We start from the raw sequence: 72,089 nt of genomic DNA, 5'->3' as shown, positions 1-72,089 counted from the left end.
CCGCCTCTGTTTCCCCGCCTCGGATTCCCCGCCTCTGTTTCCCCATATCTGATTCCCGGCCTCTGATTCCCCGCCTCTGATTCCCCGCCTCTGATTCCCTGCCTCTGATTCCCCATCTCCGATTCCGCACATCTGATTCCCTTCCTCTGATTCCCCGCCTCTGATTCCCCGCCTCTGATTCCCTGCCTCTGATTCCCAACCTCTGATTCCCCACCTCTGATTCCCCATATCAGATTCCCCGCCTCTGTTTCCCCGCCTCGGATTCCCCGCCTCTGTTTCCCCATATCTGATTCCCGGCCTCTGATTCCCCGCCTCTGATTCCCCGCCTCTGATTCCCTGCCTCTGATTCCCCATCTCCGATTCCGCACATCTGATTCCCTTCCTCTGATTCCCCGCCTCTGATTCCCCGCCTCTGAATCCCCACCTCTGATTCCCCATCTCTGATTCCGCACATCCGATTCCCTGCCTCTGATTCCCCGCCTTTTATTCCCGGCCTCTGATTCCCTGCCACTGATTCCCTGCTTCTGATTCTGATTCCCTGCCTCTGATTCCCCATCTCTGATTCCGCACATCTGATTCCCTGCCTCTGATTCCCCACCTCTGATTCCCCATATCTGATTCCCCGCCTCTGTTTCCCCGCCTCTGATTCCCCACCTCTGTTTCCCGATATCTGATTCCCCGCCTCTGATTCCCCAACTCTGATTCCCCTCCTCTAATTCGCCAGCTATGATTCCCCGCCTCTGATTCCCTGCGTCTGATTCCCTGCCTCTGATTCCCAGCCTCTGATTCCCCTTCTCTGATTCACCACCTCTGAATCCCCACCTCTGATTCCCCATCTCTGATTCCGCACATCCGATTCCCTGCCTCTGATTCCCCGCCTCTGATTCCCCGCCTCTGATTCGCAACCTCTAATTCCCCACCTCTGATTCCCCATATCTGATTCCCCGCCTCTGTTTCCCTGCCTCTGATTCCCGGCCTCTGTTTCCCCATATCTGATTCCCCTCCTCTTATTCCCCAACTCTGATTCCCCGCCTCTGATTCCCCAGCTCTGATTCCCCGCCTTTTATTCCCGGCCTCTGATTCCCTGCCACTGATTCCCCGCCCCTGATTCCCCACCTCTGATTCCCCATATCTGATTCCCCGCCTCTGTTTCCCCAGCTCTGATTCCCCACCTCTGATTCCCCAGCTCTGATTCCCTGCCACTGATTCCCCGCCCCTGATTCCCCACCTCTGATTCCCCATATCTGATTCCCCGCCTCTGTTTCCCCAGCTCTGATTCCCTGCCTCTGATTCCCTGCCCTGATTCCCCATCTCTGTTTCACCGCCTTTGATTCGCCACCTCTGATTCCCCATATCTGATTCCCCGCCTCTGTTTCCCCGCCTCTGATTCCCTGCCTCTGATTCCCAACCTCTGATTCCACACCTCTGATTCCCCATATCTGATTCCCCGCCTCTATTTCCCCATATCTGATTCCCCGCCTCTGATTCCCCAACTCTGATTCCCCGCCTCTGATTCCCGGCGTCCGATTCCCTGCCTCTGATTCCCCGCCTCTGATTCGCCATCTCTGATTCCCAGCCTCTGATTCCCCGTGTCTGATTCCCTGCCTCTGATTCCCCGCCGCAGATTCCCCGCCTCTGATTCCCTGCCACTGATTCCCTGCCCCTGATTCCCCACCTCTGATTCCCCATATCTGATTCCCCGCCTCTGTTTCCCCGCCTCTGATTCCCCGCCTTTGATTCCCCATATCTGATTCCCTGCCTCTGATTCCACAACTCTGATTCCCCGCCTCTGATTCCCCAGCTCTGAAACCCCGCCTCTGATTCCCCGCGTCTGATTCCCTCCCTCTGATTCCCCGCCTTGATTCCCCATCTCTGATTCACAACCTCTGATTCCCCACCTCTGATTCCCCATATCTGATTCCCCGCCTCTGAATCCCCATCTCTGATTCCCGGACTCTGATTCCCCACCTCTGATTCCCGGCCTCTTATTCCCAGCATCTGATTCCCGGCCTCTGATTCCCGGCCTCTGATTCCCCGCTTCTGATTCTGATTCCCTGCCTCTGATTCCCCATCTCTGATTCCGCACATCTGATTCCCTGCCTCTGATTCCCCACCTCTTATTCCCCATATGTGATTCCCCGCCTCTGTTTCCCCATATCTAATTCCCCACCTCTGATGCCCCAACTCTGATTCCCCGCCTCTGATTCCCCAGCTCTGATTCCCCGCCTCTGATTCCCCGCAACCGATTCCCCATGTCTGATTCCCCGCCTCTGTTTCCCCGCCTCTGATTCCCCGCCTCTGTTTCCCCATATCTGATTCCCCGCCTCTGATTCCCCAGCTCTGATTCCCTGCCTCTGATTCCCCGCGTTCTATTCGCTGCCTCTGATTCCCCTCCTGTGATTCCCCATCTCTGATTCACCACCTCTGATTCCCCACCTCTGATTCCCCATATCTAATTCCCCGCCTCTGCTTGCCCGCCTCTCATTCCCCGCCTCTGTTTCCCCATATCTGATTCCCCGCCTCTGAATCCCCAACTCTGATTCCCTGCCTCTGATTCACCAGCTCTGATTCCCCGCCTTTGATTCCCCCCGTCTGATTCCCAGCCTCTGAATCCCCGTCTGATTTCTTGCCTCTGATTCCCCGCCTCTGATTCCCCATCTCTGATTCACTGCCTCTGATTCCCCACATCTGATTCCCCATCTCTGATTCCGCACAACCGATTCCCTGCCTCTGATTCCCCAACTCTGATTCCACACCTCTGATTCCCCAGCTCTGATTCCCCGCCTCTGATTCCCCGCATCTGATTCCCTGCCTGTGATTCCCCGCCTCTGATTCCCCATCTCTGATTCCCCACCTCTGATTCCCCGTGTCTGATTCCCTTCCTTTGATTCCCCGCCTCTGATTCCCCGCCTCTGATTCCCTGCCACTGATTCCCCGCCCCTGATTCCCCACCTCTGATTCCCCATATCTTATTCCCCGCCTCTGTTTCCCCCCCTCTTATTCCCAGCCTCTGATTCCCCATATCTGATTCCCCGCCTCTGATTCCCCATATCTGATTCCCCGCCTCTATTTCCCCATATCTGCTTCGCCGCCTCTGATTCCCCAACTCTGATTCCCCGCCTCTGATTCCCCAGCTCTGATTTCCCGCCTCTGATTCCCGGCATCCGATTCCCTGCCTCTGATTCCCCGCCTCTGATTCCCCATCTCTGATTCCCCGCCTCTGATTCCCCGTGTCTGATTCCGTGCCTCTGATTCCCCGCCTCTGATTCCCCATATCTGATTCCCCGCCTCTGTTTTCCCGCCTCTGATTCCCTGCCTCTGATTCCCCATATCTGATTCCCCGCCTCTCATTCCCCAACTCTGATTCCCCGCCTCTGATTCCCCAGCTCTGAATCCCCGCCTCTGATTCCCCGCGTCTGATTCCCTGCCTCTGATTCCCCGCCTCTGATTCCCCATCTGTGATTCACAACCTCTGATGCCCCACCTCTGATTCCCCATATCTGATTCCCCGCCTCTGTTTCCCCGCCTCTGATTCCCCGCCTCTGATTCCCCATATCTGATTCCCCGCCTCTGATTGCCCACCTCTGATTCCCCGCGTCTGCTTCCCTGCCTCTGATTCCCCGCCTCTGATTCCCCATCTCTGATTCACCACCTCTGATTCCCGGCCTCTGATTCCCCATCTCTGATTCCGCACATCCGATTCCCTGCCTATGATTCCCCACCTCTGATTCCCCGCCTCTGATTCCCCATATCTGATTCCCTGCCTCTGTTTCCCCGCCTCTGATTCCCCACCTCTGTTTCCCCATATCTGATTCCCCGCCTCTGATTCCCCAACTCTAATACCCCGCCTCTGATTCACTAGCTCTGATTCCCCGCCTCTGATTCCCCGCATCTGATTCCCTGCCGCTGATTCCCCGCCTCTGATTCCGGCCTCTGATTCCCGGCCTCTGATTCCCTGCTTCTGATTCTAATTCCCTGCCTCTGATTCCCCATCTCTGATTCCGCACATCTGATTCCTTGCCTCTGATTCCCCACCTCTGATTCCCCATATCTGATTCCCCGCCTGGGTTTCCCTGCCTCTGATTCCCCGCCTCTGTTTCCCAATATCTAAGTCCCCGCCTCTGATTCCCCAAATCTGATTCGCCACCTCTGATTCCCCAGCTCTGATTCCCCGCCTCTGATTCCCCGCATCTGATTCCCTGCATCTGATTACAAGCCTCTGATTCCCTGCCTCTGATTCCCAACCTCTGATTCCCCACCTCTGATTCCCCATATCTGATTCCCCGCCTCTGTTTCCCCGCCTCGGATTCCCCGCCTCTGTTTCCCCATATCTGATTCCCGGCCTCTGATTCCCCGCCTCTGATTCCCCGCCTCTGATTCCCTGCCTCTGATTCCCCATCTCCGATTCCGCACATCTGATTCCCTTCCTCTGATTCCCCGCCTCTGATTCCCCGCCTCTGATTCCCTGCCTCTGATTCCCAACCTCTGATTTCCCACCTCTGATTCCCCATATCAGATTCCCCGCCTCTGTTTCCCCGCCTCGGATTCCCCGCCTCTGTTTCCCCATATCTGATTCCCGGCCTCTGATTCCCGGCCTCTGATTCCCCGCCTCTGATTCCCTGCCTCTGATTCCCCATCTCCGATTCCGCACATCTGATTCCCTTCCTCTGATTCCCCGCCTCTGTTTCCCCGCCTCTGATTCCCCGCCTCTGTTTCCCTATATCTCATTCCCCACCTCTGATGCCCCAACTCTGATTCCCCGCCTCTGATTCCCCAGCTCTGATTCCCCGCCTCTGATTCCCTGCATCCAATTCCCCATATCTGATTCACCGCCTCTGTTTCCCCGCCACTGATTCCCCGCCTCTGTTTCCCCATATCTGATTCCCCGCCTCTGATTCCCAACTATGATTCCCCGCCTCTGATTCCCCAGCTATGATTCCCTGCCTCTGATTCCCCGCGTTCTATTCCCCGCCTCTGATTCCCCGCCTGTGATTCCCCATCACTGATTCACCACCTCTGATTCCCCACCTCTGATTCCCCATATCTAATTCCCTGCCTCTGTTTTCCCGCCTCTGATTCCCCGCCTCTGTTTCTCCATATCTGATTCCCCGCCTCTGAATCCCCAACTCTGATTCCCTGTCTCAGATTCCCCAGCTCTGATTCCCCGCCTTTGATTCCCCCCGTCTGATTCCCAGCCTCTGAATCCCCGTGTCTGATTTCCTGCCTCTGATTCCCCGCCTCTGATTCCCCATCTCTGATTCACCGCCTCTGATTCCCCACCTCTGATTCCCCATCTCTGATTCCGCACATCCAATTCCCTGCCTCTGATTCCCCAACTCTGATTCCCCACCTCTGATTCCCCAGCTCTGATTCCCCGCCTCAGATTCCCCACGTCTGATTCCCTGCCTCTGATTCCCCGCCTCTGATTCCCTGCCTCTGATTCCCCATATCTGATTCCCCGCCTCTGATTCCCCAACTCTGATTCCCCGCTTCTGATTCCCCAGCTCTGAATCCCCGCCTCTGATTTCCCGCGTCTGATTCCCTGCCTCTGATTCCCCGCCTTTGATTCCCCGCCTCTGATTCCCCATATCTGATTCCCCGCCTCTGATTCCCCATATCTGAATCCCCGCCTCTGTTTCCCCGCCTCTGATTCCCCGCCTCTGATTCCCCATATCTGATTCCCCGCCTCTGATTGCCCACCTCTGATTCCCCGCGTCTGATTCCCTGCCTCTGATTCCCCGCCTCTGATTCCCCATATCTGATTCACCACCTCTGATTCCCGGCCTCTGATTCCCCATCTCTGATTCCGCACATCCGATTCCCTGCCTATGATTCCCCACCTCTGATTCCCCGCCTCTGATTCCCCATATCTGATTCCCTGCCTCTGTTTCCCCACCTCTGATTCCCCACCTCTGTTTCCCCATATCTGATTCCCCGCCTCTGATTCCCCAACTCTAATAACCTGCCTCTGATTCCCCAACTCTGATTCCCCGCCTCTGATTCCCCGCATCTGATTCCCTGCCTCTGATTCCCCGCCTCTGATTCCAGGCCTCTGATTTCCCGCATCTGATTCCCTGCCTCTGATTCCCCGCCTCTGATTCCAGGCCTCTGATTCCCAGCATCTGATTCCGGCCTCTGATTCCCGGCCTCTGATTCCCTGCTTCTGATTCTGATTCCCTGCCTCTGATTCCCCATCTCTGATTCCGCACATCTGATTCCCTGCCTCTGATTCCCCACCTCTGATTCCCCATATCTGATTTCCCGCCTCTGTTTCCCCGCCTCTGATTCCCCGCCTCTGTTTCCCCATATCTGATTCCCCGCCTTTGATTCCCCAACTCTGATTCCCCTCCTCTAATTCGCCAGCTATGATTCCCCGCCTCTGATTCCCTGCGTCTGATTCCCTGCCTCTGATTCCCAGCCTCTGATTCCCCTTCTCTGATTCACCACCTCTGAATCCCCACCTCTGATTCCCCATCTCTGATTCCGCACATCCGATTCCCTGCCTCTGATTCCCCGCCTCTGATTCCCCGCCTCTGATTCGCAACCTCTAATTCCCCACCTCTGATTCCCCATATCTGATTCCCCGCCTCTGTTTCCCTGCCTCTGATTCCCGGCCTCTGTTTCCCCATATCTGATTCCCCTCCTCTGATTCCCCAACTCTGATTCCCCGCCTATGATTCCCCAGCTCTGATTCCACGCCTTTTATTCCCGGCCTCTGATTCCTTGCCACTGATTCCCCGCCCCTGATTCCCCACCTCTGATTCCCCATATCTGATTCCCCGCCTCTGTTTCCCCAGCTCTGATTCCCCACCTCTGATTCCCCAGCTCTACTTCCCTGCTACTGATTCCCCGCCCCTGATTCCCCACCTCTGATTCCCCATATCTGATTCCCCGCCTCTGTTTCCCCAGCTCTGATTCCCTGCCTCTGATTCCCTGCCCTGATTCCCCATCTCTGTTTCACCGCCTTTGATTCGCCACCTCTGATTCCCCATATCTGATTCCCCGCCTCTGTTTCCCCGCCTCTGATTCCCTGCCTCTGATTCCCAACCTCTGATTCCACACCTCTGATTCCCCATATCTGATTCCCCGCCTCTATTTCCCCATATCTGATTCCCCGCCTCTGATTCCCCAACTCTGATTCCCCGCCTCTGATTCCCCAGCTCTGATTCCCCGCCTCTGATTCCCGGCGTCCGATTCCCTGCCTCTGATTCCCCGCCTCTGATTCCCCATCTCTGATTCACCACCTCTGATTCCCCACCTCTGATTCCCCATATCTAATTCCCCGCCTCTGTTTTCCCGCCTCTGATTCCCCGCCTCTGTTTCCCCATATCTGATTCCGCGCCTCTGAATCCCCAACTCTGATTCCCTGCCTCAGATTCCCCAGCTCTGATTCCCCGCCTTTGATTCCCCCCGTCTGATGCCCAGCCTCTGAATCCCCGTGTCTGATTTCCTGCCTCTGATTCCCCGCCTCTGATTCCCCATCTCTGATTCACCGCCTCTGATTCCCCACCTCTGCTTCCCCATCTCTGATTCCGCACATCCAATTCCCTGCCTCTGATTCCCCAACTCTGATTCCCCACCTCTGATTGCCCAGCTCTGATTCCCAGCCTCAGATTCCCCGCGTCTGATTCCCTGCCTCTGATTCCCCGCCTCTGATTCCCTGCCTCTGATTCCCCATATCTGATTCCCCGCCTCTGTTTCCCCGACTCTGATTCCCCGCCTCTGATTCCCAACTCTGATTCCCCGCCTCTGATTCCCCAGCTCTGATTCCCCGTGTTTGATTCCCTGCCTCTGATTCCCTGCCCTGATTCCCCATCTCTGTTTCACCGCCTTTGATTCGCCACCTCTGATTCCCCATATCTGATTCCCCGCCTCTGTTTCCCCGACTCTGATTCCCTGCCTCTGATTCCCAACCTCTGATTCCACACCTCTGATTCCCCATATCTGATTCCCCGCCTCTATTTCCCCATATCTGATTCCCCGCCTCTGATTCCCCAACTCTGATTCCCCGCCTCTGATTCCCCAGCTCTGATTCCCCGACTCTGATTCCCGGCATCCGATTCCCTGCCTCTGATTCCCCGCCTCTGATTCCCCATCTCTGATTCCCCGCCTCTGATTCCCCGTGTCTGATTCCCTGCCTCTGATTCCCCGCCTCTGATTCCCCGCCTCTGATTCCCTGCCACTGATTCCCTGCCCCTGATTCCCCACCTCTGATTCCCCATATCTGATTCCCCGCCTCTGTTTCCCCGCCTCTGATTCCCCGCCTCTGATTCCCCATATCTGATTCCCTGCCTCTGATTCCCCAACTCTGATTCCCCGCCTCTGATTCCCCAGCTCTGAATCCCCGCCTCTGATTCCCCGCGTCTGATTCCCTGCCTCTGATTCCCCGCCTTGATTCCCCATCTCTGATTCACAACCTCTGATTCCCAACCTCTGATTCCCTATATTTGATTCCCCGCCTCTGTTTCCCCGCCTCTGAATCCCCATCTCTGATTCCCGGACTCTGATTCCCCACCTCTGATTCCCGGCCTCTTATGCCCAGCATCTGATTCCCGGCCTCTTATTCCCGGACTCTGATTCCCCACCTCTGCTTCCCCATCTCTGATTCCGCACATCCAATTCCCTGCCTCTGATTACCCAACTCTGATTCCCCACCTCTGATTGCCCAGCTCTGATTCCCCGCCTCAGATTCCCCGCGTCTGATTCCCTGCCTCTGATTCCCCGCCTCTGATTCCCTGCCTCTGATTCCCCATATCTGATTCCCCGCCTCTGTATCCCCGACTCTGATTCCCCGCCTCTGATTCCCAACTCTGATTCCCCTCCTCTGATTCCCCAGCTCTGATTCCCCGTGTTTGATTCCCTGCCTCTGATTCCCTGCCCTGATTCCCCATCTCTGTTTCACCGCCTTTGATTCGCCACCTCTGATTCCCCATATCTGATTCCCCGCCTCTGTTTCCCCGACTCTGATTCCCTGCCTCTGATTCCCAACCTCTGATTCCACACCTCTGATTCCCCATATCTGATTCCCCGCCTCTATTTCCCCATATCTGATTCCCCGCCTCTGATTCCCCAACTCTGATTCCCCGCCTCTGATTCCCCAGCTCTGATTCACCGACTCTGATTCCCGGCATCCGATTCCCTGCCTCTGATTCCCCGCCTCTGATTCCCCATCTCTGATTCCCCGCCTCTGATTCCCCGTGTCTGATTCCCTGCCTCTGATTCCCCGCCTCTGATTCCCCGCCTCTGATTCCCTGCCACTGATTCCCTGCCCCTGATTCCCCACCTCTGATTCCCCATATCTGATTCCCCACCTCTGTTTCCCCGCCTCTGATTCCCCGCCTCTGATTCCCCATATCTGATTCCCTGCCTCTGATTCCCCAACTCTGATTCCCCGCCTCTGATTCCCCAGCTCTGAATCCCCGCCTCTGATTCCCCGCGTCTGATTCCCTACCTCTGATTCCCCGCCTTGATTCCCCATCTCTGATTCACAACCTCTGATTCCCCACCTCTGATTCCCTATATTTGATTCCCCGCCTCTGTTTCCCCGCCTCTGAATCCCCATCTCTGATTCCCGGACTCTGATTCCCCACCTCTGATTCCCGGCCTCTTATGCCCAGCATCTGATTCCCGGCCTCTTATTCCCGGCCTCTGATTCCCCGCTTCTGATTCTGATTCCCTGCCTCTGATTCCCCATCTCTGATTCCGCACATCTGATTCCCTGCCTCTGATTCCCCACCTCTGATTCCCCATATCTGATTCCCCGCCTCTGTTTCCCCGCCTCTGATTCCCCGCCTCTGTTTCCCTATATCTAATTCCCCACCTTTGATGCCCAAACTCTGATTCCCCGCCTCTGATTCCCCAGCTCTGATTCCCCGCCTCTGATTCCCTGCATCCGATTCCCCATATCTGATTCCCCGCCTCTGTTTCCCCGCCTCTGATTCCCCGCCTCTGTTTCCCCATATCTGATTCCCCGCCTCTGATTCCCAACTATGATTCCCCGCCTCTGATTCCCCAGCTCTGATTCCCTGCCTCTGATTCCCCGCGTTCTATTCCCTGCCTCTGATTCCCCGCCTGTGATTCCCCATCACTGATTCACCACCTCTGATTCCCCACCTCTGATTCCCCATATCTAATTCCCCGCCTCTGTTTTCCCGCCTCTGATTCCCCGCCTCTGTTTCCCCATATCTGATTCCCCGCCTCTGAATCCCCAACTCTGATTCCCTGCCTCAGATTCCCCAGCTCTGATTCCCCGCCTTTGATTCCACCCGTCTGATTCCCAGCCTCTGAATCCCCGTGTCTGATTTCCTGCCTCTGATTCCCCACCTCTGATTCCCCATCTCTGATTCACCGCCTCTGATTCCCCACCTCTGATTCCCCATCTCTGATTCCGCACATCCAATTCCCTGCCTCTGATTCCCCAACTCTGATTCCCCACCTCTGATTCCACAGCTCTGATTCCCCGCCTCAGATTCCCCACGTCTGATTCCCTGCCTCTGATTCCCCGCCTCTGATTCCCTGCCTCTGATTCCCCATATCTGATTCCCCGCCTCTGATTCCCCAACTCTGATTCCCCGCTTCTGATTCCCCAGCTCTGAATCCCCGCCTCTGATTCCCCGCGTCTGATTCCCTGCCTCTGATTCCCCGCCTCTAATTCCCCATCTGTGATTCACAACCTCTGATGCCCCACCTCTCATTCCCCATATCTGATTCCCCACCTGTTTCCCCGCCTCTGATTCCCCACCTCTGATTCCCCATATCTGATTCCCCGCCTCTGATTGCCCACCTCTGATTCCCCGCGTCTGATTCCCTGCCTCTGATTCCCCGCCTCTGATTCCCCATATCTGATTCACCACGTCTGATTCCCGGCCTCTGATTCCCCATCTCTGATTCCGCACATCCGATTCCCTGCCTATGATTCCCCACCTCTGATTCCCCGCCTCTGATTCCCCATATCTGATTCCCTGCCTCTGTTTCCCCGCCTCTGATTCCCCACCTCTGTTTCCCCATATCTGATTCCCCGCCTCTGATTCCCCAACTCTAATACCCTGCCTCTGATTCCCCAGCTCTGATTCCCCGCCTCTGATTCCCCGCATCTGATTCCCTGCCTCTGATTCCCCGCCTCTGATTCCAGGCCTCTGATTCCCAGCATCTGATTCCGGCCTCTGATTCCCCGCCTCTGATTCCGCACATCTGATTCCCTGCCTCTGATTCCCCACCTCTGATTCCCCATATCTGATTCCCCGCCTCTGTTTCCCCGCCTCTGATTCCCCGCCTCTGTTTCCCCATATCTGATTCCCCGCCTCTGATTCCCCAACTCTGATTCCCCTCCTCTAATTCGCCAGCTATGATTCCCCGCCTCTGATTCCCTGCGTCTGATTCCCTGCCTCTGATTCCCAGCCTCTGATTCCCCTTCTCTGATTCACCACCTCTGAATCCCCACCTCTGATTCCCCATCTCTGATTCCGCACATCCGATTCCCTGCCTCTGATTCCCCGCCTCTGATATCCCGCCTCTGATTCGCAACCTCTAATTCCCCACCTCTGATTTCCCATATCTGATTCCCCGCCTCTGTTTCCCTGCCTCTGATTCCCCGCCTCTGATTCCCCAGCTTTGATTCCCCGCCTTTTATTCCCGGCCTCTGATTCCCTGCCACTGATTCCCCGCCTCTGATTCCCCACCTCTGATTCCCCATATCTGATTCCCCGCCTCTGTTTCCCCACCTCTGATTCCCGCCCTCTTATTCCCAGCATCTGATTCCCGGCCTCTGATTCCCTGCCTCTGATTCCCCGCCTCTGATTCCCCATCTCTGATTCCCCGCCTCTGATTCCCCGTGTCTGATTCCCTGCCTCTGATTCCCCGTCTCTGATTCCCCGCGTCTGATTCCCTGCCACTGATTCCCTGCCCCTGATTCCCCACCTCTGATTCCCCATATCTGATTCCCCGCCTCTGTTTCCCCAACTCTGATTCCCTTCCTCTAATTCGCCAGCTATGATTCCCCGCCTCTGATTCCCGCCACTGATTCCCTGCCCCTGATTCCCCACCTCTGATTCCCCATATATGATTCCCCGCCTCTGATTCCCCAACTCTGATTCCCCTCCTCTAATTCGCCAGCTATGATTCCCCGCCTCTGATTCCCTGCGTCTGATTCCCTGCCTCTGATTCCCAGCCTCTGATTCCCCTTCTCTGATTCACCACCTCTGAATCCCCACCTCTGATTCCCCATCTCTGATTCCGCACATCCGATTCCCTGCCTCTGATTCCCCGCCTCTGATTCCCCACCTCTGATTCCCCGCCTCTGATTCCCCGTGTCTGATTCCCTGCCTCTGATTCCCCGTCTCTGATTCCCCGCGTCTGATTCCCTGCCACTGATTCCCTGCCCCTGATTCCCCACCTCTGATTCCCCATATCTGATTCCCCGCCTCTGTTTCCCCAACTCTGATTCCCTTCCTCTAATTCGCCAGCAATGATTCCCCGCCTCTGATTCCCGCCACTGATTCCCTGCCCCTGATTCCCCACCTCTGATTCCCCATATATGATTCCCCGCCTCTGATTCCCCAACTCTGATTCCCCTCCTCTAATTCGCCAGCTATGATTCCCCGCCTCTGATTCCCTGCGTCTGATTCCCTGCCTCTGATTCCCAGCCTCTGATTCCCCTTCTCTGATTCACCACCTCTGAATCCCCACCTCTGATTCCCCATCTCTGATTCCGCACATCCGATTCCCTGCCTCTGATTCCCCGCCTCTGATTCCCCGCCTCTGATTCCCCGCCTCTGATTCCCCGCGTCTGATTCCCTGCCACTGATTCCCTGCCCCTGATTCCCCCCCTCTGATTCCCCATATCTGATTCCCCGCCTCTGTTTCCCCACCTCTGATTCCCCGCCTCTGTTTCCCCATATCTGATTCCCCGCCTCTGATTCCCCAACTCTGATTCCCCTCCTCTAATTCGCCAGCTATGATTCCCCGCCTCTGATTCCCTGCATCTGATTCCCTGTCTCTGATTCCCAGCCTCTGATTCCCCTTCTCTGATTCCCCGCGTCTGATTCCCTCCCTCTGATTCCCCGCCTTGATTCCCCATCTCTGATTCACAACCTCTGATTCCCCACCTCTGATTCCCCATATCTGATTCCCCGCCTCTGAATCCCCATCTCTGATTCCCGGACTCTGATTCCCCACCTCTGATTCCCGGCCTCTTATTCCCAGCATCTGATTCCCGGCCTCTGATTCCCGGCCTCTGATTCCCCGCTTCTGATTCTGATTCCCTGCCTCTGATTCCCCATCTCTGATTCCGCACATCTGATTCCCTGCCTGTGATTCCCCACCTCTGATTCCCCATATCTGATTCCCCGCCTCTGTTTCCCCGCCTCTGATTCCCCGCCTCTGTTTCCCCATATCTAATTCCCCACCTCTGATGCCCCAACTCTGATTCCCGGCCTCTGATTCCCCAGCTCTGATTCCCCGCCTCTGATTCCCCGCAACCGATTCCCCATGTCTGATTCCCCGCCTCTGTTTCCCCGCCTCTGATTCCCCGCCTCTGTTTCCCCATATCTGATTCCCCGCCTCTGATTCCCCAGCTCTGATTCCCTGCCTCTGATTCCCCGCGTTCTATTCACTGCCTCTGATTCCCCTTCTGTGATTCCCCATCTCTGATTCACCACCTCTGATTCCCCACCTCTGATTCCCCATATCTAATTCCCCGCCTCTGCTTGCCCGCCTCTCATTCCCCGCCTCTGTTTCCCCATATCTGATTCCCCGCCTCTGAATCCCCAACTCTGATTCCCTGCCTCTGATTCACCAGCTCTGATTCCCCGCCTTTGATTCCCCCCGTCTGATTCCCAGCCTCTGAATCCCCGTCTGATTTCTTGCCTCTGATTCCCCGCCTCTGATTCCCCATCTCTGATTCACTGCCTCTGATTCCCCACATCTGATTCCCCATCTCTGATTCCGCACAACCGATTCCCTGCCTCTGATTCCCCGACTCTGATTCCACACCTCTGATTCCCCAGCTCTGATTCCCCGCCTCTGATTCCCCGCGTCTGATTCCCTGCCTGTGATTCCCCGCCTCTGATTCCCCATCTCTTTATTCCCCACCTCTGATTCCCCGTGTCTGATTCCCTTCCTTTGATTCCCCGCCTCTGATTCCCCGCCTCTGATTCCCTGCCACTGATTCCCCGCCCCTGATTCCCCACCTCTGATTCCCCATATCTTATTCCCCGCCTCTGTTTCCCCCCCCTCTGATTCCCAGCCTCTGATTCCCCATATCTGATTCCCCGCCTCTGATTCCCCATATCTGATTCCCCGCCTCTATTTCCCCATATCTGCTTCGCCGCCTCTGATTCCCCAACTCTGATTCCCCGCCTCTGATTCCCCAGCTCTGATTTCCCGCCTCTGATTCCCGGCATCCGATTCCCTGCCTCTGATTCCCCGCCTCTGATTCCCCATCTCTGATTCCCCGCCTCTGATTCCCCGTGTCTGATTCCCTGCCTCTGATTCCCCGCCTCTGATTCCCCATATCTGATTCCCCACCTCTGTTTTCCTGCCTCTGATTCCCTGCCTCTGATTCCCCATATCTGATTCCCCGCCTCTGATTCCCCAACTCTGATTCCCCGCCTCTGATTCCCCAGCTCTGAATCCCCGCCTCTGATTCCCCGCGTCTGATTCCCTGCCTCTGATTCCCCGCCTCTGATTCCCCATCTGTGATTCACAACCTCTGATGCCCCACCTCTGATTCCCCATATCTGATTCCCCGCCTCTGTTTCCCCGCCTCTGATTCCCCGCCTCTGATTCCCCATATCTGATTCCCCGCCTCTGATTGCCCACCTCTGATTCCCCGCATCTGATTCCCTGCCTCAGATTCCCCGCCTCTGATTCCCCATCTCTGATTCACCACCTCTGATTCCCGGCCTCTGATTCCCCATCTCTGATTCCGCACATCCGATTCCCTGCCTATGATTCCCCACCTCTGATTCCCCGCCTCTGATTCCCCATATCTGATTCCCTGCCTCTGTTTCCCCGCCTCTGATTCCCCACCTCTGTTTCCCCATATCTGATTCCCCGCCTCTGATTCCCCAACTCTAATACCCCGCCTCTGATTCCCCAGCTCTGATTCCCCGCCTCTGATTCCCCGCATCTGATTCCCTGCCTCTGATTCCCCGCCTCTGATTCCGGCCTCTGATTCCCGGCCTCTGATTCCCTGCTTCTGATTCTGATTCCCTGGCTCTGATTCCCCATCTCTGATTCCGCACATCTGATTCCTTGCCTCTGATTCCCCACCTCTGATTCCCCATATCTGATTCCCCGCCTGGGTTTCCCCGCCTCTGATTCCCCGCCTCTGTTTCCCAATATCTAAGTCCCCGCCTCTGATTCCCCAAATCTGATTCCCCACCTCTGATTCCCCAGCTCTGATTCCCCGCCTCTGATTCCCCGCATCTGATTCCCTGCATCTGATTCCAAGCCTCTGATTCCCTGCCTCTGATTCCCAACCTCTGATTCCCCACCTCTGATTCCCCATATCTGATTCCCCGCCTCTGTTTCCCCGCCTCGGATTCCCCGCCTCTGTTTCCCCATATCTGATTCCCGGCCTCTGATTCCTCGCCTCTGATTCCCCGCCTCTGATTCCCTGCCTCTGATTCCCCATCTCCGATTCCGCACATCTGATTCCCTTCCTCTGATTCCCCGCCTCTGATTCCCCGCCTCTAATTCCCTGCCTCTGATTCCGAACCTCGGATTCCCCACCTCTGATTCCCCATATCTGATTCCCCGCCTCTGTTTCCCCGCCTCTGTTTCCCCGCCTCTGATTCCCCGCCTCTGTTTCCCTATATCTAATTCCCCACCTCTGATGCCCCAACTCTGATTCCCCGCCTCTGATTCCCCAGCTCTGATTCCCCGCCTCTGATTCCCTGCATCCGATTCCCCATATCTGATTCCCCGCCTCTGTTTCCCCGCCACTGATTCCCTGCCTCTGTTTCCCCATATCTGATTCCCCACCTCTGATTCCCAACTATGATTCCCCGCCTCTGATTCCCCAGCTCTGATTCACTGCCTCTGATTCCCCGCGTTCTATTCCCTGCCTCTCATTCCCCGCCTGTGATTCCCCATCACTGATTCACCACCTCTGATTCCCCACCTCTGATTCCCCATATCTAATTCCCCGCCTCTGTTTTCCCGCCTCTGATTCCCCGCCTCTGTTTCCCCATATCTGATTCCCCGCCTCTGAATCCCCAACTCTGATTCCCTGCCTCAGATTCCCCAGCTCTGATTCCCCGCCTTTGATTCCCCCCGTCTGATTCCCAGCCTCTGAATCCCCGTGTCTGATTTCCTGCCTCTGGTTCCCCGCCTCTGATTCCCCATCTCTGATTCACCGCCTCTGATTCCCCACCTCTGATTCCCCATCTCTGATTCCGCACATCAAATTCCCTGCCTCTGATTCCCCAACTCTGATTCCCCACCTCTGATACCCCAGCTCTGATTCCCCGCCTCAGATTCCCCGCGTCTGATTCCCTGCCTCTGATTCCCCGCCTCTGATTCCCTGCCTCTGATTCCCCATATCTGATTCCCCGCCTCTGATTCCCCAACTCTGATTCCCCGCTTCTGATTCCCCAGCTCTGAATGCCCACCTCTGATTCCCCGCGTCTGATTCCCTGCCTCTGATTCCCCGCCTCTGATTCCCTGCCTCTGATTCCCCATATCTGATTCCCCGCCTCTGATTCCCCAACTCTGATTCCCCGCTTCTGATTCCCCGCCTCTGATTGCCCACCTCTGATTCCCCGCGTCTGATTCCCTGCCTCTGATTCCCCGCCTCTGATTCCCCATATCTGATTCACCACCTCTGATTCCCGGCCTCTGATTCCCCATCTCTGATTCCGCACATCCGATTCCCTGCCTATGATACCCCACCTCTGATTCCCCGCCTCTGATTCCCCATATCTGATTCCCTGCCTCTGTTTCCCCGCCTCTGATTCCCTACCTCTGTTTCCCCATATCTGATTCTCCGCCTCTGATTCCCCAACTCTAATTCCCTGCCTCTGATTCCCCAGCTCTGATTCCCCGCCTCTGATTCCCCGCATCTGATTCCCCATCACTGATTCACCACCTCTGATTCCCCACCTCTGATTCCCCATATCTAATTCCCCGCCTCTGTTTTCCCGCCTCTGATTCCCCGCTTCTGTTTCCCCATATCTGATTCCCCACCTCTGAATCCCCAACTCTGATTCAGTGCCTCAGATTCCCCAGCTCTGATTCCCCGCCTTTGATTCCCCCCGTCTGATTCCCAGCCTCTGATTCCCCATATCTGATTCCCTGCCTCTGTTTCCCCGCCTCTGATTCCCCACCTCTGTTTCCCCATATCTGATTCCCCGCCTCTGATTCCCCAAATCTAATACCCTGCCTCTGATTCCCCAGCTCTGATTCCCCGCTTCTGATTCCCCGCATCTGATTCCCTGCCTCTGATTCCCCGCCTCTGATTCCAGGCCTCTGATTTCCCGCATCTGATTCCCTGCCTCTGATTCCCCGCCTCTGATTCCAGGCCTCTGATTCCCAGCATCTGATTCCGGCCTCTGATTCCCGGCCTCTGATTCCCTGCTTCTGATTCTGATTCCCTTCCTCTGATTCCCCATCTCTGATTCCGCACATCTGATTTCCTGCCTCTGATTCCCCCCCTCTGATTCCCCATATCTGATTCCCCGCCTCTGATTCTCCGCCTCTGATTCCCCGCCTCTGTTTCCCCATATCTGATTCCCCGCCTCTTATTCCCCAACTCTGATTCCCCTCCTCTAATTCGCCAGCTATGATTCCCCGCCTCTGATTCCCCACCTCTGATGCCCCAACTCTGATTCCCCGCCTCTGTTTCCCCATATCTGATTCCCCGCCTCTGATTCCCAACTATGATTCCCCGCCTCTGATTCCCCGCCTCTGATTCCCTGCATCCGATTCCCCATATCTGGTTCCCCGCCTCTGTTTCCCCGCCACTGAATCCCCGCCTCTGTTTCCCCATATCTGATTCCCCGCCTCTGATTCCCAACTATGATTCCCCGCCTCTGATTCCCCAGCTCTGATTCCCTGCCTCTGATTCCCCGCGTTCTATTCCCTGCCTCTGATTCCCCGCCTGTGATTCCCCATCACTGATTCACCACCTCTGATTCCCCACCTCTGATTCCCCATATCTAATTCCCCTCCTCTGTTTTCCAGCCTCTGATTCCCCGCCTCTGTTTCCCCATATCTGATTCCCCGCCTCTGAATCCCCAACTCTGATTCCCTGCCTCAGATTCCCCAGCTCTGATTCCCCGCCTTTGATTCCCCCCGTCTGATTCCCAGCCTCTGAATCCCCGTGTCTGATTTCCTGCCTCTGATTCCCCGCCTCTGATTCCCCATCTCTGATTCACCGCCTCTGATTCCCCACCTCTGATTCCCCATCTCTGATTCCGCACATCCAATTCCCTGCCTCTGATTCCCCAACTCTGATTCCCCACCTCTGATTCCCCAGCTCTGATTCCCCGCCTCAGATTCCCCGCGTCTGATTCCCTGCCTCTGATTCCCCGCCTCTGATTCCCTGCCTCTGATTCCCCATATCTGATTCCCCGCCTCTGATTCCCCAACTCTGATTCCCCGCTTCAGATTCCCCAGCTCTGAATCCCCGCCTCTGATTCCCCGCGTCTGATTCCCTGCCTCTGATTCCCCGCCTCTAATTCCCCATCTGTGATTCACAACCTCTGATGCCCCACCTCTGATTCCCCATATCTGATTCCCCGCCTCTGTTTCCCCGCCTCTGATTCCCCGCCTCTGATTCCCCATATCTGATTCCCCGCCTATGATTGCCCACCTCTGATTCCCCGCGTCTGATTCCCTGCCTCTGATTCCCCGCCTCTGATTCCCCATATCTGATTCACCACCTCTGATTCCCGGCCTCTGATTCCCCATCTCTGATTCCGCACATCCGATTCCCTGCCTATGATTCCCCACCTCTGATTCCCCGCCTCTGATTCCCCATATCTGATTCCCTGCCTCTGTTTCCCCGCCTCTGATTCCCCACCTCTGTTTCCCCATATCTGATTCCCCGCCTCTGATTCCCCAACTCTAATACCCTGCCTCTGATTCCCCAGCTCTGATTCCCCGCCTCTGATTCCCCGCATCTGATTCCCTGCCTCTGATTCCCCGCCTCTGATTCCAGGCCTCTGATTTCCCGCATCTGATTCCCTGCCTCTGATTCCCCGCCTCTGATTCCAGGCCTCTGATCCCAGCATCTGATTCCGGCCTCTGATTCCCAGCCTCTGATTCCCTGCTTCTGATTCTGATTCCCTGCCTCTTATTCCCCATCTCTGATTCCGCACATCTGATTCCCTGCCTCTGATTCCCCACCTCTGATTCCCCATATCTGATTCCCTGCCTCTGTTTCCCCGCCTCTGATTCCCCGCCTCTGTTTCCCCATATCTGATTCCCCGCCTCTGATTCCCCAACTCAGATTCCCCTCCTCTAATTCGCCAGGTATAATCCCCGCCTCTGATTTCCTGCGTCTGATTCCCTGCCTCTGATTCCCAGCCTCTGATTCCCCTTCTCTGATTCACCACCTCTGAATCCCCACCTCTGATTCCCCATCTCTGATTCCGCACATCCGATTCCCTGCCTCTGATTCCCCGCCTCTGATTCCCCGCCTCTGATTCGCAACCTCTAATTCCCCACCTCTGATTCCCCATATCTGATTCCCCGCCTCTGTTTCCCTGCCTCTGATTCCCGGCCTCGGTTTCCCCATATCTGATTCCCCTCCTCTGATTCCCCAACTCTGATTCCCCGCCACTGATTCCCCGCCCCTGATTCCCCACCTCTGATTCCCCATATCTGATTCCCCGCCTCTGTTTCCCCAGCTCTCATTCCCCACCTCTGATTCCCCAGCTCTGATTCCCTGCCACTGATTCCCCGCCCCTGATTCCCTACCTCTGATTTCCCGCATCTGATTCCCTGCCTCTGATTCCCCGCCTCTGATTCCAGGCCTCTGATTCCCAGCATCTGATTCCGGCCTCTGATTCCCGGCCTCTGATTCCCTGCTTCTGATTCTGATTCCCTGCCTCTGATTCCCCATCTCTGATTCCGCACATCTGATTTCCTGCCTCTGATTCCCCACCTCTGATTCCCCATATCTGATTCCCCGCCTCTGATTCTCCGCCTCTGATTCCCCGCCTCTGTTTCCCCATATCTGATTCCCCGCCTCTTATTCCCCAACTCTGATTCCCCTCCTCTAATTCGCCAGCTATGATTCCCCGCCTCTGATTCCCCACCTCTGATGCCCCAACTCTGATTCCCCGCCTCTGTTTCCCCATATCTGATTCCCCGCCTCTGATTCCCAACTATGATTCCCCGCCTCTGATTCCCCGCCTCTGATTCCCTGCATCCGATTCCCCATATCTGGTTCCCCGCCTCTGTTTCCCCGCCACTGATTCCCCGCCTCTGTTTCCCCATATCTGATTCCCCGCCTCTGATTCCCAACTATGATTCCCCGCCTCTGATTCCCCAGCTCTGATTCCCTGCCTCTGATTCCCCGCGTTCTATTCCCTGCCTCTGATTCCCCGCCTGTGATTCCCCATCACTGATTCACCACCTCTGATTCCCCACCTCTGATTCCCCATATCTAATTCCCCTCCTCTGTTTTCCAGCCTCTGATTCCCCGCCTCTGTTTCCCCATATCTGATTCCCCGCCTCTGAATCCCCAACTCTGATTCCCTGCCTCAGATTCCCCAGCTCTGATTCCCCGCCTTTGATTCCCCCCGTCTGATTCCCAGCCTCTGAATCCCCGTGTCTGATTTCCTGCCTCTGATTCCCCGCCTCTGATTCCCCATCTCTGATTCACCGCCTCTGATTCCCCACCTCTGATTCCCCATCTCTGATTCCGCACATCCAATTCCCTGCCTCTGATTCCCCAACTCTGATTCCCCACCTCTGATTCCCCAGCTCTGATTCCCCGCCTCAGATTCCCCGCGTCTGATTCCCTGCCTCTGATTCCCCGCCTCTGATTCCCTGCCTCTGATTCCCCATATCTGATTCCCTGCCTCTGTTTCCCCGCCTCTGATTCCCCGCCCCTGTTTCCCAATATCTGATTCCCCGCCTCTGATTCCCCAACTCAGATTCCCCTCCTCTAATTCGCCAGCTATAATCCCCGCCTCTGATTTCCTGCGTCTGATTCCCTGCCTCTGATTCCCAGCCTCTGATTCCCCTTCTCTGATTCACCACCTCTGAATCCCCACCTCTGATTCCCCATCTCTGATTCCGCACATCCGATTCCCTGCCTCTGATTCCCCGCCTCTGATTCCCCGCCTCTGATTCGCAACCTCTAATTCCCCACCTCTGATTCCCCATATCTGATTCCCGGCCTCTGATTCCCCATCTCTGATTCCGCACATCCGATTCCCTGCCTATGATTCCCCACCTCTGATTCCCCGCCTCTGATTCCCCATATCTGATTCCCTGCCTCTGTTTCCCCGCCTCTGATTCCCCACCTCTGTTTCCCCATATCTGATTCCCCGCTTCTGATTCCCCAACTCTAATACCCTGCCTCTGATTCCCCAGCTCTGATTCCCCGCCTCTGATTCCCCGCATCTGATTCCCTGCCTCTGATTCCCCGCCTCTGATTCCAGGCCTCTGATTTCCCGCATCTGATTCCCTGCCTCTGATTCCCCGCCTCTGATTCCAGGCCTCTGATCCCAGCATCTGATTCCGGCCTCTGATTCCCAGCCTCTGATTCCCTGCTTCTGATTCTGATTCCCTGCCTCTTATTCCCCATCTCTGATTCCGCACATCTGATTCCCTGCCTCTGATTCCCCACCTCTGATTCCCCATATCTGATTCCCTGCCTCTGTTTCCCCGCCTCTGATTCCCCGCCTCTGTTTCCCCATATCTGATTCCCCGCCTCTGATTCCCCAACTCAGATTCCCCTCCTCTAATTCGCCAGCTATAATCCCCGCCTCTGATTTCCTGCGTCTGATTCCCTGCCTCTGATTCCCAGCCTCTGATTCCCCTTCTCTGATTCACCACCTCTGAATCCCCACCTCTGATTCCCCATCTCTGATTCCGCACATCCGATTCCCTGCCTCTGATTCCCCGCCTCTGATTCCCCGCCTCTGATTCGCAACCTCTAATTCCCCACCTCTGATTCCCCATATCTGATTCCCCGCCTCTGTTTCCCTGCCTCTGATTCCCGGCCTCGGTTTCCCCATATCTGATTCCCCTCCTCTGATTCCCCAACTCTGATTCCCCGCCTCTGATTCCCCAGCTCTGATTCCCCGCCTTTTATTCGCGGCCTCTGATTCCCTGCCACTGATTCCCCGCCCCTGATTCCCCATATCTGATTCCCCGCCTCTGTTTCCCCAGCTCTCATTCCCCACCTCTGATTCCCCAGCTCTGATTCCCTGCCACTGATTCCCCGCCCCTGATTCCCTACCTCTGATTCCCCATATCTGATTCCCCGCCTCTGTTTCCCCAGCTCTGATTCCCTGCCTCTGATTCCCTGCCCTGATTCCCCATCTCTGTTTCACCGCCTTTGATTCGCCACCTCTGATTCCCCATATCTGATTCCCCGCCTCTGTTTCCCCGCCTCTGATTCCCTGCCTCTGATTCCCTGCCTCTGATTCCCCACCTCTGATTCCCCATATCTGATTCCCCGCCTCTGTTTCCCCACCTCTGATTCCCCGCCTCTGTTTCCCTATATCTAATTCCCCACATTTGATGCCCAAACTCTGATTCCCCGCCTCTGATTCCCCAGCTCTGATTCCCCGCCTCTGATTCCCTGCATCCGATTCCCCATATCTGATTCCCCGCCTCTGTTTCCCCGCCTTTGATTCCCCGCCTCTGTTTCCCCATATCTGATTCCCCGCCTCTGATTCCCAACTATGATTCCCCGCCTCTGATTCCCCAGCTCTGATTCCCTGCCTCTGATTCCCCGCGTTCTATTCCCTGCCTCTGATTCCCCGCCTGTGATTCCCCATCACTGATTCACCACCTCTGATTCCCCACCTCTGATTCCCCATATCTAATTCCCCACCTCTGTTTTCCCGCCTCTGATTCCCCGCCTCTGTTTCCCCATATCTGATTCCCCGCCTCTGAATCCCCAACTCTGATTCCCTGCCTCAGATTCCCCAGCTCTGATTCCCCGCCTTTGATTCCCCCCGTCTGATTCCCAGCCTCTGAATCCCCGTGTCTGATTTCCTGCCTCTGATTCCCCGCCTCTGATTCCCCATCTCTGATTCCGCACATCCAATTCCCTGCCTCTGATTCCCCAACTCTGATTCCCCACCTCTGATTCCCCAGCTCTGATTCCCCGCCTCAGATTCCCCACGTCTGATTCCCTGCCTCTGATTCCCCGCCTCTGATTCCCTGCCTCTGATTCCCCATATCTGATTCCCCGCCTCTGATTCCCCAACTCTGATTCCCCGCTTCTGATTCCCCAGCTCTGAATCCCCGCCTCTGATTCCCCGCGTCTGATTCCCTGCCTCTGATTCCCCGCCTCTAATTCCCCATCTGTGATTCACAACCTCTGATGCCCCACCTCTGATTCCCCATATCTGATTCCCCACCTGTTTCCCCGCCTCTGATTCCCCACCTCTGATTCCCCATATCTTATTCCCCACCTCTGATTGCCCACCACTGATTCCCCGCGTCTGATTCCCTGCCTCTGATTCCCCGCCTCTGATTCCCCATATCTGATTCACCACCTCTGATTCCCGGCCTCTGATTCCCCATCTCTGATTCCGCACATCCGATTCCCTGCCTATGATTCCCCACCTCTGATTCCCCGCCTCTGATTCCCCATATCTGATTCTCTGCCTCTGTTTCCCCGCCTCTGATTCCCCACCTCTGTTTCCCCATATCTGATTCCCCGCCTCTGATTCCCCAACTCTAATACCCTGCCTCTGATTCCCCAGCTCTGATTCCCCGCCTCTGATTCCCCGCATCTGATTCCCTGCCTCTGATTCCCCGCCTCTGATTCCAGGCCTCTGATTCCCAGCATCTGATTCCGGCCTCTGATTCCCGGCCTCTGATTCCCTGCTTCTGATTCTGATTCCCTGCCTCTGATTCCCCATCTCTGATTCTGCACATCTGATTCCCTGCCTCTGATTCCCCACCTCTGATTCCCCATATCTGATTCCCCGCCTCTGTTTCCCCGCCTCTGATTCCCCGCCTCTGTTTCCCAATATCTGATTCCCCGCCTCTGATTCCCCGCCTCTGATTCCCTGCGTCCGATTCCCTGCCTCTGATTCACAGCCTCTGATTCCCCTTCTCTGATTCACCACCTCTGAATCCCCACCTCTGATTCCCCATCTCTGATTCCGCACATCCGATTCCCTGCCTCTGATTCCCCGCCTCTGATATCCCGCCTCTGATTCGCAACCTCTAATTCCCCACCTCGGATTTCCAATATCTGATTCCCCGCCTCTGTTTCCCTGCCTCTGATTCCCCGCCTCTGATTCCCCAGCTTTGATTCCCCGCCTTTTATTCCCGGCCTCTGATTCCCTGCCACTGATTCCCCGCCTCTGATTCCCCACCTCTGATTCCCCATATCTGATTCCCCGCCTCTGTTTCCCCACCTCTGATTCCCGCCCTCTTATTCCCAGCATCTGATTCCCTGCCACTGATTCCCTGCCCCTGATTCCCCACCTCTGATTCCCCATATCTGATTCCCCGCCTCTGTTTCCCCAACTCTGATTCCCTTCCTCTAATTCGCCAGCTATGATTCCCCGCCTCTGATTCCCTGCCACTGATTCCCTGCCTCTGATTCCCAGCCTCTGATTCCCCTTCTCTGATTCACCACCTCTGAATCCCCACCTCTGATTCCCCATCTCTGATTCCGCACATCCGATTCCCTGCCTCTGATTCCCTCCCTCTGATTCCCCGCCTTGATTCCCCATCTCTGATTCACAACCTCTGATTCCCCACCTCTGATTCCCCATATCTGATTCCCCGCCTCTGAATCCCCATCTCTGATTCCCGGACTCTGATTCCCCACCTCTGATTCCCGGCCTCTTATTCCCAGCATCTGATTCCCGGCCTCTGATTCCCGGCCTCTTATTCCCAGCTTCTGATTCTGATTCCCTGCCTCTGATTCCCCATCTCTGATTCCGCACATCTGATTCCCTGCCTGTGATTCCCCACCTCTGATTCCCCATATCTGATTCCCCGCCTCTGTTTCCCCGCCTCTGATTCCCCGCCTCTGTTTCCCCATATCTAAATCCCCACCTCTGATGCCCCAACTCTGATTCCCGGCCTCTGATTCCCCAGCTCTGATTCCCCGCCTCTGATTCCCCGCAACCGATTCCCCATGTCTGATTCCCCGCCTCTGTTTCCCCGCCTCTGATTCCCCGCCTCTGTTTCCCCATATCTGATTCCCCGCCTCTGATTCCCCAGCTCTGATTCCCTGCCTCTGATTCCCCGCGTTCTATTCGCTGCCTCTGATTCCCCTTCTGTGATTCCCCATCTCTGATTCACCACCTCTGATTCCCCACCTCTGATTCCCCATATCTAATTCCCCGCCTCTGCTTGCCCGCCTCTCATTCCCCGCCTCTGTTTCCCCATATCTGATTCCCCGCCTCTGAATCCCCAACTCTGATTCACTGCCTCTGATTCACCAGCTCTGATTCCCCGCCTTTTATTCCCCCCGTCTGATTCCCAGCCTCTGAATCCCCGTCTGATTTCTTGCCTCTGATTCCCCGCCTCTGATTCCCCATCTCTGATTCACTGCCTCTGATTCCCCACATCTGATTCCCCATCTCTGATTCCGCACAACCGATTCCCTGCCTCTTATTACCCGACTCTGATTCCACACCTCTGATTCCCCAGCTCTGATTCCCCGCCTCTGATTCCCCGCGTCTGATTCCCTGCCTGTGATTCCCCGCCTCTGATTCCCCGCCTCTGATTCCCTGCCACTGATTCCCCGCCCCTGATTCCCCACCTCTGATTCCCCATATCTTATTCCCCGCCTCTGTTTCCCCCCCCTCTGATTCCCAGCCTCTGATTCCCCATATCTGATTCCCCGCCTCTGATTCCCCATATCTGATTCCCCGCTTCTATTTCCCCATATCTGCTTCGCAGCCTCTGATTCCCCAACTCTGATTCCCCGCCTCTGATTCCCCAGCTCTGATTTCCCGCCTCTGATTCCCGGCATCCGATTCCCTGCCTCTGATTCCCCGCCTCTGATTCCCCATATCTGATTCCCCGCCTCTGATTCCCCGTGTCTGATTCCCTGCCTCTGATTCCCCGCCTCTGATTCCCCATATCTGATTCCCCGCCTCTGTTTTCCCGCCTCTGATTCCCTGCCTCTGATTCCCCATATCTGATTCCCCGCCTCTGATTCCCCAACTCTGATTCCCCTCCTCTGATTCCCCAGCTCTGAATCCCCGCCTCTGATTCCCCGCGTCTGATTCCCTGCCTCTGATTCCCCGCCTCTGATTCCCCATCTGTGATTCACAACCTCTGATGCCCCACCTCTGATTCCCCATATCTGATTCCCCGCCTCTGTTTCCCCGCCTCTGATTCCCCGCCTCTGATTCCCCATATCTGATTCCCCGCCTCTGATTGCCCACCTCTGATTCCCCGCGTCTGATTCCCTGCCTCTGATTCCCCGCCTCTGATTCCCCATCTCTGATTCACCACCTCTGATTCCCGGCCTCTGATTCCCCATCTCTGATTCCGCACATCCGATTCCCTGCCTATGATTCCCCACCTCTGATTCCCCGCCTCTGATTCCCCATATCTGATTCCCTGCCTCTGTTTCCCCGCCTCTGATTCCCCACCTCTGTTTCCCCATATCTGATTCCCCGCCTCTGATTCCCCAACTCTAATACCCCGCCTCTGATTCCCCAGCTCTGATTCCCCGCCTCTGATTCCCCGCATCTGATTCCCTGCCGCTGATTCCCCGCCTCTGATTCCAGCCTCTGATTCCCGGCCTCTGATTCCCTGCTTCTGATTCTGATTCCCTGCCTCTGATTCCCCATCTCTGATTCCGCACATCTGATTCCTTGCCTCTGATTCCCCACCTCTGATTCCCCATATCTGATTCCCCGCCTGGGTTTCCCCGCCTCTGATTCCCCGCCTCTGTTTCCCAATATCTAAGTCCCCGCCTCTGATTCCCCAAATCTGATTCCCCACCTCTGATTCCCCAGCTCTGATTCCCCGCCTCTGATTCCCCGCATCTGATTCCCTGCATCTGATTCCAAGCCTCTGATTCCCTGCCTCTGATTCCCAACCTCTGATTCCCCACCTCTGATTCCCCATATCTGATTCCCCGCCTCTGTTTCCACGCCTCGGATTCCCCGCCTCTGTTTCCCCATATCTGATTCCCGGCCTCTGATTCCTCGCCTCTGATTCCCCGCCTCTGATTCCCTGCCTCTGATTCCCCATCTCCGATTCCGCACATCTGATTCCCTTCCTCTGATTCCCCGCCTCTGATTCCCCGCCTCTGATTCCCTGCCTCTGATTCCGAACCTCGGATTCCCCACCTCTGATTCCCCACCTCTGATTCCCCATATCTGATTCCCCGCCTGGGTTTCCCCGCCTCTGATTCCCCGCCTCTGTTTCCCAATATCTAAGTCCCCGACTCTGATTCCCCAAATCTGATTCGCCACCTCTGATTCCCCAGCTCTGATTCCCCGCCTCTGATTCCCCGCATCTGATTCCCTGCATCTGATTACAAGCCTCTGATTCCCTGCCTCTGATTCCCAACCTCTGATTCCCCACCTCTGATTCCCCATATCTGATTCCCCGCCTCTGTTTCCCCGCCTCGGATTCCCCGCCTCTGTTTCCCCATATCTGATTCCCGGCCTCTGATTCCCCGCCTCTGATTCCCCGCCTCTGATTCCCTGCCTCTGATTCCCCATCTCCGATTCCGCACATCTGATTCCCTTCCTCTGATTCCCCGCCTCTGATTCCCCGCCTCTGATTCTTTGCCTCTGATTCCCAACCTCTGATTCCCCACCTCTGATTCCCCATATCAGATTCCCCGCCTCTGTTTCCCCGCCTCGGATTCCCCGCCTCTGTTTCCCCATATCTGATTCCCGGCCTCTGATTCCCCGCCTCTGATTCCCCGCCTCTGATTCCCTGCCTCTGATTCCCCATCTCCGATTCCGCACATCTGATTCCCTTCCTCTGATTCCCCGCCTCTGTTTCCCCGCCTCTGTTTCCCTATATCTAATTCCCCACCTCTGATGCCCCAACTCTGATTCCCCGCCTCTGATTCCCCAGCTCTGATTCCCCGCCTCTGATTCCCTGCATCCGATTCCCCATATCTGATTCCCCGCCTCTGTTTCCCCGCCACTGATTCCCCGCCTCTGTTTCCCCATATCTGATTCCCCGCCTCTGATTCCCAACTATGATTCCCCGCCTCTGATTCCCCAGCTATGATTCCCTGCCTCTGATTCCCCGCGTTCTATTCCCCGCCTCTGATTCCCCGCCTGTGATTCCCCATCACTGATTCACCACCTCTGATTCCCCACCTCTGATTCCCCATATCTAATTCCCTGCCTCTGTTTTCCCGCCTCTGATTCCCCGCCTCTGTTTCCCCATATCTGATTCCCCGCCTCTGAATCCCCAACTCTGATTCCCTGTCTCAGATTCCCCAGCTCTGATTCCCCGCCTTTGATTCCCCCCGTCTGATTCCCAGCCTCTGAATCCCCGTGTCTGATTTCCTGCCTCTGATTCCCCGCCTCTGATTCCCCATCTCTGATTCACCGCCTCTGATTCCCCACCTCTGATTCCCCATCTCTGATTCCGCACATCCAATTCCCTGCCTCTGATTCCCCAACTCTGATTCCCCACCTCTGATTCCCCAGCTCTGATTCCCCGCCTCAGATTCCCCGCGTCTGATTCCCTGCCTCTGATTCCCGCCTCTGATTCCCTGCCTCTGATTCCCCATATCTGATTCCCCGCCTCTGATTCCCCAACTCTGATTCCCCGCTTCTGATTCCCCAGCTCTGAATCCCCGCCTCTGATTCCCCGCGTCTGATTCCCTGCCTCTGATTCCCCGCCTCTGATTCCCCGCCTCTGATTCCCCATATCTGATTCCCCGCCTCTGATTCCCCATATCTGATTCCCCGCCTCTGTTTCCCCGCCTCTGATTCCCCGCCTCTGATTCCCCATATCTGATTCCCCGCCTCTGATTGCCCACCTCTGATTCCCCGCGTCTGATTCCCTGCCTCTGATTCCCCGCCTCTGATTCCCCATATCTGATTCACCACCTCTGATTCCCGGCCTCTGATTCCCCATCTCTGATTCCGCACATCCGATTCCCTGCCTATGATTCCCCACCTCTGATTCCCCGCCTCTGATTCCCCATATCTGATTCCCTGCCTCTGTTTCCCCGCCTCTGATTCCCCACCTCTGTTTCCCCATATCTGATTCCCCGCCTCTGATTCCCCAACTCTAATAACCTGCCTCTGATTCCCCAACTCTGATTCCCCGCCTCTGATTCCCCGCATCTGATTCCCTGCCTCTGATTCCCCGCCTCTGATTCCAGGCCTCTGATTTCCCGCATCTGATTCCCTGCCTCTGATTCCCCGCCTCTGATTCCAGGCCTCTGATTCCCAGCATCTGATTCCGGCCTCTGATTCCCGGCCTCTGATTCCCTGCTTCTGATTCTGATTCCCTGCCTCTGATTCCCCATCTCTGATTCCGCACATCTGATTCCCTGCCTCTGATTCCCCACCTCTGATTCCCCATATCCGATTTCCCGCCTCTGTTTCCCCGCCTCTGATTCCCCGCCTCTGTTTCCCCATATCTGATTCCCCGCCTCTGATTCCCCAACTCTGATTCCCCTCCTCTAATTCGCCAGCTATGATTCCCCGCCTCTGATTCCCTGCGTCTGATTCCCTGCCTCTGATTCCCAGCCTCTGATTCCCCTTCTCTGATTCACCACCTCTGAATCCCCACCTCTGATTCCCCATCTCTGATTCCGCACATCCGATTCCCTGCCTCTGATTCCCCGCCTCTGATTCCCCGCCTCTGATTCGCAACCTCTAATTCCCCACCTCTGATTCCCCATATCTGATTCCCCGCCTCTGTTTCCCTGCCTCTGATTCCCGGCCTCTGTTTCCCCATATCTGATTCCCCTCCTCTGATTCCCCAACTCTGATTCCCCGCCTCTCATTCCCCAGCTCTGATTCCCCGCCTTTTATTCCCGGCCTCTGATTCCCTGCCACTGATTCCCCGCCCCTGATTCCCCACCTCTGATTCCCCATATCTGATTCCCCGCCTCTGTTTCCCCAGCTCTGATTCCCCAGCTCTGATTCCCCAGCTCTGATTCCCTGCCACTGATTCCCCGCCCCTGATTCCCCACCTCTGATTCCCCATATCTGATTCCCCGCCTCTGTTTCCCCAGCTCTGATTCCCTGCCTCTGATTCCCTGCCCTGATTCCCCATCTCTGTTTCACCGCCTTTGATTCGCCACCTCTGATTCCCCATATCTGATTCCCCGCCTCTGTTTCCCCGCCTCTGATTCCCTGCCTCTGATTCCCAACCTCTGATTCCACACCTCTGATTCCCCATATCTGATTCCCCGCCTCTATTTCCCCATATCTGATTCCCCGCCTCTGATTCCCCAACTCTGATTCCCTGCCTCTGATTCCCCAGCTCTGATTCCCCGCCTCTGATTCCCGGCGTCCGATTCCCTGCCTCTGATTCCCCGCCTCTGATTCCCCATCTCTGATTCACCACCTCTGATTCCCCACCTCTGATTCCCCATATCGAATTCCACGCCTCTGTTTTCCCGCCTCTGATTCCCCGCCTCTGTTTCCCCATATCTGATTCCGCGCCTCTGAATCCCCAACTCTGATTCCCTGCCTCAGATTCCCCAGCTCTGATTCCCCGCCTTTGATTCCCCCCGTCTGATTCCCAGCCTCTGAATCCCCGTGTCTGATTTCCTGCCTCTGATTCCCCGCCTCTGATTCCCCATCTCTGATTCACCGCCTCTGATTCCCCACCTCTGCTTCCCCATCTCTGATTCCGCACATCCAATTCCCTGCCTCTGATTCCCCAACTCTGATTCCCCACCTCTGATTGCCCAGCTCTGATTCCCCGCCTCAGATTCCCCGCGTCTGATTCCCTGCCTCTGATTCCCCGCCTCTGATTCCCTGCCTCTGATTCCCCATATCTGATTCCCCGCCTCTGTTTCCCCGACTCTGATTCCCCGCCTCTGATTCCCAACTCTGATTCCCCGCCTCTGATTCCCCAGCTCTGATTCCCCGTGTTTGATTCCCTGCCTCTGATTCCCTGCCCTGATTCCCCATCTCTGTTTCACCGCCTTTGATTCGCCACCTCTGATTCCCCATATCTGATTCCCCGCCTCTGTTTCCCCGAGTCTGATTCCCTGCCTCCGATTCCCAACCTCTGATTCCACACCTCTGATTCCCCATATCTGATTCCCCGCCTCTATTTCCCCATATCTGATTCCCCGCCTCTGATTCCCCAACTCTGATTCCCCGCCTCTGATTCCCCAGCTCTGATTCCCCGACTCTGATTCCCGGCATCCGATTCCCTGCCTCTGATTCCCCGCCTCTGATTCCCCATCTCTGATTCCCCGCCTCTGATTCCCCGTGTCTGATTCCCTGCCTCTGATTCCCCGCCTCTGATTCCCCGCCTCTGATTCCCTGCCACTGATTCCCTGCCCCTGATTCCCCACCTCTGATTCCCCATATCTGATTCCCCGCCTCTGTTTCCCCGCCTCTGATTCCCCGCCTCTGATTCCCCATATCTGATTCCCTGCCTCTGATTCCCCAACTCTGATTCCCCGCCTCTGATTCCCCAGCTCTGAATCCCCGCCTCTGATTCCCCGCGTCTGATTCCCTGCCTCTGATTCCCCGCCTTGATTCCCCATCTCTGATTCACAACCTCTGATTCCCCACCTCTGATTCCCTATATTTGATTCCCCGCCTCTGTTTCCCCGCCTCTGAATCCCCATCTCTGATTCCCGGACTCTGATTCCCCACCTCTGATTCCCGGCCTCTTATTCCCAGCATCTGATTCCCGGCCTCTTATTCCCGGCCTCTGATTCCCCGCTTCTGATTCTGATTCCCTGCCTCTGATTCCCCATCTCTGATTCCGCACATCTGATTCCCTACCTCTGATTCCCCACCTCTGATTCCCCATATGTGATTCCCCGCCTCTGTTTCCCCGCCTCTGATTCCCCGCCTCTGTTTCCCTATATCTAATTCCCCACCTTTGATGCCCAAACTCTGATTCCCCACCTCTGATTCCCCAGCTCTGATTCCCCGCCTCTGATTCCCTGAATCCGATTCCCCATATCTGATTCCCCGCCTCTGTTTCCCCGCCTCTGATTCCCCGCCTCTGTTTCCCCATATCTGATTCCCCGCCTCTGATTCCCAACTATGATTCCCCGCCTCTGATTCCCCAGCTCTGATTCCCTGCCTCTGATTCCCCGCGTTCTATTCCCTGCCTCTGATTCCCCGCCTGTGATTCCCCATCACTGATTCAACACCTCTGATTCCCCACCTCTGATTCCCCATATCTAATTCCCCGCCTCTGTTTTCCCGCCTCTGATTCCCCGCCTCTGTTTCCCCATATCTGATTCCCCGCCTCTGAATCCCCAACTCTGATTCCCTGCCTCAGATTCCCCAGCTCTGATTCCCCGCCTTTGATTCCCCCCGTCTGATTCCCAGCCTCTGAATCCCCGTGTCTGATTTCCTGCCTCTGATTCCCCGCCTCTGATTCCCAATCTCTGATTCACCGCCTCTGATTCCCCACCTCTGATTCCCCATCTCTGATTCCGCACATCCAATTCCCTGCCTCTGATTCCCCAACTCTGATTCCCCACCTCTGATTCCCCAGCTCTGATTCCCCGCCTCAGATTCCCCACGTCTGATTCCCTGCCTCTGATTCCCCGCCTCTGATTCCCTGCCTCTGATTCCCCATATCTGATTCCCCGCCTCTGATTCCCCAACTCTGATTCCCCGCTTCTGATTCCCCAGCTCTGAATCCCCGCCTCTGATTCCCCGCGTCTGATTCCCTGCCTCTGATTCCCCGCCTCTAATTCCCCATCTGTGATTCACAACCTCTGATGCCCCACCTCTGATTCCCCATATCTGATTCCCCACCTGTTTCCCCGCCTCTGATTCCCCACCTCTGATTCCCCATATCTGATTCCCCGCCTCTGATTGCCCACCTCTGATTCCCCGCGTCTGATTCCCTGCCTCTGATTCCCCGCCTCTGATTCCCCATATCTGATTCACCACCTCTGATTCCCGGCCTCTGATTCCCCATCTCTGATTCCGCACATCCGATTCCCTGCCTATGATTCCCCACCTCTGATTCCCTGCCTCTGATTCCCCGCTTCTGATTCTGATTCCCTGCCTCTGATTCCCCATCTCTGATTCCGCACATCTGATTCCCTGCCTGTGATTCCCCACCTCTGATTCCCCATATCTGATTCCCCGCCTCTGTTTCCCCGCCTCTGATTCCCCGCCTCTGTTTCCCCATATCTAATTCCCCACCTCTGATGCCCCAACTCTGATTCCCGGCCTCTGATTCCCCAGCTCTGATTCCCCGCCTCTGATTCCCCGCAACCGATTCCCCATGTCTGATTCCCCGCCTCTGTTTCCCCGCCTCTGATTCCCCGCCTCTGTTTCCCCATATCTGATTCCCCGCCTCTGATTCCCCAGCTCTGATTCCCTGCCTCTGATTCCCCGCGTTCTATTCACTGCCTCTGATTCCCCTTCTGTGATTCCCCATCTCTGATTCACCACCTCTGATTCCCCACCTCTGATTCCCCATATCTAATTCCCCGCCTCTGCTTGCCCGCCTCTCATTCCCCGCCTCTGTTTCCCCATATCTGACTCCCCGCCTCTGAATCCCCAACTCTGATTCCCTGCCTCTGATTCACCAGCTCTGATTCCCCGCCTTTGATTCACCCCGTCTGATTCCCAGCCTCTGAATCCCCGTCTGATTTCTTGCCTCTGATTCCCCGCCTCTGATTCCCCATCTCTGATTCACTGCCTCTGATTCCCCACATCTGATTCCCCATCTCTGATTCCGCACAACCGATTCCCTGCCTCTGATTCCCCGACTCTGATTCCACACCTCTGATTCCCCAGCTCTGATTCCCCGCCTCTGATTCCCCGCGTCTGATTCCCTGCCTGTGATACCCCGCCTCTGATTCCCCATCTCTGATTCCCCACCTCTGATTCCCCGTGTCTGATTCCCTTCCTTTGATTCCCCGCCTCTGATTTCCCGCCTCTGATTCCCTGCCACTGATTCCCCGCCCCTGATTCCCCACCTCTGATTCCCCATATCTTATTCCCCGCCTCTGTTTCCCCCCCCTCTGATTCCCAGCCTCTGATTCCCCATATCTGATTCCCCGCCTCTGATTCCCCATATCTGATTCCCCGCCTCTATTTCCCCATATCTGCTTCGCCGCCTCTGATTCCCCAACTCTGATTCCCCGCCTCTGATTCCCCAGCTCTGATTTCCCGCCTCTGATTCCCGGCATCCGATTCCCTGCCTCTGATTCCCCGCCTCTGATTCCCCATCTCTGATTCCCCGCCTCTGATTCCCCGTGTCTGATTCCCTGCCTCTGATTCCCCGCCACTGATTCCCCATATCTGATTCCCCGCCTCTGTTTTCCTGCCTCTGATTCCCTGCCTCTGATTCCCCATATCTGATTCCCCGCCTCTGATTCCCCAACTCTGATTCCCCGCCTCTGATTCCCCAGCTCTGAATCCCCACCTCTGATTCCCCGCGTCTGATTCCCTGCCTCTGATTCCCCGCCTCTGATTCCCCATCTGTGATTCACAACCTCTGATGCCCCACCTCTGATTCCCCATATCTGATTCCCCGCCTCTGTTTCCCCGCCTCTGATTCCCCGCCTCTGATTCCCCATATCTGATTCCCCGCCTCTGATTGCCCACCTCTGATTCCCCGCGTCTGATTCCCTGCCTCTGATTCCCCGCCTCTGATTCCCCATCTCTGATTCACCACCTCTGATTCCCGGCCTCTGATTCCCCATCTCTGATTCCGCACATCCGATTCCCTGCCTATGATTCCCCACCTCTGATTCCCCGCCTCTGATTCCCCATATCTGATTCCCTGCCTCTGTTTCCCCGCCTCTGATTCCCCACCTCTGTTTCCCCATATCTGATTCCCCGCCTCTGATTCCCCAACTCTAATACCCCGCCTCTTATTCCCCAGCTCTGATTCCCCGCCTCTGATTCCCCGCATCTGATTCCCTGCCGCCTATTCCCCTCCTCTGATTCCGGCCTCTGATTCCCGGCCTCTGATTCCCTGCTTCTGATTCTGATTCCCTGCCTCTGATTCCCCATCTCTGATTCCGCACATCTGATTCCTTGCCTCTGATTCCCCACCTCTGATTCCCCATATCTGATTCCCCGCCTGGGTTTCCCCGCCTCTGATTCCCCGCCTCTGTTTCCCAATATCTAAGTCCCCGCCTCTGATTCCCCAAATCTGATTCCCCACCTCTGATTCCCCAGCTCTGATTCCCCGCCTCTGATTCCCCGCATCTGATTCCCTGCATCTGATTCCAAGCCTCTGATTCCCTGCCTCTGATTCCCAACCTCTGATTCCCCACCTCTGATTCCCTGCCTCTGATTCCCCATATCTGATTCCCCGCCTCTGATTCCCCAACTCTGATTCCCCTCCTCTGATTCCCCAGCTCTGAATCCCCGCCTCTGATTCCCCGCGTCTGATTCCCTGCCTCTGATTCCCCGCCTCTGATTCCCCATCTGTGATTCACAACCTCTGATGCCCCACCTCTGATTCCCCATATCTGATTCCCCGCCTCTGTTTCCCCGCCTCTGATTCCCCGCCTCTGATTCCCCATATCTGATTCCCCGCCTCTGATTGCCCACCTCTGATTCCCCGCGTCTGATTCCCTGCCTCTGATTCCCCGCCTCTGATTCCCCATCTCTGATTCACCACCTCTGATTCCCGGCCTCTGATTCCCCATCTCTGATTCCGCACATCCGATTCCCTGCCTATGATTCCCCACCTCTGATTCCCCGCCTCTGATTCCCCATATCTGATTCCCTGCCTCTGTTTCCCCGCCTCTGATTCCCCACCTCTGTTTCCCCATATCTGATTCCCCGCCTCTGATTCCCCAACTCTAATACCCCGCCTCTGATTCCCCAGCTCTGATTCCCCGCCTCTGATTCCCCGCATCTGATTCCCTGCCGCTGATTCCCCGCCTCTGATTCCAGCCTCTGATTCCCGGCCTCTGATTCCCTGCTTCTGATTCTGATTCCCTGCCTCTGATTCCCCATCTCTGATTCCGCACATCTGATTCCTTGCCTCTGATTCCCCACCTCTGATTCCCCATATCTGATTCCCCGCCTGGGTTTCCCCGCCTCTGATTCCCCGCCTCTGTTTCCCAATATCTAAGTCCCCGCCTCTGATTCCCCAAATCTGATTCCCCACCTCTGATTCCCCAGCTCTGATTCCCCGCCTCTGATTCCCCGCATCTGATTCCCTGCATCTGATTCCAAGCCTCTGATTCCCTGCCTCTGATTCCCAACCTCTGATTCCCCACCTCTGATTCCCCATATCTGATTCCCCGCCTCTGTTTCCACGCCTCGGATTCCCCGCCTCTGTTTCCCCATATCTGATTCCCGGCCTCTGATTCCTCGCCTCTGATTCCCCGCCTCTGATTCCCTGCCTCTGATTCCCCATCTCCGATTCCGCACATCTGATTCCCTTCCTCTGATTCCCCGCCTCTGATTCCCCGCCTCTGATTCCCTGCCTCTGATTCCGAACCTCGGATTCCCCACCTCTGATTCCCCACCTCTGATTCCCCATATCTGATTCCCCGCCTGGGTTTCCCCGCCTCTGATTCCCCGCCTCTGTTTCCCAATATCTAAGTCCCCGCCTCTGATTCCCCAAATCTGATTCGCCACCTCTGATTCCCCAGCTCTGATTCCCCGCCTCTGATTCCCCGCATCTGATTCCCTGCATCTGATTACAAGCCTCTGATTCCCTGCCTCTGATTCCCAACCTCTGATTCCCCACCTCTGATTCCCCATATCTGATTCCCCGCCTCTGTTTCCCCGCCTCGGATTCCCCGCCTCTGTTTCCCCATATCTGATTCCCGGCCTCTGATTCCCCGCCTCTGATTCCCCGCCTCTGATTCCCTGCCTCTGATTCCCCATCTCCGATTCCGCACATCTGATTCCCTTCCTCTGATTCCCCGCCTCTGATTCCCCGCCTCTGATTCCCTGCCTCTGATTCCCAACCTCTGATTCCCCACCTCTGATTCCCCATATCAGATTCCCCGCCTCTGTTTCCCCGCCTCGGATTCCCCGCCTCTGTTTCCCCATATCTGATTCCCGGCCTCTGATTCCCCGCCTCTGATTCCCCGCCTCTGATTCCCTGCCTCTGATTCCCCATCTCCGATTCCGCACATCTGATTCCCTTCCTCTGATTCCCCGCCTCTGTTTCCCCGCCTCTGTTTCCCTATATCTAATTCCCCACCTCTGATGCCCCAACTCTGATTCCCCGCCTCTGATTCCCCAGCTCTGATTCCCCGCCTCTGATTCCCTGCATCCGATTCCCCATATCTGATTCCCCGCCTCTGTTTCCCCGCCACTGATTCCCCGCCTCTGTTTCCCCATATCTGATTCCCCGCCTCTGATTCCCAACTATGATTCCCCGCCTCTGATTCCCCAGCTATGATTCCCTGCCTCTGATTCCCCGCGTTCTATTCCCCGCCTCTGATTCCCCGCCTGTGATTCCCCATCACTGATTCACCACCTCTGATTCCCCACCTCTGATTCCCCATATCTAATTCCCTGCCTCTGTTTTCCCGCCTCTGATTCCCCGCCTCTGTTTCCCCATATCTGATTCCCCGCCTCTGAATCCCCAACTCTGATTCCCTGTCTCAGATTCCCCAGCTCTGATTCCCCGCCTTTGATTCCCCCCGTCTGATTCCCAGCCTCTGAATCCCCGTGTCTGATTTCCTGCCTCTGATTCCCCGCCTCTGATTCCCCATCTCTGATTCACCGCCTCTGATTCCCCACCTCTGATTCCCCATCTCTGATTCCGCACATCCAATTCCCTGCCTCTGATTCCCCAACTCTGATTCCCCACCTCTGATTCCCCAGCTCTGATTCCCCGCCTCAGATTCCCCGCGTCTGATTCCCTGCCTCTGATTCCCGCCTCTGATTCCCTGCATCTGATTCCCCATATCTGATTCCCCGCCTCTGATTCCCCAACTCTGATTCCCCGCTTCTGATTCCCCAGCTCTGAATCCCCGCCTCTGATTCCCCGCGTCTGATTCCCTGCCTCTGATTCCCCGCCTCTGATTCCCCGCCTCTGATTCCCCATATCTGATTCCCCGCCTCTGATTCCCCATATCTGATTCCCCGCCTCTGTTTCCCCGCCTCTGATTCCCCGCCTCTGATTCCCCATATCTGATTCCCCGCCTCTGATTGCCCACCTCTGATTCCCCGCGTCTGATTCCCTGCCTCTGATTCCCCGCCTCTGATTCCCCATATCTGATTCACCACCTCTGATTCCCGGCCTCTGATTCCCCATCTCTGATTCCGCACATCCGATTCCCTGCCTATGATTCCCCACCTCTGATTCCCCGCCTCTGATTCCCCATATCTGATTCCCTGCCTCTGTTTCCCCGCCTCTGATTCCCCACCTCTGTTTCCCCATATCTGATTCCCCGCCTCTGATTCCCCAACTCTAATAACCTGCCTCTGATTCCCCAACTCTGATTCCCCGCCTCTGATTCCCCGCATCTGATTCCCTGCCTCTGATTCCCCGCCTCTGATTCCAGGCCTCTGATTTCCCGCATCTGATTCCCTGCCTCTGATTCCCCGCCTCTGATTCCAGGCCTCTGATTCCCAGCATCTGATTCCGGCCTCTGATTCCCGGCCTCTGATTCCCTGCTTCTGATTCTGATTCCCTGCCTCTGATTCCCCATCTCTGATTCCGCACATCTGATTCCCTGCCTCTGATTCCCCACCTCTGATTCCCCATATCCGATTTCCCGCCTCTGTTTCCCCGCCTCTGATTCCCCGCCTCTGTTTCCCCATATCTGATTCCCCGCCTCTGATTCCCCAACTCTGATTCCCCTCCTCTAATTCGCCAGCTATGATTCCCCGCCTCTGATTCCCTGCGTCTGATTCCCTGCCTCTGATTCCCAGCCTCTGATTCCCCTTCTCTGATTCACCACCTCTGAATCCCCACCTCTGATTCCCCATCTCTGATTCCGCACATCCGATTCCCTGCCTCTGATTCCCCGCCTCTGATTCCCCGCCTCTGATTCGCAACCTCTAATTCCCCACCTCTGATTCCCCATATCTGATTCCCCGCCTCTGTTTCCCTGCCTCTGATTCCCGGCCTCTGTTTCCCCATATCTGATTCCCCTCCTCTGATTCCCCAACTCTGATTCCCCGCCTCTCATTCCCCAGCTCTGATTCCCCGCCTTTTATTCCCGGCCTCTGATTCCCTGCCACTGATTCCCCGCCCCTGATTCCCCACCTCTGATTCCCCATATCTGATTCCCCGCCTCTGTTTCCCCAGCTCTGATTCCCCAGCTCTGATTCCCCAGCTCTGATTCCCTGCCACTGATTCCCCGCCCCTGATTCCCCACCTCTGATTCCCCATATCTGATTCCCCGCCTCTGTTTCCCCAGCTCTGATTCCCTGCCTCTGATTCCCTGCCCTGATTCCCCATCTCTGTTTCACCGCCTTTGATTCGCCACCTCTGATTCCCCATATCTGATTCCCCGCCTCTGTTTCCCCGCCTCTGATTCCCTGCCTCTGATTCCCAACCTCTGATTCCACACCTCTGATTCCCCATATCTGATTCCCCGCCTCTATTTCCCCATATCTGATTCCCCGCCTCTGATTCCCCAACTCTGATTCCCCGCCTCTGATTCCCCAGCTCTGATTCCCCGCCTCTGATTCCCGGCGTCCGATTCCCTGCCTCTGATTCCCCGCCTCTGATTCCCCATCTCTGATTCACCACCTCTGATTCCCCACCTCTGATTCCCCATATCGAATTCCACGCCTCTGTTTTCCCGCCTCTGATTCCCCGCCTCTGTTTCCCCATATCTGATTCCGCGCCTCTGAATCCCCAACTCTGATTCCCTGCCTCAGATTCCCCAGCTCTGATTCCCCGCCTTTGATTCCCCCCGTCTGATTCCCAGCCTCTGAATCCCCGTGTCTGATTTCCTGCCTCTGATTCCCCGCCTCTGATTCCCCATCTCTGATTCACCGCCTCTGATTCCCCACCTCTGCTTCCCCATCTCTGATTCCGCACATCCAATTCCCTGCCTCTGATTCCCCAACTCTGATTCCCCACCTCTGATTGCCCAGCTCTGATTCCCCGCCTCAGATTCCCCGCGTCTGATTCCCTGCCTCTGATTCCCCGCCTCTGATTCCCTGCCTCTGATTCCCCATATCTGATTCCCCGCCTCTGTTTCCCCGACTCTGATTCCCCGCCTCTGATTCCCAACTCTGATTCCCCGCCTCTGATTCCCCAGCTCTGATTCCCCGTGTTTGATTCCCTGCCTCTGATTCCCTGCCCTGATTCCCCATCTCTGTTTCACCGCCTTTGATTCGCCACCTCTGATTCCCCATATCTGATTCCCCGCCTCTGTTTCCCCGAGTCTGATTCCCTGCCTCCGATTCCCAACCTCTGATTCCACACCTCTGATTCCCCATATCTGATTCCCCGCCTCTATTTCCCCATATCTGATTCCCCGCCTCTGATTCCCCAACTCTGATTCCCCGCCTCTGATTCCCCAGCTCTGATTCCCCGACTCTGATTCCCGGCATCCGATTCCCTGCCTCTGATTCCCCGCCTCTGATTCCCCATCTCTGATTCCCCGCCTCTGATTCCCCGTGTCTGATTCCCTGCCTCTGATTCCCCGCCTCTGATTCCCCGCCTCTGATTCCCTGCCACTGATTCCCTGCCCCTGATTCCCCACCTCTGATTCCCCATATCTGATTCCCCGCCTCTGTTTCCCCGCCTCTGATTCCCCGCCTCTGATTCCCCATATCTGATTCCCTGCCTCTGATTCCCCAACTCTGATTCCCCGCCTCTGATTCCCCAGCTCTGAATCCCCGCCTCTGATTCCCCGCGTCTGATTCCCTGCCTCTGATTCCCCGCCTTGATTCCCCATCTCTGATTCACAACCTCTGATTCCCCACCTCTGATTCCCTATATTTGATTCCCCGCCTCTGTTTCCCCGCCTCTGAATCCCCATCTCTGATTCCCGGACTCTGATTCCCCACCTCTGATTCCCGGCCTCTTATTCCCAGCATCTGATTCCCGGCCTCTTATTCCCGGCCTCTGATTCCCCGCTTCTGATTCTGATTCCCTGCCTCTGATTCCCCATCTCTGATTCCGCACATCTGATTCCCTGCCTCTGATTCCCCACCTCTGATTCCCCATATCTGATTCCCCGCCTCTGTTTCCCCGCCTCTGATTCCCCGCCTCTGTTTCCCTATATCTAATTCCCCACCTTTGATGCCCAAACTCTGATTCCCCACCTCTGATTCCCCAGCTCTGATTCCCCGCCTCTGATTCCCTGAATCCGATTCCCCATATCTGATTCCCCGCCTCTGTTTCCCCGCCTCTGATTCCCCGCCTCTGTTTCCCCATATCTGATTCCCCGCCTCTGATTCCCAACTATGATTCCCCGCCTCTGATTCCCCAGCTCTGATTCCCTGCCTCTGATTCCCCGCGTTCTATTCCCTGCCTCTGATTCCCCGCCTGTGATTCCCCATCACTGATTCAACACCTCTGATTCCCCACCTCTGATTCCCCATATCTAATTCCCCGCCTCTGTTTTCCCGCCTCTGATTCCCCGCCTCTGTTTCCCCATATCTGATTCCCCGCCTCTGAATCCCCAACTCTGATTCCCTGCCTCAGATTCCCCAGCTCTGATTCCCCGCCTTTGATTCCCCCCGTCTGATTCCCAGCCTCTGAATCCCCGTGTCTGATTTCCTGCCTCTGATTCCCCGCCTCTGATTCCCCATCTCTGATTCACCGCCTCTGATTCCCCACATCTGATTCCCCATCTCTGATTCCGCACAACCGATTCCCTGCCTCTGATTCCCCGACTCTGATTCCACACCTCTGATTCCCCAGCTCTGATTCCCCGCCTCTGATTCCCCGCGTCTGATTCCCTGCCTGTGATACCCCGCCTCTGATTCCCCATCTCTGATTCCCCACCTCTGATTCCCCGTGTCTGATTCCCTTCCTTTGATTCCCCGCCTCTGATTTCCCGCCTCTGATTCCCTGCCACTGATTCCCCGCCCCTGATTCCCCACCTCTGATTCCCCATATCTTATTCCCCGCCTCTGTTTCCCCCCCCTCTGATTCCCAGCCTCTGATTCCCCATATCTGATTCCCCGCCTCTGATTCCCCATATCTGATTCCCCGCCTCTATTTCCCCATATCTGCTTCGCCGCCTCTGATTCCCCAACTCTGATTCCCCGCCTCTGATTCCCCAGCTCTGATTTCCCGCCTCTGATTCCCGGCATCCGATTCCCTGCCTCTGATTCCCCGCCTCTGATTCCCCATCTCTGATTCCCCGCCTCTGATTCCCCGTGTCTGATTCCCTGCCTCTGATTCCCCGCCACTGATTCCCCATATCTGATTCCCCGCCTCTGTTTTCCTGCCTCTGATTCCCTGCCTCTGATTCCCCATATCTGATTCCCCGCCTCTGATTCCCCAACTCTGATTCCCCGCCTCTGATTCCCCAGCTCTGAATCCCCACCTCTGATTCCCCGCGTCTGATTCCCTGCCTCTGATTCCCCGCCTCTGATTCCCCATCTGTGATTCACAACCTCTGATGCCCCACCTCTGATTCCCCATATCTGATTCCCCGCCTCTGTTTCCCCGCCTCTGATTCCCCGCCTCTGATTCCCCATATCTGATTCCCCGCCTCTGATTGCCCACCTCTGATTCCCCGCGTCTGATTCCCTGCCTCTGATTCCCCGCCTCTGATTCCCCATCTCTGATTCACCACCTCTGATTCCCGGCCTCTGATTCCCCATCTCTGATTCCGCACATCCGATTCCCTGCCTATGATTCCCCACCTCTGATTCCCCGCCTCTGATTCCCCATATCTGATTCCCTGCCTCTGTTTCCCCGCCTCTGATTCCCCACCTCTGTTTCCCCATATCTGATTCCCCGCCTCTGATTCCCCAACTCTAATACCCCGCCTCTTATTCCCCAGCTCTGATTCCCCGCCTCTGATTCCCCGCATCTGATTCCCTGCCGCCTATTCCCCTCCTCTGATTCCGGCCTCTGATTCCCGGCCTCTGATTCCCTGCTTCTGATTCTGATTCCCTGCCTCTGATTCCCCATCTCTGATTCCGCACATCTGATTCCTTGCCTCTGATTCCCCACCTCTGATTCCCCATATCTGATTCCCCGCCTGGGTTTCCCCGCCTCTGATTCCCCGCCTCTGTTTCCCAATATCTAAGTCCCCGCCTCTGATTCCCCAAATCTGATTCCCCACCTCTGATTCCCCAGCTCTGATTCCCCGCCTCTGATTCCCCGCATCTGATTCCCTGCATCTGATTCCAAGCCTCTGATTCCCTGCCTCTGATTCCCAACCTCTGATTCCCCACCTCTGATTCCCTGCCTCTGATTCCCCATATCTGATTCCCCGCCTCTGATTCCCCAACTCTGATTCCCCTCCTCTGATTCCCCAGCTCTGAATCCCCGCCTCTGATTCCCCGCGTCTGATTCCCTGCCTCTGATTCCCCGCCTCTGATTCCCCATCTGTGATTCACAACCTCTGATGCCCCACCTCTGATTCCCCATATCTGATTCCCCGCCTCTGTTTCCCCGCCTCTGATTCCCCGCCTCTGATTCCCCATATCTGATTCCCCGCCTCTGATTGCCCACCTCTGATTCCCCGCGTCTGATTCCCTGCCTCTGATTCCCCGCCTCTGATTCCCCATCTCTGATTCACCACCTCTGATTCCCGGCCTCTGATTCCCCATCTCTGATTCCGCACATCCGATTCCCTGCCTATGATTCCCCACCTCTGATTCCCCGCCTCTGATTCCCCATATCTGATTCCCTGCCTCTGTTTCCCCGCCTCTGATTCCCCACCTCTGTTTCCCCATATCTGATTCCCCGCCTCTGATTCCCCAACTCTAATACCCCGCCTCTGATTCCCCAGCTCTGATTCCCCGCCTCTGATTCCCCGCATCTGATTCCCTGCCGCTGATTCCCCGCCTCTGATTCCAGCCTCTGATTCCCGGCCTCTGATTCCCTGCTTCTGATTCTGATTCCCTGCCTCTGATTCCCCATCTCTGATTCCGCACATCTGATTCCTTGCCTCTGATTCCCCACCTCTGATTCCCCATATCTGATTCCCCGCCTGGGTTTCCCCGCCTCTGATTCCCCGCCTCTGTTTCCCAATATCTAAGTCCCCGCCTCTGATTCCCCAAATCTGATTCCCCACCTCTGATTCCCCAGCTCTGATTCCCCGCCTCTGATTCCCCGCATCTGATTCCCTGCATCTGATTCCAAGCCTCTGATTCCCTGCCTCTGATTCCCAACCTCTGATTCCCCACCTCTGATTCCCCATATCTGATTCCCCGCCTCTGTTTCCACGCCTCGGATTCCCCGCCTCTGTTTCCCCATATCTGATTCCCGGCCTCTGATTCCTCGCCTCTGATTCCCCGCCTCTGATTCCCTGCCTCTGATTCCCCATCTCCGATTCCGCACATCTGATTCCCTTCCTCTGATTCCCCGCCTCTGATTCCCCGCCTCTGATTCCCTGCCTCTTATTCCGAACCTCGGATTCCCCACCTCTGATTCCCCACCTCTGATTCCCCATATCTGATTCCCCGCCTGGGTTTCCCCGCCTCTGATTCCCCGCCTCTGTTTCCCAATATCTAAGTCCCCGCCTCTGATTCCCCAAATCTGATTCGCCACCTCTGATTCCCCAGCTCTGATTCCCCGCCTCTGATTCCCCGCATCTGATTCCCTGCATCTGATTACAAGCCTCTTATTCCCTGCCTCTGATTCCCAACCTCTGATTCCCCACCTCTGATTCCCCATATCTGATTCCCCGCCTCTGTTTCCCCGCCTCGGATTCCCCGCCTCTGTTTCCCCATATCTGATTCCCGGCCTCTGATTCCCCGCCTCTGATTCCCCGCCTCTGATTCCCTGCCTCTGATTCCCCATCTCCGATTCCGCACATCTGATTCCCTTCCTCTGATTCCCCGCCTCTGATTCCCCGCCTCTGATTCCCTGCCTCTGATTCCCAACCTCTGATTCCCCACCTCTGATTCCCCATATCAGATTCCCCGCCTCTGTTTCCCCGCCTCGGATTCCCCGCCTCTGTTTCCCCATATCTGATTCCCGGCCTCTGATTCCCCGCCTCTGATTCCCCGCCTCTGATTCCCTGCCTCTGATTCCCCATCTCCGATTCCGCACATCTGATTCCCTTCCTCTGATTCCCCGCCTCTGTTTCCCCGCCTCTGTTTCCCTATATCTAATTCCCCACCTCTGATGCCCCAACTCTGATTCCCCGCCTCTGATTCCCCAGCTCTGATTCCCCGCCTCTGATTCCCTGCATCCGATTCCCCATATCTGATTCCCCGCCTCTGTTTCCCCGCCACTGATTCCCCGCCTCTGTTTCCCCATATCTGATTCCCCGCCTCTGATTCCCAACTATGATTCCCCGCCTCTGATTCCCCAGCTATGATTCCCTGCCTCTGATTCCCCGCGTTCTATTCCCCGCCTCTGATTCCCCGCCTGTGATTCCCCATCACTGATTCACCACCTCTGATTCCCCACCTCTGATTCCCCATATCTAATTCCCTGCCTCTGTTTTCCCGCCTCTGATTCCCCGCCTCTGTTTCCCCATATCTGATTCCCCGCCTCTGAATCCCCAACTCTGATTCCCTGTCTCAGATTCCCCAGCTCTGATTCCCCGCCTTTGATTCCCCCCGTCTGATTCCCAGCCTCTGAATCCCCGTGTCTGATTTCCTGCCTCTGATTCCCCGCCTCTGATTCCCCATCTCTGATTCACCGCCTCTGATTCCCCACCTCTGATTCCCCATCTCTGATTCCGCACATCCAATTCCCTGCCTCTGATTCCCCAACTCTGATTCCCCACCTCTGATTCCCCAGCTCTGATTCCCCGCCTCAGATTCCCCGCGTCTGATTCCCTGCCTCTGATTCCCGCCTCTGATTCCCTGCCTCTGATTCCCCATATCTGATTCCCCGCCTCTGATTCCCCAACTCTGATTCCCCGCTTCTGATTCCCCAGCTCTGAATCCCCGCCTCTGATTCCCCGCGTCTGATTCCCTGCCTCTGATTCCCCGCCTCTGATTCCCCGCCTCTGATTCCCCATATCTGATTCCCCGCCTCTGATTCCCCATATCTGATTCCCCGCCTCTGTTTCCCCGCCTCTGATTCCCCGCCTCTGATTCCCCATATCTGATTCCCCGCCTCTGATTGCCCACCTCTGATTCCCCGCGTCTGATTCCCTGCCTCTGATTCCCCGCCTCTGATTCCCCATATCTGATTCACCACCTCTGATTCCCGGCCTCTGATTCCCCATCTCTGATTCCGCACATCCGATTCCCTGCCTATGATTCCCCACCTCTGATTCCCCGCCTCTGATTCCCCATATCTGATTCCCTGCCTCTGTTTCCCCGCCTCTGATTCCCCACCTCTGTTTCCCCATATCTGATTCCCCGCCTCTGATTCCCCAACTCTAATAACCTGCCTCTGATTCCCCAACTCTGATTCCCCGCCTCTGATTCCCCGCATCTGATTCCCTGCCTCTGATTCCCCGCCTCTGATTCCAGGCCTCTGATTTCCCGCATCTGATTCCCTGCCTCTGATTCCCCGCCTCTGATTCCAGGCCTCTGATTCCCAGCATCTGATTCCGGCCTCTGATTCCCGGCCTCTGATTCCCTGCTTCTGATTCTGATTCCCTGCCTCTGATTCCCCATCTCTGATTCCGCACATCTGATTCCCTGCCTCTGATTCCCCACCTCTGATTCCCCATATCCGATTTCCCGCCTCTGTTTCCCCGCCTCTGATTCCCCGCCTCTGTTTCCCCATATCTGATTCCCCGCCTCTGATTCCCCAACTCTGATTCCCCTCCTCTAATTCGCCAGCTATGATTCCCCGCCTCTGATTCCCTGCGTCTGATTCCCTGCCTCTGATTCCCAGCCTCTGATTCCCCTTCTCTGATTCACCACCTCTGAATCCCCACCTCTGATTCCCCATCTCTGATTCCGCACATCCGATTCCCTGCCTCTGATTCCCCGCCTCTGATTCCCCGCCTCTGATTCGCAACCTCTAATTCCCCACCTCTGATTCCCCATATCTGATTCCCCGCCTCTGTTTCCCTGCCTCTGATTCCCGGCCTCTGTTTCCCCATATCTGATTCCCCTCCTCTGATTCCCCAACTCTGATTCCCCGCCTCTCATTCCCCAGCTCTGATTCCCCGCCTTTTATTCCCGGCCTCTGATTCCCTGCCACTGATTCCCCGCCCCTGATTCCCCACCTCTGATTCCCCATATCTGATTCCCCGCCTCTGTTTCCCCAGCTCTGATTCCCCAGCTCTGATTCCCCAGCTCTGATTCCCTGCCACTGATTCCCCGCCCCTGATTCCCCACCTCTGATTCCCCATATCTGATTCCCCGCCTCTGTTTCCCCAGCTCTGATTCCCTGCCTCTGATTCCCTGCCCTGATTCCCCATCTCTGTTTCACCGCCTTTGATTCGCCACCTCTGATTCCCCATATCTGATTCCCCGCCTCTGTTTCCCCGCCTCTGATTCCCTGCCTCTGATTCCCAACCTCTGATTCCACACCTCTGATTCCCCATATCTGATTCCCCGCCTCTATTTCCCCATATCTGATTCCCCGCCTCTGATTCCCCAACTCTGATTCCCCGCCTCTGATTCCCCAGCTCTGATTCCCCGCCTCTGATTCCCGGCGTCCGATTCCCTGCCTCTGATTCCCCGCCTCTGATTCCCCATCTCTGATTCACCACCTCTGATTCCCCACCTCTGATTCCCCATATCGAATTCCACGCCTCTGTTTTCCCGCCTCTGATTCCCCGCCTCTGTTTCCCCATATCTGATTCCGCGCCTCTGAATCCCCAACTCTGATTCCCTGCCTCAGATTCCCCAGCTCTGATTCCCCGCCTTTGATTCCCCCCGTCTGATTCCCAGCCTCTGAATCCCCGTGTCTGATTTCCTGCCTCTGATTCCCCGCCTCTGATTCCCCATCTCTGATTCACCGCCTCTGATTCCCCACCTCTGCTTCCCCATCTCTGATTCCGCACATCCAATTCCCTGCCTCTGATTCCCCAACTCTGATTCCCCACCTCTGATTGCCCAGCTCTGATTCCCCGCCTCAGATTCCCCGCGTCTGATTCCCTGCCTCTGATTCCCCGCCTCTGATTCCCTGCCTCTGATTCCCCATATCTGATTCCCCGCCTCTGTTTCCCCGACTCTGATTCCCCGCCTCTGATTCCCAACTCTGATTCCCCGCCTCTGATTCCCCAGCTCTGATTCCCCGTGTTTGATTCCCTGCCTCTGATTCCCTGCCCTGATTCCCCATCTCTGTTTCACCGCCTTTGATTCGCCACCTCTGATTCCCCATATCTGATTCCCCGCCTCTGTTTCCCCGAGTCTGATTCCCTGCCTCCGATTCCCAACCTCTGATTCCACACCTCTGATTCCCCATATCTGATTCCCCGCCTCTATTTCCCCATATCTGATTCCCCGCCTCTGATTCCCCAACTCTGATTCCCCGCCTCTGATTCCCCAGCTCTGATTCCCCGACTCTGATTCCCGGCATCCGATTCCCTGCCTCTGATTCCCCGCCTCTGATTCCCCATCTCTGATTCCCCGCCTCTGATTCCCCGTGTCTGATTCCCTGCCTCTGATTCCCCGCCTCTGATTCCCCGCCTCTGATTCCCTGCCACTGATTCCCTGCCCCTGATTCCCCACCTCTGATTCCCCATATCTGATTCCCCGCCTCTGTTTCCCCGCCTCTGATTCCCCGCCTCTGATTCCCCATATCTGATTCCCTGCCTCTGATTCCCCAACTCTGATTCCCCGCCTCTGATTCCCCAGCTCTGAATCCCCGCCTCTGATTCCCCGCGTCTGATTCCCTGCCTCTGATTCCCCGCCTTGATTCCCCATCTCTGATTCACAACCTCTGATTCCCCACCTCTGATTCCCTATATTTGATTCCCCGCCTCTGTTTCCCCGCCTCTGAATCCCCATCTCTGATTCCCGGACTCTGATTCCCCACCTCTGATTCCCGGCCTCTTATTCCCAGCATCTGATTCCCGGCCTCTTATTCCCGGCCTCTGATTCCCCGCTTCTGATTCTGATTCCCTGCCTCTGATTCCCCATCTCTGATTCCGCACATCTGATTCCCTGCCTCTGATTCCCCACCTCTGATTCCCCATATCTGATTCCCCGCCTCTGTTTCCCCGCCTCTGATTCCCCGCCTCTGTTTCCCTATATCTAATTCCCCACCTTTGATGCCCAAACTCTGATTCCCCACCTCTGATTCCCCAGCTCTGATTCCCCGCCTCTGATTCCCTGAATCCGATTCCCCATATCTGATTCCCCGCCTCTGTTTCCCCGCCTCTGATTCCCCGCCTCTGTTTCCCCATATCTGATTCCCCGCCTCTGATTCCCAACTATGATTCCCCGCCTCTGATTCCCCAGCTCTGATTCCCTGCCTCTGATTCCCCGCGTTCTATTCCCTGCCTCTGATTCCCCGCCTGTGATTCCCCATCACTGATTCAACACCTCTGATTCCCCACCTCTGATTCCCCATATCTAATTCCCCGCCTCTGTTTTCCCGCCTCTGATTCCCCGCCTCTGTTTCCCCATATCTGATTCCCCGCCTCTGAATCCCCAACTCTGATTCCCTGCCTCAGATTCCCCAGCTCTGATTCCCCGCCTTTGATTCCCCCCGTCTGATTCCCAGCCTCTGAATCCCCGTGTCTGATTTCCTGCCTCTGATTCCCCGCCTCTGATTCCCCATCTCTGATTCACCGCCTCTGATTCCCCACCTCTGATTCCCCATCTCTGATTCCGCACATCCAATTCCCTGCCTCTGATTCCCCAACTCTGATTCCCCACCTCTGATTCCCCAGCTCTGATTCCCCGCCTCAGATTCCCCACGTCTGATTCCCTGCCTCTGATTCCCCGCCTCTGATTCCCTGCCTCTGATTCCCCATATCTGATTCCCCGCCTCTGATTCCCCAACTCTGATTCCCCGCTTCTGATTCCCCAGCTCTGAATCCCCGCCTCTGATTCCCCGCGTCTGATTCCCTGCCTCTGATTCCCCGCCTCTAATTCCCCATCTGTGATTCACAACCTCTGATGCCCCACCTCTGATTCCCCATATCTGATTCCCCACCTGTTTCCCCGCCTCTGATTCCCCACCTCTGATTCCCCATATCTGATTCCCCGCCTCTGATTGCCCACCTCTGATTCCCCGCGTCTGATTCCCTGCCTCTGATTCCCCGCCTCTGATTCCCCATATCTGATTCACCACCTCTGATTCCCGGCCTCTGATTCCCCATCTCTGATTCCGCACATCCGATTTCCTGCCTATGATTCCCCACCTCTGATTCCCTGCCTCTGATTCCCCGCTTCTGATTCTGATTCCCTGCCTCTGATTCCCCATCTCTGATTCCGCACATCTGATTCCCTGCCTGTGATTCCCCACCTCTGATTCCCCATATCTGATTCCCCGCCTCTGTTTCCCCGCCTCTGATTCCCCGCCTCTGTTTCCCCATATCTAATTCCCCACCTCTGATGCCCCAACTCTGATTCCCGGCCTCTGATTCCCCAGCTCTGATTCCCCGCCTCTGATTCCCCGCAACCGATTCCCCATGTCTGATTCCCCGCCTCTGTTTCCCCGCCTCTGATTCCCCGCCTCTGTTTCCCCATATCTGATTCCCCGCCTCTGATTCCCCAGCTCTGATTCCCTGCCTCTGATTCCCCGCGTTCTATTCACTGCCTCTGATTCCCCTTCTGTGATTCCCCATCTCTGATTCACCACCTCTGATTCCCCACCTCTGATTCCCCATATCTAATTCCCCGCCTCTGCTTGCCCGCCTCTCATTCCCCGCCTCTGTTCCCCATATCTGACTCCCCGCCTCTGAATCCCCAACTCTGATTCCCTGCCTCTGATTCACCAGCTCTGATTCCCCGCCTTTGATTCCCCCCGTCTGATTCCCAGCCTCTGAATCCCCGTCTGATTTCTTGCCTCTGATTCCCCGCCTCTGATTCCCCATCTCTGATTCACTGCCTCTGATTCCCCACATCTGATTCCCCATCTCTGATTCCGCACAACCGATTCCCTGCCTCTGATTCCCCGACTCTGATTCCACACCTCTGATTCCCCAGCTCTGATTCCCCGCCTCTGATTCCCCGCGTCTGATTCCCTGCCTGTGATACCCCGCCTCTGATTCCCCATCTCTGATTCCCCACCTCTGATTCCCCGTGTCTGATTCCCTTCCTTTGATTCCCCGCCTCTGATTTCCCGCCTCTGATTCCCTGCCACTGATTCCCCGCCCCTGATTCCCCACCTCTGATTCCCCATATCTTATTCCCCGCCTCTGTTTCCCCCCCCTCTGATTCCCAGCCTCTGATTCCCCATATCTGATTCCCCGCCTCTGATTCCCCATATCTGATTCCCCGCCTCTATTAACCCATATCTGCTTCGCCGCCTCTGATTCCCCAACTCTGATTCCCCGCCTCTGATTCCCCAGCTCTGATTTCCCGCCTCTGATTCCCGGCATCCGATTCCCTGCCTCTGATTCCCCGCCTCTGATTCCCCATCTCTGATTCCCCGCCTCTGATTCCCCGTGTCTGATTCCCTGCCTCTGATTCCCCGCCACTGATTCCCCATATCTGATTCCCCGCCTCTGTTTTCCTGCCTCTGATTCCCTGCCTCTGATTCCCCATATCTGATTCCCCGCCTCTGATTCCCCAACTCTGATTCCCCGCCTCTGATTCCCCAGCTCTGAATCCCCACCTCTGATTCCCCGCGTCTGATTCCCTGCCTCTGATTCCCCGCCTCTGATTCCCCATCTGTGATTCACAACCTCTGATGCCCCACCTCTGATTCCCCATATCTGATTCCCCGCCTCTGTTTCCCCGCCTCTGATTCCCCGCCTCTGATTCCCCATATCTGATTCCCCGCCTCTGATTGCCCACCTCTGATTCCCCGCGTCTGATTCCCTGCCTCTGATTCCCCGCCTCTGATTCCCCATCTCTGATTCACCACCTCTGATTCCCGGCCTCTGATTCCCCATCTCTGATTCCGCACATCCGATTCCCTGCCTATGATTCCCCACCTCTGATTCCCCGCCTCTGATTCCCCATATCTGATTCCCTGCCTCTGTTTCCCCGCCTCTGATTCCCCACCTCTGTTTCCCCATATCTGATTCCCCGCCTCTGATTCCCCAACTCTAATACCCCGCCTCTTATTCCCCAGCTCTGATTCCCCGCCTCTGATTCCCCGCATCTGATTCCCTGCCGCCTATTCCCCTCCTCTGATTCCGGCCTCTGATTCCCGGCCTCTGATTCCCTGCTTCTGATTCTGATTCCCTGCCTCTGATTCCCCATCTCTGATTCCGCACATCTGATTCCTTGCCTCTGATTCCCCACCTCTGATTCCCCATATCTGATTCCCCGCCTGGGTTTCCCCGCCTCTGATTCCCCGCCTCTGTTTCCCAATATCTAAGTCCCCGCCTCTGATTCCCCAAATCTGATTCCCCACCTCTGATTCCCCAGCTCTGATTCCCCGCCTCTGATTCCCCGCATCTGATTCCCTGCATCTGATTCCAAGCCTCTGATTCCCTGCCTCTGATTCCCAACCTCTGATTCCCCACCTCTGATTCCCCATATCTGATTCCCCGCCTCTGTTTCCCCGCCTCGGATTCCCCGCCTCTGTTTCCCCATATCTGATTCCCGGCCTCTGATTCCTCGCCTCTGATTCCCCGCCTCTGATTCCCTGCCTCTGATTCCCCATCTCCGATTCCGCACATCTGATTCCCTTCCTCTGATTCCCCGCCTCTGATTCCCCGCCTCTGATTCCCTGCCTCTGATTCCGAACCTCGGATTCCACACCTCTGATTCCCCATATCTGATTCCCCGCCTCTGTTTCCCCGCCTCTGTTTCCCCGCCTCTGATTCCCCGCCTCTGTTTCCCTATATCTAATTCCCCACCTCTGATGCCCCAACTCTGATTCCCCGCCTCTGATTCCCCAGCTCTGATTCCCCGCCTCTGATTCCCTGCATCCGATTCCCCATATCTGATTCCCCGCCTCTGTTTCCCTGCCACTGATTCCCTGCCACTGTTTCCCCATATCTGATTCCCCGCCTCTGATTCCCAACTATGATTCCCCGCCTCTGATTCCCCAGCTCTGATTCCCTGCCTCTGATTCCCCGCGTTCTATTCCCTGCCTCTCATTCCCCGCCTGTGATTCCCCATCACTGATTCACCACCTCTGATTCACCACCTCTGATTCCCCATATCTAATTCCCCGCCTCTGTTTTCCCGCCTCTGATTCCCCGCCTCTGTTTCCCCATATCTGATTCCTCGCCTCTGAATCCCCAACTCTGATTCCCTGCCTCAGATTCCCCAGCTCTGATTCCCCGCCTTTGATTCCCCCCGTCTGATTCCCAGCCTCTGAATCCCCGTGTCTGATTTCCTGCCTCTGATTCCCCGCCTCTGATTCCCCATCTCTGATTCACCGCCTCTGATTCCCCACCTCTGATTCCCCATCTCTGATTCCGCACATCCAATTCCCTGCCTCTGATTCCCCAACTCTGAATCCCCACCTCTGATACCCCAGCTCTGATTCCCCGCCTCAGATTCCCCGCGTCTGATTCCCTGCCTCTGATTCCCCGCCTCTGATTCCCTGCCTCTGATTCCCCATATCTGATTCCCCGCCTCTGATTCCCCAACTCTGATTCCCCGCTTCTGATTCCCCAGCTCTGAATCCCCGCCTCTGATTCCCCGCGTCTGATTCCCTGCCTCTGATTCCCCGCCTCTAATTCCCCATCTGTGATTCACAACCTCTGATGCCCCACCTCTGATTCCCCATATCTGATTCCCCGCCTCTGTTTCCCCGCCTCTGATTCCCCGCCTCTGATTCCCCATATCTGATTCCCCGCCTCTGATTGCCCACCTCTGATTCCCCGCGTCTGATTCTCTGCCTCTGATTCCCCGCCTCTGATTCCCCATATCTGATTCACCACCTCTGATTCCCGGCCTCTGATTCCCCATCTCTGATTCCGCACATCCGATTCCCTGCCTATGATTCCCCACCTCTGATTCCCCGCCTCTGATTCCCCATATCTGATTCCCTGCCTCTGTTTCCCCGCCTCTGATTCCCCACCTCTGTTTCCCCATATCTGATTCCCCGCCTCTGATTCCCCAACTCTAATACCCTGCCTCTGATTCCCCAGCTCTGATTCCCCGCCTCTGATTCCCCGCATCTGATTCCCCATCACTGATTCACCACCTCTGATTCCCCACCTCTGATTCCCCATATCTAATTCCCCGCCTCTGTTTTCCCGCCTCTGATTCCCCGCTTCTGTTTCCCCATATCTGATTCCCCGCCTCTGAATCCCCAACTCTGATTCCCTGCCTCAGATTCCCCAGCTCTGATTCCCCGCCTTTGATTCCCCCCGTCTGATTCCCAGCCTCTGATTCCCCATATCTGATTCCCTGCCTCTGTTTCCCCGCCTCTGATTCCCCACCTCTGTTTCCCCATATCTGATTCCCCGCCTCTGATTCCCCAACTCTAATACCCTGCCTCTGATTCCCCAGCTCTGATTCCCCGCCTCTGATTCCCCGCATCTGATTCCCTGCCTCTGATTCCCCGCCTCTGATTCCAGGCCTCTGATTTCCCGCATCTGATTCCCTGCCTCTGATTCCCCGCCTCTGATTCCAGGCCTCTGATTCCCAGCATCTGATTCCGGCCTCTGATTCCCGGCCTCTGATTCCCTGCTTCTGATTCTGATTCCCTGCCTCTGATTCCCCATCTCTGATTCCGCACATCTGATTCCCTGCCTCTGATTCCCCACCTCTGATTCCCCATATCTGATTCCCCGCCTCTGATTCTCCGCCTCTGATTCCCCGCCTCTGTTTCCCCATATCTGATTCCCCGCCTCTTATTCCCCAACTCTGATTCCCCTCCTCTAATTCGCCAGCTATGATTCCCCGCCTCTGATTCCCCACCTCTGATGCCCCAACTCTGATTCCCCGCCTCTGTTTCCCCATATCTGATTCCCCGCCTCTGATTCCCAACTATGATTCCCCGCCTCTGATTCCCCGCCTCTGATTCCCTTCATCCGATTCCCCATATCTGGTTCCCCGCCTCTGTTTCCCCGCCACTGATTCCCCGCCTCTGTTTCCCCATATCTGATTCCCCGCCTCTGATTCCCTGCCTATGATTCCCCACCTCTGATTCCCCGCCTCTGATTCCCCATATCTGATTCCCTGCCTCTGTTTCCCCGCCTCTGATTCCCCACCTCTGTTTCCCCATATCTGATTCCCCGCCTCTGATTCCCCAACTCTAATACCCCGCCTCTTATTCCCCAGCTCTGATTCCCCGCCTCTGATTCCCCGCATCTGATTCCCTGCCGCCTATTCCCCGCCTCTGATTCCGGCCTCTGATTCCCGGCCTCTGATTCCCTGCTTCTGATTCTGATTCCCTGCCTCTGATTCCCCATCTCTGATTCCGCACATCTGATTCCTTGCCTCTGATTCCCCACCTCTGATTCCCCATATCTGATTCCCCGCCTGGGTTTCCCCGCCTCTGATTCCCCGCCTCTGTTTCCCAATATCTAAGTCCCCGCCTCTGATTCCCCAAATCTGATTCCCCACCTCTGATTCCCCAGCTCTGATTCCCCGCCTCTGATTCCCCGCATCTGATTCCCTGCATCTGATTCCAAGCCTCTGATTCCCTGCCTCTGATTCCCAACCTCTGATTCCCCACCTCTGATTCCCCATATCTGATTCCCCGCCTCTGTTTCCCCGCCTCGGATTCCCCGCCTCTGTTTCCCCATATCTGATTCCCGGCCTCTGATTCCTCGCCTCTGATTCCCCGCCTCTGATTCCCTGCCTCTGATTCCCCATCTCCGATTCCGCACATCTGATTCCCTTCCTCTGATTCCCCGCCTCTGATTCCCCGCCTCTGATTCCCTGCCTCTGATTCCGAACCTCGGATTCCCCACCTCTGATTCCCCATATCTGATTCCCCGCCTCTGTTTCCCCGCCTCTGTTTCCCCGCCTCTGATTCCCCGCCTCTGTTTCCCTATATCTAATTCCCCACCTCTGATGCCCCAACTCTGATTCCCCGCCTCTGATTCCCCAGCTCTGATTCCCCGCCTCTGATTCCCTGCATCCGATTCCCCATATCTGATTCCCCGCCTCTGTTTCCCCGCCACTGATTCCCTGCCTCTGTTTCCCCATATCTGATTCCCCGCCTCTGATTCCCAACTATGATTCCCCGCCTCTGATTCCCCAGCTCTGATTCCCTGCCTCTGATTCCCCGCGTTCTATTCCCTGCCTCTCATTCCCCGCCTGTGATTCCCCATCACTGATTCACCACCTCTGATTCCCCACCTCTGATTCCCCATATCTAATTCCCCGCCTCTGTTTTACCGCCTCTGATTCCCCGCCTCTGTTTCCCCATATCTGATTCCTCGCCTCTGAATCCCCAACTCTGATTCCCTGCCTCAGATTCCCCAGCTCTGATTCCCCGCCTTTGATTCCCCCCGTCTGATTCCCAGCCTCTGAATCCCCGTGTCTGATTTCCTGCCTCTGATTCCCCGCCTCTGATTCCCCATCTCTGATTCACCGCCTCTGATTCCCCACCTCTGATTCCCCATCTCTGATTCCGCACATCCAATTCCCTGCCTCTGATTCCCCAACTCTGATTCCCCACCTCTGATACCCCAGCTCTGATTCCCCGCCTCAGATTCCCCGCGTCTGATTCCCTGCCTCTGATTCCCCGCCTCTGATTCCCTGCCTCTGATTCCCCATATCTGATTCCCCGCCTCTGATTCCCCAACTCTGATTCCCCGCTTCTGATTCCCCAGCTCTGAATCCCCGCCTCTGATTCCCCGCGTCTGATTCCCTGCCTCTGATTCCCCGCCTCTAATTCCCCATCTGTGATTCACAACCTCTGATGCCCCACCTCTGATTCCCCATATCTGATTCCCCGCCTCTGTTTCCCCGCCTCTGATTCCCCGCCTCTGATTCCCCATATCTGATTCCCCGCCTCTGATTGCCCACCTCTGATTCCCCGCGTCTGATTCACTGCCTCTGATTCCCCGCCTCTGATTCCCCATATCTGATTCACCACCTCTGATTCCCGGCCTCTGATTCCCCATCTCTGATTCCGCACATCCGATTCCCTGCCTATGATTCCCCACCTCTGATTCCCCGCCTCTGATTCCCCATATCTGATTCCCTGCCTCTGTTTCCCCGCCTCTGATTCCCCACCTCTGTTTCCCCATATCTGATTCCCCGCCTCTGATTCCCCAACTCTAATACCCTGCCTCTGATTCCCCAGCTCTGATTCCCCGCCTCTGATTCCCCGCATCTGATTCCCCATCACTGATTCACCACCTCTGATTCCCCACCTCTGATTCCCCATATCTAATTCCCCGCCTCTGTTTTCCCGCCTCTGATTCCCCGCTTCTGTTTCCCCATATCTGATTCCCCGCCTCTGAATCCCCAACTCTGATTCCCTGCCTCAGATTCCCCAGCTCTGATTCCCCGCCTTTGATTCCCCCCGTCTGATTCCCAGCCTCTGATTCCCCATATCTGATTCCCTGCCTCTGTTTCCCCGCCTCTGATTCCCCACCTCTGTTTCCCCATATCTGATTCCCCGCCTCTGATTCCCCAACTCTAATACCCTGCCTCTGATTCCCCAGCTCTGATTCCCCGCCTCTGATTCCCCGCATCTGATTCCCTGCCTCTGATTCCCCGCCTCTGATTCCAGGCCTCTGATTTCCCGCATCTGATTCCCTGCCTCTGATTCCCCGCCTCTGATTCCAGGCCTCTGATTCCCAGCATCTGATTCCGGCCTCTGATTCCCGGCCTCTGATTCCCTGCTTCTGATTCTGATTCCCTGCCTCTGATTCCCCATCTCTGATTCCGCACATCTGATTCCCTGCCTCTGATTCCCCACCTCTGATTCCCCATATCTGATTCCCCGCCTCTGATTCTCCGCCTCTGATTCCCCGCCTCTGTTTCCCCATATCTGATTCCCCGCCTCTTATTCCCCAACTCTGATTCCCCTCCTCTAATTCGCCAGCTATGATTCCCCGCCTCTGATTCCCCACCTCTGATGCCCCAACTCTGATTCCCCGCCTCTGTTTCCCCATATCTGATTCCCCGCCTCTGATTCCCAACTATGATTCCCCGCCTCTGATTCCCCGCCTCTGATTCCCTGCATCCGATTCCCCATATCTGGTTCCCCGCCTCTGTTTCCCCGCCACTGATTCCCCGCCTCTGTTTCCCCATATCTGATTCCCCGCCTCTGATTCCCTGCCTATGATTCCCCACCTCTGATTCCCCGCCTCTGATTCTCCATATCTGATTCCCTGCCTCTGTTTCCCCGCCTCTGATTCCCCACCTCTGTTTCCCATATCTGATTCCCCGCCTCTGATTCCCCAACTCTAATACCCCGCCTCTTATTCCCCAGCTCTGATTCCCCGCCTCTGATTCCCCGCATCTGATTCCCTGCCGCCTATTCCCCGCCTCTGATTCCGGCCTCTGATTCCCGGCCTCTGATTCCCTGCTTCTGATTCTGATTCCCTGCCTCTGATTCCCCATCTCTGATTCCGCACATCTGATTCCTTGCCTCTGATTCCCCACCTCTGATTCCCCATATCTGATTCCCCGCCTGGGTTTCCCCGCCTCTGATTCCCCGCCTCTGTTTCCCAATATCTAAGTCCCCGCCTCTGATTCCCCAAATCTGATTCCCCACCTCTGATTCCCCAGCTCTGATTCCCCGCCTCTGATTCCCCGCATCTGATTCCCTGCATCTGATTCCAAGCCTCTGATTCCCTGCCTCTGATTCCCAACCTCTGATTCCCCACCTCTGATTCCCCATATCTGATTCCCCGCCTCTGTTTCCCCGCCTCGGATTCCCCGCCTCTGTTTCCCCATATCTGATTCCCGGCCTCTGATTCCTCGCCTCTGATTCCCCGCCTCTGATTCCCTGCCTCTGATTCCCCATCTCCGATTCCGCACATCTGATTCCCTTCCTCTGATTCCCCGCCTCTGATTCCCCGCCTCTGATTCCCTGCCTCTGATTCCGAACCTCGGATTCCCCACCTCTGATTCCCCATATCTGATTCCCCGCCTCTGTTTCCCCGCCTCTGTTTCCCCGCCTCTGATTCCCCGCCTCTGTTTCCCTATATCTAATTCCCCACCTCTGATGCCCCAACTCTGATTCCCCGCCTCTGATTCCCCAGCTCTGATTCCCCGCCTCTGATTCCCTGCATCCGATTCCCCATATCTGATTCCCCGCCTCTGTTTCCCCGCCACTGATTCCCTGCCTCTGTTTCCCCATATCTGATTCCCCGCCTCTGATTCCCAACTATGATTCCCCGCCTCTGATTCCCCAGCTCTGATTCCCTGCCTCTGATTCCCCGCGTTCTATTCCCTGCCTCTCATTCCCCGCCTGTGATTCCCCATCACTGATTCACCACCTCTGATTCCCCACCTCTGATTCCCCATATCTAATTCCCCGCCTCTGTTTTCCCGCCTCTGATTCCCCGCCTCTGTTTCCCCATATCTGATTCCTCGCCTCTGAATCCCCAACTCTGATTCCCTGCCTCAGATTCCCCAGCTCTGATTCCCCGCCTTTGATTCCCCCCGTCTGATTCCCAGCCTCTGAATCCCCGTGTCTGATTTCCTGCCTCTGATTCCCCGCCTCTGATTCCCCATCTCTGATTCACCGCCTCTGATTCCCCACCTCTGATTCCCCATCTCTGATTCCGCACATCCAATTCGCTGCCTCTGATTCCCCAACTCTGATTCCCCACCTCTGATACCCCAGCTCTGATTCCCCGCCTCAGATTCCCCGCGTCTGATTCCCTGCCTCTGATTCCCCGCCTCTGATTCCCTGCCTCTGATTCCCCATATATGATTCCCCGCCTCTGATTCCCCAACTCTGATTCCCCGCTTCTGATTCCCCAGCTCTGAATCCCCGCCTCTGATTCCCCGCGTCTGATTCCCTGCCTCTGATTCCCCGCCTCTAATTCCCCATCTGTGATTCACAACCTCTGATGCCCCACCTCTGATTCCCCATATCTGATTCCCCGCCTCTGTTTCCCCGCCTCTGATTCCCCGCCTCTGATTCCCCATATCTGATTCCCCGCCTCTGATTGCCCACCTCTGATTCCCCGTGTCTGATTCCCTGCCTCTGATTCCCCGCCTCTGATTCCCCATATCTGATTCACCACCTCTGATTCCCGGCCTCTGATTCCCCATCTCTGATTCCGCACATCCGATTCCCTGCCTATGATTCCCCACCTCTGATTCCCCGCCTCTGATTCCCCATATCTGATTCCCTGCCTCTGTTTCCCCGCCTCTGATTCCCCACCTCTGTTTCCCCATATCTGATTCCCCGCCTCTGATTCCCCAACTCTAATACCCTGCCTCTGATTCCCCAGCTCTGATTCCCCGCCTCTGATTCCCCGAATCTGATTCCCCATCACTGATTCACCACCTCTGATTCCCCACCTCTGATTCCCCATATCTAATTCCCCGCCTCTGTTTTCCCGCCTCTGATTCCCCGCTTCTGTTTCCCCATATCTGATTCCCCGCCTCTGAATCCCCAACTCTGATTCCCTGCCTCAGATTCCCCAGCTCTGATTCCCCGCCTTTGATTCCCCCCGTCTGATTCCCAGCCTCTGATTCCCCATATCTGATTCCCTGCCTCTGTTTCCCCGCCTCTGATTCCCCACCTCTGTTTCCCCATATCTGATTCCCCGCCTCTGATTCCCCAACTCTAATACCCTGCCTCTGATTCCCCAGCTCTGATTCCCCGCCTCTGATTCCCCGCATCTGATTCCCTGCCTCTGATTCCCCGCCTCTGATTCCAGGCCTCTGATTTCCCGCATCTGATTCCCTGCCTCTGATTCCCCGCCTCTGATTCCAGGCCTCTGATTCCCAGCATCTGATTCCGGCCTCTGATTCCCGGCCTCTGATTCCCTGCTTCTGATACTGATTCCCTGCCTCTGATTCCCCATCTCTGATTCCGCACATCTGATTCCCTGCCTCTGATTCCCCACCTCTGATTCCCCATATCTGATTCCCCGCCTCTGATTCTCCGCCTCTGATTCCCCGCCTCTGTTTCCACATATCTGATTCCCCGCCTCTTATTCCCCAACTCTGATTCCCCTCCTCTAATTCGCCAGCTATGATTCCCCGCCTCTGATTCCCCACCTCTGATGCCCCAACTCTGATTCCCCGCCTCTGTTTCCCCATATCTGATTCCCCGCCTCTGATTCCCAACTATGATTCCCCGCCTCTGATTCCCCGCCTCTGATTTCCTGCATCCGATTCCCCATATCTGGTTCCCCGTCTCTGTTTCCCCGCCACTGATTCCCCGCCTCTGTTTCCCCATATCTGATTCCCCGCCTCTGATTCCCAACTATGATTCCCCGCCTCTGATTCCCCAGCTCTGATTCCCTGCCTCTGATTCCCCGCGTTCTATTCCCTGCCTCTGATTCCCCGCCTGTGATTCCCCATCACTGATTCACCACCTCTGATTCCCCACCTCTGATTCCCCATATCTAATTCCCCTCCTCTGTTTTCCAGCCTCTGATTCCCCGCCTCTGTTTCCCCATATCTGATTCCCCGCCTCTGAATCCCCAACTCTGATTCCCTGCCTCAGATTCCCCAGCTCTGATTCCCCGCCTTTGATTCCCCCCGTCTGATTCCCAGCCTCTGAATCCCCGTGTCTGATTTCCTGCCTCTGATTCCCCGCCTCTGATTCCCCATCTCTGATTCACCGCCTCTGATTCCCCACCTCTGATTCCCCATCTCTGATTCCGCACATCCAATTCCCTGCCTCCGATTCCCCAACTCTGATTCCCCACCTCTGATTCCCCAGCTCTGATTCCCCGCCTCAGATTCCCCGCGTCTGATTCCCTGCCTCTGATTCCCCGCCTCTGATTCCCTGCCTCTGATTCCCCATATCTGATTCCCCGCCTCTGATTCCCCAACTCTGATTCCCCGCTTCTGATTCCCCAGCTCTGAATCCCCGCCTCTGATTCCCCGCGTCTGATTCCCTGCCTCTGATTCCCCGCCTCTAATTCCCCATCTGTGATTCACAACCTCTGATGCCCCACCTCTGATTCCCCATATCTGATTCCCCGCCTCTGTTTCCCCGCCTCTGATTCCCCGCCTCTGATTCCCCATATCTGATTCCCCGCCTCTGATTCCCAACTATGATTCCCCGCCTCTGATTCCCCGCCTCTGATTTCCTGCCTCTGATTCCCCGCCTCTGATTCCCCATATCTGATTCACCACCTCTGATTCCCGGCCTCTGATTCCCCATCTCTGATTCCGCACATCCGATTCCCTGCCTATGATTCCCCACCTCTGATTCCCCGCCTCTGATTCCCCATATCTGATTCCCTGCCTCTGTTTCCCCGCCTCTGATTCCCCACCTCTGTTTCCCCATATCTGATTCCCCGCCTCTGATTCCCCAACTCTAATACCCTGCCTCTGATTCCCCAGCTCTGATTCCCCGCCTCTGATTCCCCGTATCTGATTCCCTGCCTCTGATTCCCCGCCTCTGATTCCAGGCCTCTGATTTCCCGCATCTGATTCCCTGCCTCTGATTCCCCGCCTCTGATTCCAGGCCTCTGATCCCAGCATCTGATTCCGGCCTCTGATTCCCAGCCTCTGATTCCCTGCTTCTGATTCTGATTCCCTGCCTCTTATTCCCCATCTCTGATTCCGCACATCTGATTCCCTGCCTCTGATTCCCCACCTCTGATTCCCCATATCTGATTCCCTGCCTCTGTTTCCCCGCCTCTGATTCCCCGCCTCTGTTTCCCCATATCTGATTCCCCGCCTCTGATTCCCCAACTCAGATTCCCCTCCTCTAATTCGCCAGCTATAATCCCCGCCTCTGATTTCCTGCGTCTGATTCCCTGCCTCTGATTCCCAGCCTCTGATTCCCCTTCTCTGATTCACCACCTCTGAATCCCCACCTCTGATTCCCCATCTCTGATTCCGCACATCCGATTCCCTGCCTCTGATTCCCCGCCTCTAATTCCCCGCCTCTGATTCGCAACCTCTAATTCCCCACCTCTGATTCCCCATATCTGATTCCCCGCCTCTGTTTCCCTGCCTCTGATTCCCGGCCTCGGTTTCCCCATATCTGATTCCCCTCCTCTGATTCCCCAACTCTGATTCCCCGCCTCTGATTCCCCAGCTCTGATTCCCCGCCTTTTATTCGCGGCCTCTGATTCCCTGCCACTGATTCCCCGCCCCTGATTCCCCACCTCTGATTCCCCATATCTGATTCCCCGCCTCTGTTTCCCCAGCTCTCATTCCCCACCTCTGATTCCCCAGCTCTGATTCCCTGCCACTGATTCCCCGCCCCTGATTCCCTACCTCTGATTCCCCATATCTGATTCCCCGCCTCTGTATCCCCAGCTCTGATTCCCTGCCTCTGATTCCCTGCCCTGATTCCCCATCTCTGTTTCACCGCCTTTGATTCGCCACCTCTGATTCCCCATATCTGATTCCCCGCCTCTGTTTCCCCGCCTCTGATTCCCTGCCTCTGATTCCCTGCCTCTGATTCCCCACCTCTGATTCCCCATATCTGATTCCCCGCCTCTGTTTCCCCGCCTCTGATTCCCCGCCTCTGTTTCCCTATATCTAATTCCCCACATTTGATGCCCAAACTCTGATTCCCCGCCTCTGATTCCCCAGCTCTGATTCCCCGCCTCTGATTCCCTGCATCCGATTCCCCATATCTGATTCCCCGCCTCTGTTTCCCCGCTTCTGATTCCCCGCCTCTGTTTCCCCATATCTGATTCCCCGCCTCTGATTCCCAACTATGATTCCCCGCCTCTGATTCCCCAGCTCTGATTCCCTGCCTCTGATTCCCCGCGTTCTATTCCCTGCCTCTGATTCCCCGCCTGTGATTCCCCATCACTGATTCACCACCTCTGATTCCCCACCTCTGATTCCCCATATCTAATTCCCCGCCTCTGTTTTCCCGCCTCTGATTCCCCGCCTCTGTTTCCCCGCCTCTGATTCCCCGCCTCTGTTTCCCTATATCTAATTCCCCACATTTGATGCCCAAACTCTGATTCCCCGCCTCTGATTCCCCAGCTCTGATTCCCCGCCTCTGATTCCCTGCATCCGATTCCCCATATCTGATTCCCCGCCTCTGTTTCCCCGCCTCTGATTCCCCGCCTCTGTTTCCCCATATCTGATTCCCCGCCTCTGATTCCCAACTATGATTCCCCGCCTCTGATTCCCCAGCTCTGATTCCCTGCCTCTGATTCCCCGCGTTCTATTCCCTGCCTCTGATTCCCCGCCTGTGATTCCCCATCACTGATTCACCACCTCTGATTCCCCACCTCTGATTCCCCATATCTAATTCCCCGCCTCTGTTTTCCCGCCTCTGATTCCCCGCCTCTGTTTCCCCATATCTGATTCCCCGCCTCTGAATCCCCAACTCTGATTCCCTGCCTCAGATTCCCCAGCTCTGATTCCCCGCCTTTGATTCCCCCCGTCTGATTCCCAGCCTCTGAATCCCCGTGTCTGATTTCCTGCCTCTGATTCCCCGCCTCTGATTCCCCATCTCTGATTCACCGCCTCTGATTCCCCACCTCTGATTCCCCATCTCTGATTCCGCACATCCAATTCCCTGCCTCTGATTCCCCAACTCTGATTCCCCACCTCTGATTCCCCAGCTCTGATTCCCCGCCTCAGATTCCCCACGTCTGATTCCCTGCCTCTGATTCCCCGCCTCGTATTCCCTGCCTCTGATTCCCCATATCTGATTCCCCGCCTCTGATTCCCCAACTCTGATTCCCCGCTTCTGATTCCCCAGCTCTGAATCCCCGCCTCTGATTCCCCGCGTCTGATTCCCTGCCTCTGATTCTCCGCCTCTAATTCCCCATCTGTGATTCACAACCTCTAATGCCCCACCTCTGATTCCCCATATCTGATTTTCCACCTGTTTCCCCGCCTCTGATTCCCCACCTCTGATTCCCCATATCTTATTCCCCGCCTCTGATTGCCCACCTCTGATTCCCCGCGTCTGATTCCCTGCCTCTGATTCCCCGCCTCTGATTCCCCATATCTGATTCACCACCTCTGATTCCCGGCCTCTGATTCCCCATCTCTGATTCCGCACATCCGATTCCCTGCCTATGATTCCCCACCTCTGATTCCCCGCCTCTGATTCCCCATATCTGATTCCCTGCCTCTGTTTCCCCGCCTCTGATTCCCCACCTCTGTTTCCCCATATCTGATTCCCCGCCTCTGATTCCCCAACTCTAATACCCTGCCTCTGATTCCCCAGCTCTGATTCCCCGCCTCTGATTCCCCGCATCTGATTCACTGCCTCTGATTCCCCGCCTCTGATTCCAGGCCTCTGATTCCCAGCATCTGATTCCGGCCTCTGATTCCCGGCCTCTGATTCCCTGCTTCTGATTCTGATTCCCTGCCTCTGATTCCCCATCTCTGATTCCGCACATCTGATTCCCTGCCTCTGATTCCCCACCTCTGATTCCCCATATCTGATTCCCCGCCTCTGTTTCCCCGCCTCTGATTCCCCGCCTCTGTTTCCCCATATCTGATTCCCCGCCTCTGATTCCCCGCCTCTGATTCCCTGCGTCTGATTCCCTGCCTCTGATTCCCAGCCTCTGATTCCCCTTCTCTGATTCACCACCTCTGAATCCCCACCTCTGATTCCCCATCTCTGATTCCGCACATCCGATTCCCTGCCTCTGATTCCCCGCCTCTGATATCCCGCCTCTGATTCGCAACCTCTAATTCCCCACCTCTGATTTCCCATATCTGATTCCCCGCCTCTGTTTCCCTGCCTCTGATTCCCCGCCTCTGATTCCCCAGCTTTGATTCCCCGCCTTTTATTCCCGGCCTCTGATTCCCTGCCACTGATTCCCCGCCTCTGATTCCCCACCTCTGATTCCCCATATCTGATTCCCCGCCTCTGTTTCCCCACCTCTGATTCCCGCCCTCTTATTCCCAGCATCTGATTCCCGGCCTCTGATTCCCTGCCTCTGATTCCCCGCCTCTGATTCCCCATCTCTGATTCCCCGCCTCTGATTCCCCGTGTCTGATTCCCTGCCTCTGATTCCCCGTCTCTGATTCCCCGCGTCTGATTCCCTGCCACTGATTCCCTGCCCCTGATTCCCCACCTCTGATTCCCCATATCTGATTCCCCGCCTCTGTTTCCCCAACTCTGATTCCCTTCCTCTAATTCGCCAGCTATGATTCCCCGCCTCTGATTCCCTGCCACTGATTCCCTGCCTCTGATTCCCAGCCTCTGATTCCCCTTCTCTGATTCACCACCTCTGAATCCCCACCTCTGATTCCCCATCTCTGATTCCGCACATCCGATTCCCTGCCTCTGATTCACCGCCTCTGATTCCCCGCCTCTGATTCCCCGCCTCCGATTCCCCGCGTCTGATTCCCTGCCACTGATTCCCTGCCCCTGATTCCCCACCTCTGATTCCCCATATCTGATTCCCCGCCTCTGTTTCCCCACCTCTGATTCCCCGCCTCTGTTTCCCCATATCTGATTCCCCGCCTCTGATTCCCCAACTCTGATTCCCCTCCTCTAATACGCCAGCTATGATTCCCCGCCTCTGATTCCCTGCATCTGATTCCCTGCCTCTGATTCCCAGCCTCTGATTCCCCTTCTCTGATTCCCCGCGTCTGATTCCCTCCCTCTGATTCCCCGCCTTGATTCCCCATCTCTGATTCACAACCTCTGATTCCCCACCTCTGATTCCCCATATCTGATTCCCCGCCTCTGAATCCCCATCTCTGATTCCCGGACTCTGATTCCCCACCTCTGATTCCCGGCCTCTTATTCCCAGCATCTGATTCCCGGCCACTGATTCCCGGCCTCTTATTCCCCGCTTCTGATTCTGATTCCCTGCCTCTGATTCCCCATCTCTGATTCCGCACATCTGATTCCCTGCCTGTGATTCCCCACCTCTGATTCCCCATATCTGATTCCCCGCCTCTGTTTCCCCGCCTCTGATTCCCCGCCTCTGTTTCCCCATATCTAATTCCCCACCTCTGATGCCCCAACTCTGATTCCCGGCCTCTGATTCCCCGGCTCTGATTCCCCGCCTCTGATTCCCCGCAACCGATTCCCCATGTCTGATTCCCCGCCTCTGTTTCCCCGCCTCTGATTCCCCGCCTCTGTTTCCCCATATCTGATTCCCCGCCTCTGATTCCCCAGCTCTGATTCCCTGCCTCTGATTCCCCGCGTTCCATTCGCTGCCTCTGATTCCCCTTCTGTGATTCCCCATCTCTGATTCACCACCTCTGATTCCCCACCTCTGATTCCCCATATCTAATTCCCCGCCTCTGCTTGCCCGACTCTCATTCCCCGCCTCTGTTTCCCCATATCTGATTCCCCGCCTCTGAATCCCCAACTCTGATTCACCAGCTCTGATTCCCCGCCTTTGATTCCCCCCGTCTGATTCCCAGCCTCTGAATCCCCGTCTGATTTCTTGCCTCTGATTCCCCGCCTCTGATTCCCCATCTCTGATTCACTGCCTCTGATTCCCCACATCTGATTCCCCATCTCTGATTCCGCACAACCGATTCCCTGCCTCTTATTCCCCGACTCTGATTCCACACCTCTGATTCCCCAGCTATGATTCCCCGCCTCTGATTCCCCGCGTCTGATTCCCTGCCTGTGATTCCCCGCCTCTGATTCCCCATCTCTGATTCCCCACCTCTGATTCCCCGTGTCTGATTCCCTTCCTTTGATTCCCCGCCTCTGATTCCCCGCCTCTGATTCCCTGCCACTGATTCCCCGCCCCTGATTCCCCACCTCTGATTCCCCATATCTTATTCCCCGCCTCTGTTTCCCCCCCCTCTGATTCCCAGCCTCTGATTCCCCATATCTGATTCCCCGCCTCTGATTCCCCATATCTGGTTCCCCGCTTCTATTTCCCCATATCTGCTTCGCCGCCTCTGATTCCCCAACTCTGATTCCCCGCCTCTGATACCCCAGCTCTGATTTCCCGCCTCTGATTCCCGGCATCCGATTCCCTGCCTCTGATTCCCCGCCTCTGATTCCCCATCTCTGATTCCCCGCCTCTGATTCCCCGTGTCTGATTCCCTGCCTCTGATTCCCCGCCTCTGATTCCCCATATCTGATTCCCCGCCTCTGTTTTCCCACCTCTGATTCCCTGCCTCTGATTCCCCATATCTGATTCCCCGCCTCTGATTCCCCAACTCTGATTCCCCGCCTCTGATTCCCCAGCTCTGAATCCCCGCCTCTGATTCCCCGCGTCTGATTCCCTGCCTCTGATTCCCCGCCTCTGATTCCACATCTGTGATTCACAACCTCTGATGCCCCACCTCTGATTCCCCATATCTGATTCCCCGCCTCTGTTTCCCCGCCTCTGATTCCCCGCCTCTGATTCCCCATATCTGATTCCCCGCCTCTGATTGCCCACCTCTGATTCCCCGCGTCTGATTCCCTGCCTCTGATTCCCCGCCTCTGATTCCCCATCTCTGATTCACCACCTCTGATTCCCGGCCTCTGATTCCCCATCTCTGATTCCGCACATCCGATTCCCTGCCTATGATTCCCCACCTCTGATTCCCCGCCTCTGATTCCCCATATCTGATTCCCTGCCTCTGTTTCCCCGCCTCTGATTCCCCACCTCTGTTTCCCCATATCTGATTCCCCGCCTCTGATTCCCCAACTCTAATACCCCGCCTCTGATTCCCCAGCTCTGATTCCCCGCCTCTGATTCCCCGCATCTGATTCCCTGCCGCTGATTCCCCGCCTCTGATTCCAGCCTCTGATTCCCGGACTCTGATTCCCTGCTTCTGATTCTGATTCCCTGCCTCTGATTCCCCATCTCTGATTCCGCACATCTGATTCCTTGCCTCTGATTCCCCACCTCTGATTCCCCATATCTGATTCCCCGCCTGGGTTTCCCCGCCTCTGATTCCCCGCCTCTGTTTCCCAATATCTAAGTCCCCGCCTCTGATTCCCCAAATCTGATTCCCCACCTCTGATTCCCCAGCTCTGATTCCCCGCCTCTGATTCCCCGCATCTGATTCCCTGCATCTGATTCCAAGCCTCTGATTCCCTGCCTCTGATTCCCAACCTCTGATTCCCCACCTCTGATTCCCCATATCTGATTCCCCGCCTCTGTTTCCCCGCCTCGGATTCCCCGCCTCTGTTTCCCCATATCTGATTCCCGGCCTCTGATTCCTCGCCTCTGATTCCCCGCCTCTGATTCCCTGCCTCTGATTCCCCATCTCCGATTCCGCACATCTGATTCCCTTCCTCTGATTCCCCGCCTCTGATTCCCCGCCTCTGATTCCCTGCCTCTGATTCCGAACCTCGGATTCCCCACCTCTGATTCCCCATATCTGATTCCCCGCCTCTGTTTCCCCGCCTCTGTTTCCCCGCCTCTGATTCCCCGCCTCTGTTTCCCTATATCTAATTCCCCACCTCTGATGCCCCAACTCTGATTCCCCGCCTCTGATTCCCCAGCTCTGATTCCCCGCCTCTGATTCCCTGCATCCGATTCCCCATATCTGATTCCCCGCCTCTGTTTCCCCGCCACTGATTCCCTGCCTCTGTTTCCCCATATCTGATTCCCCGCCTCTGATTCCCAACTATGATTCCCCGCCTCTGATTCCCCAGCTCTGATTCACTGCCTCTGATTCCCCGCGTTCTATTCCCTGCCTCTCATTCCCCGCCTGTGATTCCCCATCACTGATTCACCACCTCTGATTCCCCACCTCTGATTCCCCATATCTAATTCCCCGCCTCTGTTTTCCCGCCTCTGATTCCCCGCCTCTGTTTCCCCATATCTGATTCCCCGCCTCTGAATCCCCAACTCTGATTCCCTGCCTCAGATTCCCCAGCTCTGATTCCCCGCCTTTGATTCCCCCCGTCTGATTCCCAGCCTCTGAATCCCCGTGTCTGATTTCCTGCCTCTGATTCCCCGCCTCTGATTCCCCACCTCTGATTCCCCATCTCTGATTCCGCACATCCAATTCCCTGCCTCTGATTCCCCAACTCTGATTCCCCACCTCTGATACCACAGCTCTGATTCCCCGCCTCAGATTCCCCGCGTCTGATTCCCTGCCTCTGATTCCCCGCCTCTGATTCCCTGCCTCTGATTCCCCATATCTGATTCCCCGCCTCTGATTCCCCAACTCTGATTCCCCGCTTCTGATTCCCCAGCTCTGAATCCCCGCCTCTGTTTCCCCGCGTCTGATTCCCTGCCTCTGATTCCCCGCCTCTAATTCCCCATCTGTGATTCACAACCTCTGATGCCCCACCTCTGATTCCCCATATCTGATTCCCCGCCTCTGTTTCCCCGCCTCTGATTCCCCGCCTCTGATTCCCCATATCTGATTCCCCGCCTCTGATTGCCCACCTCTGATTCCCCGTGTCTGATTCCCTGCCTCTGATTCCCCGCCTCTGATTCCCCATATCTGATTCACCACCTCTGATTCCCGGCCTCTGATTCCCCATCTCTGATTCCGCACATCCGATTCCCTGCCTATGATTCCCCACCTCTGATTCCCCGCCTCTGATTCCCCATATCTGATTCCCTGCCTCTGTTTCCCCGCCTCTGATTCCCCACCTCTGTTTCCCCATATCTGATTCCCCGCCTCTGATTCCCCAACTCTAATACCCTGCCTCTGATTCCCCAGCTCTGATTCCCCGCCTCTGATTCCCCGCATCTGATTCCCCATCACTGATTCACCACCTCTGATTCCCCACCTCTGATTCCCCATATCTAATTCCCCGCCTCTGTTTTCCCGCCTCTGATTCCCCGCCTCTGTTTCCCCATATCTGATTCCCCGCCTCTGTATCCCCAACTCTGATTCCCTGCCTCAGATTCCCCAGCTCTGATTCCCCGCCTTTGATTCCCCCCGTCTGATTCCCAGCCTCTGATTCCCCATATCTGATTCCCTGCCTCTGTTTCCCCGCCTCTGATTCCCCACCTCTGTTTCCCCATATCTGTTTCCCCGCCTCTGATTCCCCAACTCTAATACCCTGCCTCTGATTCCCCAGCTCTGATTCCCCGCCTCTGATTTCCCGCATCTGATTCCCTGCCTCTGATTCCCCGCCTCTGATTCCAGGCCTCTGATTCCCAGCATCTGATTCCGGCCTCTGATTCCCGGCCTCTGATTCCCTGCTTCTGATTCTGATTCCCTGCCTCTGATTCCCCATATCTGATTCCCCGCCTCTGATTCTCCGCCTCTGATTCCCCGCCTCTGTTTCCCCATATCTGATTCCCCGCCTCTGATTCCCCAACTCTGATTCCCCTCCTCTAATTCGCCAGCTATGATTCCCCGCCTCTGATTCCCTGCGTCTGATTCCCTGCCTCTGATTCCCAGCCTCTGATTCCCCTTCTCTGATTCACCACCTCTGAATCCCCACCTCTGATACCCCATCTCTGATTCCGCACATCCGATTCCCTGCCTCTGATTCCCCGCCTCTGATTCCCCGCCTCTGATTCGCAACCTCTAATTCCCCACCTCTGATTCCCCATATCTGATTCCCCGCCTCTGTTTCCCTGCCTCTGATTCCCGGCCTCTGTTTCCCCATATCTGATTCCCCTCCTCTGATTCCCCAACTCTGATTCCCCGCCTCTGATTCCCCAGCTCTGATTCCCCGCCTTTTATTCCCGGCCTCTGATTCCCTGCCACTGATTCCCCGCCCCTGATTCCCCACCTCTGATTCCCCATATCTGATTCCCCGCCTCTGTTTCCCCAGCTCTGATTCCCCACCTCTGATTCCCCAGCTCTGATTCCCTGCCACTGATTCCCCGCCCCTGATTCCCCACCTCTGATTCC

This window comes from Narcine bancroftii, chromosome 4 (assembly GCF_036971445.1).
Source record: "Narcine bancroftii isolate sNarBan1 chromosome 4, sNarBan1.hap1, whole genome shotgun sequence".
In the NCBI taxonomy this organism is placed as follows: domain Eukaryota; kingdom Metazoa; phylum Chordata; class Chondrichthyes; order Torpediniformes; family Narcinidae; genus Narcine; species Narcine bancroftii.
This window is presented reverse-complemented; position numbering follows the sequence as displayed.